This window comes from Euprymna scolopes, chromosome 45, assembly GCF_053919585.1.
Source record: "Euprymna scolopes isolate OS-2025 chromosome 45, ASM5391958v1, whole genome shotgun sequence".
Taxonomy (NCBI): Eukaryota; Metazoa; Mollusca; class Cephalopoda; order Sepiida; family Sepiolidae; genus Euprymna; species Euprymna scolopes.
This window is the reverse complement of record NC_136526.1, coordinates 53,635,679-53,707,767: the sequence shown is the minus strand read 5'-3', so window position 1 is coordinate 53,707,767 and position 72,089 is coordinate 53,635,679. Positions and strand designations below refer to the sequence as shown.

General features: G+C 38.6%; 2 protein-coding genes and 1 long non-coding RNA gene across 3 annotated transcripts; 2 read left to right on the top strand and 1 right to left on the bottom strand.

The window, feature by feature from the left end:
• The first annotated feature begins 17,597 nt into the window (after window positions 1-17,597).
• On the top strand, window positions 17,598-18,587 carry LOC145269192 (uncharacterized). Its single transcript, XM_080124807.1, has one exon. It carries the CDS (start codon window positions 17,598-17,600, stop codon window positions 18,585-18,587), a length of 990 nt encoding a protein of 329 aa, XP_079980933.1.
• Window positions 18,588-39,997: 21,410 nt separating this feature from the next.
• Window positions 39,998-42,472, top strand: LOC145269191 (uncharacterized). The gene has a single exon (XM_080124806.1). The coding sequence runs from the start codon at window positions 40,034-40,036 to the stop codon at window positions 42,470-42,472; it is 2,439 nt and encodes an 812-aa protein (XP_079980932.1). The 5' UTR covers window positions 39,998-40,033.
• A 1,691-nt stretch (window positions 42,473-44,163) lies between these two features.
• On the bottom strand, window positions 44,164-65,045 carry LOC145269660 (uncharacterized). Its single transcript, XR_013865163.1, has 2 exons — window positions 64,489-65,045; window positions 44,164-44,329 (listed from the first exon to the last, which is right to left on the bottom strand). It is a non-coding gene; the product is annotated as an uncharacterized LOC145269660 (long non-coding RNA).
• Window positions 65,046-72,089: the final 7,044 nt, after the last annotated feature.

Genomic DNA, 72,089 nt, shown 5'->3' with positions numbered 1-72,089 from the left:
GAGCCAAAAATCCTTTTCTCAAGCTATTTTGCAGGAACTGAGAGCTAAGGAAGAACTGGTACCTAGGCCAGTTACCATTCCTGTGAATACGATTATTGGTACAAGACCTATGAACCTCCAGGAGCTCGATGTCTCCATCAAATTAGGTAATCAGAAACCTTTTCCTTTCAAACTCGACACTACATTCAAAAACGGACGCCCTGGTCAGGACTGGTTTGATGGATTTCTTTCTCACTATCCTGACATCACACGAAAGAAGACAAAACACCTCAGTTTCTCAAGAGCTGCAGCAGAGTGTCCAGAAGTAATTAAACATTGGTTTGAACTCTTGGACAATATCTTAACCACTGCTGGCGTGAAGGACATGGCATGCCAAATCTATAATGCAGATGAAAGTGGCTTTGTCACTGATCCCAAGTATGGCAAGACCCCGGGCGACACCAGATGGTCTTGTTTTTCAAATAGAGGAAGAGAGGGCAGAAGAGGGGGTGTTGATGTCTGATTGGGACAAAACAGAAATGTCTATGGGATTTTGTCAGAAAGAGAAAAAACAATTGTTTTTATCTCATTATCGTTACATATGTTAACATGAAAGGTTGTTTTTAAAACCTCTGTTGAGAGGTATGAAGAGATCCAGAGATCCTTAGCTGATTAAGGCTGACAACTTAGAATGGGGGTCAAAGGTAAGGGTCGCCACCAAGCATTGTTCGACCTGGAATGACTAATCACTCCTAATTTGATAAGTAAAAACCTTGGTGTAAATGAGGGTCAAAATTTGGTAGAGATAAGTTTGAAGAGGAGGAGTAGAAATTAGGGGAACCGAGAGAGGGAGGAAATTCAAACGAAAGAAAAAGGAAGTACAAATTAATAGAATAAAAGAAGAGAGAGACAGGAAAAGCAAAAGAGAGTAACGGAGCATGTTACTCTACCAGTGAGAAAGGGTAGATGGAGGGTGCGCAATTTCTCGACTAAATCATCAAACTGTTCCTGGTTAACACAAGATGTCAGATATAAACCACAGGTCTTGATATTTGATAGCTTCGTTCAAAAAGCAAAAGAGAACAACGTCATTCTCTTGTGACTTTCAGCCCACCTCCTCCATCTGCTGCAACCATTTGATCGTGCAGTGTTCCGGCCTGTGAAACTGAAATGGCAACAATTGTTGAAGTTTGCCAGAACACACAAGAGACCAGTGGCCAAGAAGGACTTTCCTAGCCAGTTAAAGAAACTTTGAAGAATCTTTTGAGCCTGAGACTATCAAAGCAGGCTTCAGTTCAACAGGGATTTGCCCGTTCAATACCCAAGCTGTCAGTTTGATTGATCGGCCGCAAGTGAACACCCCATCACCATCTCTCGCCTCTTCCTCTAGACCCCCGACTGGCACTCTCTCAGACCACTTGTCTGCTTCTGCTTCATCAGGAACTCAGTCAGCTGCCCCGCCATCTACCGCCCCTTCATCAGGAACAGCATTTGCCGCCCCTTCATCGGGAATGCCATCCACCCTTTCCCCTGTACCCTCACCTTCACTCCCTGCTGGATCATCAACTGCCCCAACTGCTGGAGTGTTATCTGATGTCCATGGTGTTTCATCCTCCTCTTTTAGGGACTTTTCCCTTTCCCAGCTAAAGACTCGTTTCTCTAATACAGGAAGAGGAAGATCAGCGAGAGTTAAGCGCTTTCGCTATGGCGAAAGTCTCACAGAGGAGGATTGCATCCAGAGGTTAAGGGAGGAAAAGCCTGCAAAGAGGGGACGAGGACAAGGCAGAGGTAGGAGTAAGAGCAGAGGTAGGGGCAAAACCACCAAAAAGGACACAAAGCGCCCAGGACCACGGAGCCCGACTGGCTCTGACTCATCAGATGACACTGAATGTGGACGGTGTGGACAAGCTGGTGGTGATAACTGGATACAGTGTGACGTTTGTAGCCTCTGGTATCATGACATCACTGGGAGCCTTCAAGACATGGAAGAGGAGGAGTGGATGTGCGATTTTTGCACTCAATAAGGTGGCTGCCTAATGCCCCCAAAATCTACCAAAATAGAATTATGTATATGTGTCAATCAAAAAAAAAAAAAAAAATATTTATGGATTTTTTATTCCAACAAGTGGTAAATATTCATAACAGATAAAGAAAACTATGATTTCATTTTAACATTTGATTCAGATTTTTTTTTATTTAAGATGCTGTGCCGTAAGTGCGGTGCTTAATGCCCCCTGTTACCCTATACTGTTAGAAATTTCGGGAACAGGAAGGCGTGTCTTATTCCGCTCACGCGATTGTATTCAGCCAATGAGATTGCATGCACGTACACATTTTGTCACGCCAGGTTTTGGCGCCAATATTAATTAATTTTCAGATTCCATGTGGTGGCGTGGAGAGAAACTCCGATCGGGATTTCGCTCTCGGCTTTAATAATGAACAGAGTTCTACATAATTCTCATTCTAAGTAAAGAATGAATTGATATGCCTGAGGCAACCTGTTTCTTTGAACAATATTCTTCTTCTTCATCATTCGGCCGAAGGAATGTCCGGCCTTTTATTCCAGCTGAAGCATTGGAACCTTTATCGTCATCGGGCGAATCACCCACAATGGGCCTTACTTTCATTGGACCAGTCAAGAAGGAGTTTGTGCTTCATATTTGGATCTCAAGAACATTATCTTCACACCAGTGAAAAAACACCTAACACCGTATAACGGCTAACTACCCGCCATTTGGCAGAAGCTAAAGAGGTGCACCCTTTTCCAACCACGGACTCATCTACTTTCTCTTCAATAAAATATTATTTGGAATTTAAGGTGGGCAAAAAATACCATACAATACCATAAACCACTGAGAATTTTGTTGATCCAAAAAAACCTAGAAATACATACTCAAAATATCGAAAGGTTTGGCGTGACGTAAAAGAATGGGTCAAGAGACCTGGTATTCGTCCAACGTATTTACGCCAATATCTGTCGAGATATCTTTTTATAAGAAGCCTGAAGGACGAGCCTGATATGCTTCTACACAAGTTTTGGGTTTGTATTACTGTACACAGATTCGAAAAAGTTGTCAAAACACAAATATATAACAAATAAATGTTATCAAAAGCAAGATAAGTTTTCTACCAAAGTGGATATATTTTTTGTGTTTTTATTCAATGTAACGTGTTTATTCAGCTCGAAAAGCATAGTGTTTACCGATGTATTGGAAAATTCAAAATGGCGCCCGACTCTCTCTTTAACACGGTAAGTTCAGGAAAAGATGTTATAAATAATAAACTAGACAAAATACTGTTAGAAATTCGCTCAATACCGTGACATATGTTGACATATATTCGGTGTTTTTTTAATAGTATTTTGTCTAGTTTATTATTTATAACACCTTTTCCAAAACTTACCATGTTAAAGAGAGTGTGTGGCGCCATTTTAAATTTTCCAATACATCGGTAAACACTGCATCTTTTTCGAGCTGAATAAACATGTTACATTGAATAAAAACGCAAAATGTATCCAGTTTGGTAGAAAAGTAACTTATCTTGCCTTTGATAATATTTATTTGTTATATATTTGTTTTTTTGACAACTTTTTCGAATCTGTGTGTACAGTAATACAAACCCCAAGTTTTTCACAGAAGTTTCCAAAATATACTCGCATCCGCATGCACAGACGTAAATATAAATCAATTTAAATGTTTCATAAAACATTTTTATATTCTTCAAATTGTTTAACGCGGAAAAAAAATCATTCCGGAAATATTCCACGCAATTAGTGCTATACTGTACTTTGTTTTAAATTGTCCGCCAATGCAAAAAAAAAAAAAAAAAAAAAAATTTGTTCTGCACTTGGAGTGTTTTTCTTTTGTTTTAATTTGTTTTTGACCTTTCACAGTTGCTCTAATTGGAAAAATGTTTTATTTAAATTATGTTTAAAAAAAAAAAATAAATAAATAAAAGGTAAATATCCAGATACGCTAAAACAGAACAACCACTCTAATTTGTTTTTTTTTTTTTTTATAGGTAATTGAGGTCGCTGACAACGAATCTGATAGTCAAACTTGGGGCAAATTTACCGTTTGCATGGTATTAACCTCTGAACCCATGAACTACTTTCCACCATTTTGCAGCTTCTGTTTACGCTACGCGTGCGCTGTAGCATAAACGACGGCTTCAACAAGCAAACTGCCTTTTCACATGGCGTACAAATCTCCAGCAGAAAATTTGAAATTAACTTTTGTCAGCGGCCTCAAGTACCTATGAAAAAACAAATTAGAGTGGTCGGTGTTCTCTGGTAGCGTATCTGAACATTTACCGAAAATTTAATATTAGCTGAAAAAGAAATAAAACAAGAAAAGGAATGCACTCAAAGTTGGGGGGGATTTAAATTTTTTTTTTTCCTGGAACATTGAAGTTTCAAAGTGTCTGATTTTAGAACAGCATTTTTGAATTCCAATACATCGGTAAACACTGTTTTTCAAGCTGAATAAACATGTTACATCAAATAAAAACACTAGAAAATTATCCGGTTAGGTAGAAAAGTAACCTATCTTGCCTTTGATAACATTTGTTTGTATTGCTGTACACAGATTCGAAAAAGTTGTCAAAACAACAAATATATAACAAATAAATGTTATCAAAGGCAAAATAAGTTACTTTTCTACCAAACTGAATATATTTTTCGTGTTTTTATTCAATGTAACATGTTTATTCAGATCGAAAACCATACAGTGTTTACCGATGTATTGGAACATTCAAAACGGCGTCTGATTCTCTCTTTAACACCGTAAGTTTGGGAAAAGGCGTTATAAATCAAAAACCGGATAAAATACTGTTAAAAACTCGCTCAATTACCTCGTTACCGTGCGTGCCCGGAAAACTCGTCTCCGGGAAAACTCAACCCCTTTCGCTTGGTAGGAAAACTGGTCCCTTATTGAATAAATATCGATTGAAAACACATTTTATGATCGTTCTTGAAGGAGATATTGTTTTTTAAAAGAGACTATAGCCCCCCCCACCAATATTTTTTAAAAATATTTTTACTTGTTTAATTTTTTTTTTTTTTTTTTTTTTTTTAAATAAAATCGATTTTCTAAGTTTCCGTTTTCTACCTAACTGGCTAAGTTCTTAGTGGTTTCACTTATTTTAAAGCGTTTATTATGTTCATACAAAGTTAATTACAAATTTTTTTTTGTTCTTATTTTAACGATGTTTTTTGGAGTCATAAAAACAATAATAAAAAACAAAAACAAAAAATTAAAAAAACAGGGAGCGATTCTATTCTTCGTTACTTTTTTGGGGCAAATTTACCGTTTGCATAGTATTAACCCCTGAACCCACGAACTACTGTCCACCATTTTGAAGCTTCCGGTTACGATACGCGCAAGCGCGCAGTCCACCATTTTGCAGCTTCCGTTTACGCTACGCGCAAGCGCGCAGTTCACCATTTTGCAGGTTACGCTATGCGCATTCTCAAATGGCGGAAAATTTGAAATTAAATATAAAAGTGGGGGGGGGGATTATTTTTTTTTCAGAACAGCGACCTCAAGTACCTATAAAAGAAAACAAATTAGAGTGGTTGGGAAGGAAGGGAAGGGAGAGGGAAATATTTTATTTTTTTCCTGGAACATACAAATTTTAACTTTTCCAAAGGAAAGCACTCAAAATTATTTTTTTTTTCTGTAAAATAGAAGTTTCAACTTTTCAAAAAATACATTATAGCACTTTAAAACAAAAAATGAGTAAAAACACTAAACATTAAGTCTACGTAAGAAAATATTTTTTTTTTTGAACAAATAATTTAAATGAAACATGTTTCCAATTAGAGCAACCGTCAAAGGTCAAAATCAGATTAAAACAAAAGAAAAACACTCCAAGTTGGTTGGGAGGGGGGTAAGAACAGAATGTTTTTTTTTGGGGGGGGGGTTTGCATTGGCGGACAATTTAAAAAAACAAGTACATTATAGTACTAATTGGGTGGAATATTTCCGGGATGATTTTTTCCGCGTTAAAACAATTTGAAGAATATTAAAATGGTTTATGAAACATCAAAATTGATTTATATTTACGTCTGTGCATGCGGATGCGAGTACCTTTTGGAAACTTCTGTGAAAAAGTTGTGTAGAAGCATATCAGGCTCGTCCTTCAGGCTTCTTATAAAAAGATATCTCGACAGATATTGGCGTAAATACGTTGCACGAATACCAGGTCTCTTGACCCATTCTTTTACGTCACGCCTAGGAAAGCACTCAAATTATTTTTTTTTCTGTAACATAGAAGTTTCAACTTTTCAAAAAGTACATTAAAGATTTATGTAGTTAGCTTGGGGTGGGGGGTGTATAAGTAATATACAATTTACATGAAATACACTTACGATTTCACCCATTCTGTGATTTCGCGCCGTCGGGACCGGCCATTTTAGTTAGCCAAAGTTAAAAAAAAACAAAAATTGATACAGCTCATGAATTTTTGAGAGGACAAGCATCCTAAGTGTAATAGACCGTGTTCAGTTGGATCCGTGGTCTGTTTGGTGTATGAATTTCTTTTCAAATTAGCCGGAAGCATTGTTTCGCGGGTACCAGTAAGGGGAGGGGTCTGTTTTTAGGGCCTATTTCCGGTCATTTTAGTTTCTAAACCAACTTTGTGAACATGGAATCTTGCCAGTCATGCACGTTCACTTATTATGATGCAATAGCCAAATTTCATAAAAATAACAAATAAGCTGAAGAATTTTTGAGAGAACATCATATCTTACCTCGACAAGTGTCATGTCCAAAGTGTAACAGACTGTGTTCACTTGGAAGCAGTAATGCTATGTGGCGGTGCCCAGGTACCGTGGTTGTTCCAAAAAAGAAAAAAAGATATTGTGGTTTCACAGTGAGTGACAGAAAAGGTACCTTTTTGGAGAAGGCATGCATTCCTGCGTGGAAAGTAATTTTATTTACTACTAATTTCCTAAACTATTCATGGATGCATAAGACAGTCACACATAATTTGGACATATCTATGACAACATCAGTAGATTGGAGATGCTTCTGCTCAGAAATCACAGACGAGTGGATAAAAAACCAAAAACCAATAGGAGGTGTCGGTGTGCAAGTCAAATAGATGAGACCCTTCTAGTTCGTCGAAAGTACAACAGAGGACACATTTTTAAGCAGATTTGGCTGTTTGGCAGAATTGAACGAGTTTCTAAACGTAGAAAAAAAATGGAGGCTACTTACGGATGGGTGTCGCTGTCCGTGGGGGAGGGGATGAACCAGCATGGGCAGATCTGTCTCACCGCCTAAATAGACTAAGGGAGTGGTGGGAGGCTTGTTCCTATTGGTTATAAAAGGCAACCTACAACCATTCCCATTTCTCCTTCTTCTCTTGTCACTTCGCTGAGTAAGTTTACGCGAGCGAGGCTAGAGTTTTGATTCCTTTTTCTTTTGATCTGTTACTTGTCCCCATTGGTTAGGGGCGCAAAGAACATTCTTTGCAACCCCTGACGACAGTGAACTACCGGATCCTGGACTTTTTCCAACATCTTGCAAAGAATGTCCAATAACCCTTTCCTCCCCATTGACCCAATGGATGCCACTAGGGATAAGATATTATCAGAAAAGGAAAATTTGTCACACAGGATTCTGCGTCGCATATCTGCCTGTTCTGGACGCATGGGCTCTCTGGCATACTCCACTTTTAGGGGGCAAATTCTGGCTGATGTCGAGGAGTTGGAGGTATGCGTGGGTCAGTTGGACCGCCTGAATGGAAGGACCCCTGATGAGAGCGAGGATGATTGGTTGAGGCAGAAGGTGGAATACCTTAATGCCGTGGAGAACCTAGACAATTTCCACAAGTCATCTCTGCCTGGTCCCAGTGATGGATCTGTTCCCCAGTTGTTTGGAGCGTCTTCTGCGTCGGGTAGGACTGCTGCCTCCTTCGTTGTCAACCCTCCTCAGCTCCAAATCACGGGGCCCACCTTCAGTGGGCAGGAGGTGGCAGCTGATCCCCTAAGCTTTTGGAATTTTCTTACTCGTTTTGAGAAATGTGTATTTGATATGGCTAGCGATGCAGACAGACTCAACTTTCTGAAATGTTGTCTCTCTGGTGAAGCCCTACGGCTTGTCAAACATTTCAGCTGCACTAACTCGAATTATACTCGAGCCTTATCTATTCTTAAGCGTGAATATTTGGATCTCGACAGTACCGTGGACCATATCTTTGAGGACATCCTGAACTTCTCACCAAAAAGGAATGCTCCCCTCTCGGAATTGGGTGATTTTATCTCCAGGACAGCTTCCATGCTTGAGGAATTGGGGAAACTTTTTTTCTTGCGATTTTTCGGTGGACACTTCTAGCGGGGCTAGGCTCATGAGCAAAATACTCTTCAGAAAGTTCCCTGATGACCTGAAGGGGGAATTGATGGCACTCGCAGATAGAAGAGTACCGCCTCTATCAGCTCTATTTGGGCTCACTGGTGAAGCTATTAAGCGGATGCAAATCAAGGGGCGTTCTAGTTCATCGCTGCCACCACTAAATGTTACAGGCTGCTGTGCGACACGGAAACCCAATCAACCCAACATCACATCCGACCCCCGCTCGTGCCCCCAATGTACACAGTAAAATCTTTGGAAAATGTTAAATGGTGTTCTAATTGGTAAATGTCGATGCGTTACTTTTTGAAAATTTGAAAATTCTATGTTCCAGGTAAAAAAAAAAAAAAACAGATAAATTACCCCCCACCCCCACTCCAACTTGGAGTGCTTTCCTTTTCTTGTTTTATTTCTTTTTCAGCTAATTTTAAATTTTCCACCCAAAAAGTGCTATAATGTATTTTTGAAAATTAGAAAATTCTATGTCCTGGAAAAAAAAAAAAATCCCCTCCCCCCAACGTAGTTTGCTTGGTGAAGCCGTCATTTATGCTACAACGTGCATGCGCGTAGCATAAACGGAAGCTGCAAAATGGTGGAAAGTAGTTTGTGGGTTCAGGGGTTAATACCATGCAAATTTGCCCCGAGTTTGAATATCAGATTCGTTGTCAGCGACCTCAATTACCTATAATAAAAACAAATTAGAGTGGTCGGTGTTCTGTAGTAGCGTATCTGGATATTTACCAAAATTTATTATTTTCTTTTTAAAACCAAATCTCCCGCAGTAATTTCTTTAATTTTCTATTTTTTAGCGATTATCAAGACCTCTAAGATGTGATATACCGGACATTATTTCTCGTTCTCACATAACACTCGACATGTTTTTTGTTTGTTTTCTGCGTTTTTTTTTTCTTTACCGAATAAACGATTCCAAATAAATTTGACAACATAGTCGGCGAGGTAGAAAAATTGATTTTACCCTTTTATAAACAACAGTAAATAAGTAAATTCTTTTTATATTAATATAAAAAAAAAATATGCGGTCTCGTTTATGAACATAATAAACGCTTTAAAATAAGTGAAACCACTAAGAACTTAGCCAGTTAGGTAGAAAACGGACACTTAGAAAATCGATTTTATTTAAAAAAGTAAAAATATTTTTTTTAAATATTATGGGGGGGGGGGGGCTATAGTCTATTTTAAAAAACAATATCTCCTTCAAGAATGATCATAAAATGTGTTTTCAATCGATATTTATTCAATAAGGGACCAGTTTTCCTACCAAGCGAAAGTGTGGTGAATAATACATAGCTTACCTGAATGTGGCTGCCGGAGGTGAGGATGGTCTTCCAACAATCCAGAAGAATAGCCTTGTGGTTATTTATACTAATAGAGTAAGGTAATTTTTATAAAAACCTTCCTCCTTTGTGAAGATTCACTTATTCCTTTTTTTTTTACTCTTGTCCTGTGCGTTATTCTATCAGCGATTTCTACCCTTTTATTTTTATTACCGTCGGATTTTTTTTCTCTACACGACGCTTTTTTTCCCCTTTGTCTTACTGTTATTTTTAAGAGTTGTTTTTTTTTTTTTACTTTCTTTTAACCGTCTTTTTAACGGTTCGGCTATGGCCGCTTCGGCGAGCCAAACGCCTATTGTCGTTGACATTACTGAAGCGGAAAACGGCACTACTTCTACGCCAAACACCTGGACCAAACCACCGAAAGTGGATATCAACGTCAATGAATTCATTGAAAAGGCAAAACAATGCCTGGAACTTGTCACCAACAAAGGACTAATTGTCAACGTGCCAAGATTGGAGGAAATCCAAAAAAAGTTTCTGACTATATTTATAGTCGACAGAAAGTTAAAAAAAGTTATAAGAGCAAATACAGATATCGTCACCAACCTTTTGGCTACAGCTGGTTTTAGACCTTTGCGCATCGTCAAGTGCAAGGGCTACAACACATGGAGTGTACTTTTCAACTCCCCAGAAGACTGCCTAACTATCTCACAAAAAGAGATAATCACTCAGAACTATATTCTAAGATCAGAATATATGGGAAAACGTCGGACTACGGTGTCCGTTTTTAATGTACCTCACCACATTGAAGGAGAACACATAGGCGCCTTCCTTCTAAAATATGGCGAAATGGTTTCGGTGCAGGTGGACGAGTTCCACGGCATATGGTCATATGACATCCTCCTCGATAAGGCAAACTTCGATGCGATCCCTTTCTTCCTCGAGGCGGGAGAGGAGAAACTTCCTATAATAGTAGCTGGAAGAAAGCCGACATGCTGGAATTGCAGCGAAATTGGCCACCTCACGTCAGAGTGCCCCTTAAAAAAACCTCCTCCTAACACCAAAAAATCCATCGGACAACACTTCAAAAAGCGTTCCCAAGCCGCCTACCAACGAAACAGAATCGGACGAAATCCTCAGGGGAGAACCCTGGCAAATCGCCCCTGGGAGAAAAACCCCTGGACGCCTGAGCCTGGACCAAATGAAAGAACAGGCAATGCTGCAAAATGACCCCGGAAAAGAAAAATATCTGGAAATCGTCAAACTAAAAAAGAAATTAGACGCTCAACGCCCATCCCCATGTAAACCCACTTCTCCAAAACCAAGCCCCAAATCTTTAACCAACCCTATCACCCAGTCTCTTACAAAGCCAAAAACTCCTTCCCCCCTCAAAATGCCTCCTCCAGTTACAACTCCGGTCCCTTATAAACAGCCTAAACTAATACCCTTAAGCCCTTCAAAATGTCAGGAATAACACGATGTTACGGGACCACTGATTGGTCTTGTCGCTAATGAGACAAGATCGGGGATTGGCCACTAAAGGGCCTCCCCGACCAAACCCTTTTTTTCTTTCAGCGGGAAATCTTAATTTCCCTGGCTTTACCAAAAAATTCCTAGCTGAAGACAGTCGTGAAAAAAGACAGCAGAAAATGGCCTGGTAGTCGTATTCTTCGACAGGATTGACTAAAACCACTCCAAGTCTCCCAGAGCCTAAATGCAACGACTGTACATTAATCTCATCAAGGGATTATGAACTACTCGGCCCATGCCAGCAAAATAAGACCAACTAATTTTGCAACAGACCTACCTATGGCAGTCAACTTTTTCTTCAAGACCACGGTAAGTTCTGTTTCATTTTGTTACGTCTGACACTGGGCCTATTTTCAGGCTATGAGAGAGTTTTCTCACATAGCATTTTGCAAAATTAGTTGTTTTAATGATTCCTAGTACCTTCTAATTCAATAACAAAAAAATAGTACCTTCTAATTCAATAACAAAAAAATATTATTAGCTGAGTACGATAATTCGTTTGTTGCCTTTGTTTAATTAATAGGCTGCTTCTTGGTTTAACTAACATTTTTAAAACAAAGAGGAATCATTAATTCGAAGTATATATATATATATAAGTAAAAAAAAAACAAATTAAATTAATAGTAAGATAAGATATTTTCTTCTATTTTTATGTGTTTCTTCCATGTTATGATAAATTTCTTAGTTTCGGTGGTTGTAAAAAAAAATTTACTTTTGGTTTCGGTCTAGAAGGATTCCTCCTTTTCTAATTTAAACATTGTGTTCTACCACTATTTGTTCGTAAATTTGATATTATTATTTATCCGTAAAAAAAAGGGAGTTTTGTTTTTTGGTTTCGGTCTAGAAGGATTCTCCCTTTCCAAAATGTCTCCATCTCGCAAGGAGCTTGAGGCCAGCCTGGCGGCTAAGAGAGTCAGGATAACTACCACGGTAGAGGGACTTACCCATGACGCTTCTCCTAGACTAATAGCCTGTAGTGTTTCTGACACCAAAAGATGGCTGCTAGACTGTGAAAGTCTAGTCGACCAAATTATAACTAAATGTCTCGCTGAGGAACGAGCTGAGATATGTGACGAAGACCACGCGTTTACTGTCTCGGTTCGTGAAACGCTTCTGAATTCGAAGCACCAACAATGAGAGGAGATGGGAAGAAAGGGAAATCCCCTATAATTAAGTTGGAGGTAGATTGTCCGACATTCGTGGATAACCCTCCAGGGAATAAATTCTCTTTTAGAACTTTTCTGAAGAGATTCGAATTTTATACATCGTCGTTGGACGATGATTCTGATAAGCTTCTGTTGTTAAAAACGAAGCTAGGCGGAAAAGCTTTCGAGATGGTGTCCGAACTTGATATTAAGCCGGAAAACTATCTGAAAGCTATAAATATTTTAAGGGAAAAATTCTACAACCCTGCCGATATAAAAAATAAAATTTTTGAAGAAATGCTTTCTTCCACAGATACTATAGGGGACCCTTCTCTTCTAAGGAACTATATTGATAGAGTCAAGGCCGACCTGGTCGAGCTGGACAACTCCTTCAAGGGAGATTTTTTTGTAGACGGCTCGGTTTCAGGCGAGCTTGTCGCTCACATTGTGTTAAAACGAATTCCTAACGGAATGTGTAAACAATTAATGTCCCGAGCCAGGACAAGGTACCCTTCCCTTAAAACAATAATGGAAGTTATCCCCGAAATTCTGGAGATTGACATGGCGACGCCAGCCTGGAAAGGGCGCGAAATTGGCCCGCCAAAACCGTCCGCCATTTTGTCCAACAGGCGACAGGGAGAAAACGCAAATTCTTTAAAGAATTCCTTTCAATCTCAGAAGGAATTAAAACCTGTATGAGTCTCAGGGCTGTATGTTAATGTAGACATTGGTTACCTCCCTTGCTTCAGTTACATGGTTACCTCCCTTGCTTGTGGTGATATAAATGGGAGTCGGCCATCTTGGTTTAGTCAGTTCGTTCGTACAGTTTAGACAGACTACAAGTGTCTCAACAAATGGTAGCAGAGATATCCCTCTGTGTGCGACAAAACGAAAAAAAAAAAAAAAAAAAAAAAATTTTTTTTTTTGTTCAGCTTGTCTGTAGCACTAGACAGATCGGATATCGGATATGGCAACTTCGAACAAACAACCTCCATTGTTGGAGGGGGAGATGTTTACGAGAACTGGAAACAAGACGTTGAAATGTGGTCGTTGTTCACGGATCTTTCTGAGGAAAAAAAAGGGCCAGCAGTGTTTTTGACGCTACCACCGAATATTAGAGAATGTGTCCGTGAATTGCCAACAAGTGACATCGGCGGACGAGATGGCTTGAAGATCTTAATAAAGAAACTGGATGACATATATTTAAAGGATGAACACACGCGCGCTTACATGACTTTTAAGGAATTTTACACTTATAAAAGATCGTCAGGTACCAGTATAAATGACTTTCTTGTTCGTTATGAGTTTTTGTACCAAAGATTAAAAAAATTCTACATTATTCTACCGGAAGGAGTGCAAGCTTTTCTTGTTTTGAACGTGGTTAACATATCGGAAGAGAACGAAAAATTAGCGCGGACAACGTGTTCTGTTTTGACGTATCAAAACATGAAGGAATCGATAAAGAAAGTATTTGGTGACATTTATCGTGATGAAAATGTACCGGCAGTGAAATCAGAGCCCGAAATCGTCAACTATAATTATTCTAAACCGGGTAACAACAAAAGGCGTTTTCGTCGAGGACAATCTAATCCATGTGACCGAAGTGGAAACGTGTTGTTGTGTTACAAATGTCAGTCTCCGAACCATCTAATTAGAGAGTGTCCTAGAAATACGCCCAGGTTTACGGAAGCGACAGAACAAATACACATTACGTTGTTCATTCAAGAAAATATTTATTTGAACAGTACAAATGAAAAAATCTCAAATCTTGTAAAGGAAACATTTGGAATGGCAGTCTTGGATTCTGCTTGTACTCGCACACTGGCTGGCGAAGTGTGGCTTGATGTTTATTTAGATACTTTAAATGAAAGTGACCTGCAACTAGTGAAGTATACGAACTCAGACCGGAGTTTTTGTTTTGGTGATGGAGTGGCTGTCACAGCAATTAAAGTTGCTAAATTTCCGGTTACACTCGGAGGTATAAGAGTTTATATCGAAGCAGATATTGTGAAAAACGACTTGCCTCTTCTATTAAGTCACAAATCAATGAAGACAGCAGGAATAGTGCTAGATTTCCGGAAAGATATGTGCTGGATTTTTGATAAATGTATTGAACTAAAGACCACAACTTCAGGGCACTATTGTCTCCCCTTAACAAATAAGTTGTTGGATCATAGTGGTACTAAGAACATTGTATTACATGTTCAGAATTTTGGTCAGTGTTCTTTCACAGGAAAAAAAAAAAAAGCAGAAAAACTTCATCGACAGTTTGCTCATGCCTCGAAGGAAAAACTTGTTTCCTTGGTTAAAAAAAGTGGCAAATTCAATGACAAGGAATTTATAAAGGCGATTGAGGAGGTTTGTGAAAACTGTCAAATTTGCCTTAGATTTAAAAAAGCTCCACTGCGACCGGTTGTGGGATTGCCTCTTGGCAATAGATTTAATCACACAGTTTGCATGGATTTGAAAGAGTTCATCCACAATGAGGTGTGGATACTACATCTCATTGATGCCGCTACCAGGTATTCAGCGGCAACATTGATCAAAACAAAGAAGAAGGAGGAGATCATCAAAAACATCTTTATGATGTGGATTACCTATTTCGGATCTCCTGTTCGTTTTCTGAGTGATAATGGGGGTGAATTCAACAACGAACACTATAGACAGATGAATGAAAAACTCAACATAGAGACCTGTACTACTGCCGCAGAAAGTCCATTCAGCAACGGTACTGTAGAACGTCATAATTTGATAGTTGCTGAGGCAATGAAAAAAACAATTGACGATGAGAAGTGTGAACCTGAAATTGCCTTGGCATGGGCTATTTGTGCAAAAAATGCCCTCCTCAATTACTCTGGACACAGTCCAAATGAACTTGTATTCGGTTTCAATGTAAATACACCCTCAATTCTGACAGACCAGTTACCTGCTATGGAGTCCTCTACTACAAGTGACATGGTGAGAAAAAATTTAAATGCTCTCCATAGTGCAAGGAGAAACTTTTTGGAAGCTGAGTCCAGTGAGAGAATTAGGAGAGCTCTCAGGTCTAATGTCAGAACTTATGCTGATGAAGATTATGCTACCGGAGACCAAATCTATTATCGGAGGCAGGGTTTTAAAGGATGGCGTGGTCCAGCAAAAGTGTTAGGCAGAGAAGGCCAGTTTGTCTTAATCAGACATGGCGGAGCATTTTATAGGATGCATCCGTGCCAATTGATGAAAGTGAATAAAAACAACGAAAAAAGAACAAAAAAAGCTGAAATGCTGGGAAACACTACAGAAGGGAAGAATGAATACCTTTCAGTTGAGGAGGAGGAGTTGCAGAATCAAGTGGTAGAAAGTGAAGATATAGACAGAGAAGAAGTTGTTGATAGTTCTACCAGTTTAAGAGATAAGACTGAAAAACCTGGCCGAAATAAGACCATAACTTATAAAATAAATGGAAGTGGGGAGTGGAAGAAAGGAAAGGTTATGTCAGTACAGCCTAAATCAACTGGCAAATATAGTCATTGGATCAATATAGAACCTGAGGATGAAAACGAGGATCAAGTTTGTATCAACTGGAATCATATTGATCATTGGAGAGAAGTGCCCCAATATACTGAACAGGAAAATGTAGTCCTGCTCACCGCTGAACAAGAGTAGTCGAAAGCTGTAATGGATGCCAAGCATAAAGAAATAAAAAACATGAACACCTATGAAGTATTTGAATGTGTGCCATACACAGGTCAAAAAACAATATCCACAAGATGGGTGATTACTGAAAAATTCAAGGATAATCAGAAAACAATGAAAGCTCGCCTTGTAGCACGAGGCTATGAAGAAAATAGTAATCTGAAAACGGACTCCCCAACATGTAGCCGTGAAGCTATGCGAATGGTCATGCTAACCGCATCAATAAAGAATTGGATGCTGCAGACCATAGATTTTACCTCAGCCTTTTTGCAAGGTGGTATTTTAGAGAGAGATGTGTACCTGAGGCCACCATCTGATGTTTGTCCTAAATCTCAAGTGTGGAAATTAAAAAGATGCATCTATGGATTGAATGATGCTCCACGGGCATGGTACAAGAGAGTTACTCAGGCTTTGATTGAATTAAAAGGAGTAGCAAGTGCTTATGATAATGCATTGTTTTTGTGGCATGATATTAAAGGAAATTTGACTGGAATTCTTGCTATGCACGTGGATGATTTTGTTTTCTGTGGAAACACAGAGTTTGAAAGGGATGTGATTGCAACATTGAAAGAAAAATTTAAGGTGGGATCTCATGAAAGTGGAACATTCAAATATGTTGGACTGAATGTTAATCAACAGGAAAATGGGATCACTGTAGAACAAGATCTATATGTATCTTCCATATCTCCAATAGAAATAAGCAAAGGGAGGATACTGAGGAAAAATGATGAACTGAATGAAGAAGAAAAGCATGAGTTGAAGAGACTTGCAGGTCAGATGATGTGGGTTTCAACTCAAACACGCCCTGATATAGCTTTTGATGTGTGTAAAATGAGCAACACTGGAAAGCATCCCAAAGTAAAAGCCTTATTTGAGGCGAATAAAGCCTTATCAAAATTGAAATCCAAGAAGGGTTCTATAACATTTCCAAAATTGGGAAAGCCCTCAGATTTACACATTTTGTGTTATACTGATGCCTCTTATGCCAGTCTGGAAGATGGATCTTCACAGGGTGGTTTTGTTGTCTTTATTGGAGGAAGTACTGACAAAATGGCCCCCATGTGTTGGGCGTCAAAGAAATTGGACAGAGTGACAAAAAGCCCATTGGCCTCAGAGACTCTTGCTCTGAATGAGGGAGCTGATGCTGGTGTTTTGACTGCGGTTATGATACAAGAGGTATTTCAGTTATCTAAATTGCCAGACGTTCTCTGCAAGACAGATAATGCATCACTTGTGGAGACATTGAATTCCAACAATCTGGTAAGCGATCAACGATTGAGAATAGATGTAGCAAGGCTGAAGGAAATGAAGAGTAGAGGAGAGATACAGATAGAATGGCTCAAGGGTTGTGATCAGGTCTCTGATTGTTTGACCAAGGCAGGAGCTTCGTCTGAGCTTCTAAGGGACTTGTTAAATCAGAAATAAATTATTCACTTGAGGACAGCAGCAATGTTAATGTAGACATTGGTTACCTCCCTTGCTTCAGTTACATGGTTACCTCCCTTGCTTGTGGTGATATAAATGGGAGTCGGCCATCTTGGTTTAGTCAGTTCGTTCGTACAGTTTAGACAGACTACAAGTGTCTCAACACTGTACATCTTGAACTGTTGCCTGACATGAGCACACGTTCTTTTCTACTGGCATTTGTCAGGTTTACTAACCTATTTGGTGTCCCTTCCTACGTTTATTCTGATAATGCCAAAACCTTCTTGGCTGCTGGTATCTCGTTGTCAGAAGTATTCATTTCTGATGAGTTCAAGGAACAATTCAGATCAACTTCAATTAGACATGTTACCATCCCTCTTTATTCCGCATGGCATGGAGGCACATGGGAGCGGATGATACAAACCGTGAAACGGTGTTTCCACAAATTAATTGGTAGAAGGAAGATCGAATATTTCAACTTCCTAACTATTGTTTCTGACATAGAGAAGGCCATTAATGACAGACCCCTCACCTACGTTGACTCTGCGGAAAGGGGATTGGAAACTTTGACCCCTAATCATTTTCTGCAAACGGGCTATAGCCCACGCTTGATATTGGGAAACATGGAGGTCGATGATCTCTGTCCTGACACCCCGAGTAGGGTGCAATTGTTAAACTCTCTGCAGCTGAGAGATGAATTTGTTGAAAAATTCCGCAAAATTTGGTACAACGAATATCTTCTCTCCTTAAGGGAGGGAGATAGAGAGATGATCAGTCAAGTTACTGAAAGGATTTCAGTCGGTGATGTTGTTTTGATTAAAACACCCAACAAACCTAGACCTTTCTGGAGTCTTGGTAAGGTGCTCAACCTCATCTACGGAAACGATGGAAAGGCTCGTTCTGCTCGCATATTGAGGGATGGGTGTGAACAAATCCACTCCCTAAAACATTTGTTCCCTTTGGAAATGAAGGATAATCCTGAATCCTCTTCGTCAGAGTTTGTGGAGGAGGGAGGTCCCTTCTTCTGCCCAACTTGTTCCATTGAGAATGATGGATCATCTCCAATGGTATGTTGCGATAAGTGCAACAAATGGTATCATTTTAACTGCGTCGGAGTTAATGAACAAGATACCACCGGAATTTGGTTTTGTCCAAATTGTTCGGAAAACATGTTATGTTAGGTTGGGTTAAGTTCCCCATTGTACCAATTAAAGATGAATTGTCTACTGACTTATGTTATTATAGTTTTTTCTTTCTAGTTGTTAATTATGTATACTGTTGATTTGGTTAAAACTGTTAGCTGAAACTTTACTCATTTCTGTGGTAGAAACACATAATACTTATCCTTAGGGATTAGCCTCATTTGTTCAATAGAAATCAAACATAAAACAATCTGTTTCATTTTAATAACTTTAAAAAAAAAAAAAAAGTAATCGATTACCGATTACTTTTTTCTTGCCCCCTTGGGAGTGTGTCAGGAATAACACGATGTTACGGGACCACTGATTGGTCTTGTCGCTAATGAGACAAGATCGGGGATTGGCCACTAAAGGGCCTCCCCGACCAAACCCTTTTTTTCTTTCAGCGGGAAATCTTAATTTCCCTTGCTTACCAAAAAAAATTCCTAGCTGAAGACAGTCGTGAAAAAAGACAGCAGAAAATGGCCTGGTAGTCGTATTCTTCGACAGGATTGACTAAAACCACTCCAAGTCTCCCAGAGCCTAAATGCAACGACTGTACATTAATCTCATCAAGGGATTATGAACTACTCGGCCCATGCCAGCAAAATAAGACCAACTAATTTTGCAACAGACCTACCTATGGCAGTCAACTTTTTCTTCAAGACCACGGTAAGTTCTGTTTCATTTTGTTACGTCTGACACTGGGCCTATTTTCAGGCTATGAGAGAGTTTTCTCACAAAAAAAACACAAACACTCCTCACTCATTCCATCCACCTCTGCGACCACTCACAACACTCCCCTTGCATCTCCTTCTAAAAACACACATTCTGCTATGGACATTACCCCCTCACCTGAACACAAGAAAAAGACTCTACCTCCCTGGCAAAGACATTTGCATATTAAACCAAGCTGCCATCAACAACCATAAAAACTTCAAAGGAACTGACCTCACAAAACTAATTGAGTTCAAGGAGGTGGGGGGGGGAAACTAGTAGATACCCCTGTTAATTTCCCAAACGCTAAAAGAATCCTAACCGTCGTTCGAAAAAAAGAGGCCAAGGACCTTTGGCTAATGTTCGAAGAGGCAAATAAAGCCTTCAACCTCCCCACTCCCCTTGTTGTGTTTAAAGATAGCGACATAAAAAACCTTAAAAAGTGTTGCGTTGGGAGGGTACCGGTAAAAATGCACCCCTCCCTATATAGGATAGCAAAACTAACCTATCCTTTGCATGTCGGTGGTATCTCTCGTGACGGTCTCATCGATATTACGATGGGTATTTATTCCCTCACGAGAGCCGTCGGCATGCTCACGACCGCGATGTTCGTTCCTGGTTCCCAACCCTAAGGCACCACCATGGATCTCAAGCTTGCTAGTTTAAATGTCCGAGGGCTAAGGGCCGACTCGCGCAAATGGCGCTTGAGTTTGGACCTGCAGCACCTCGGAGTGGATATCTGTTGTGTGCAGGAAACCCACCTTATTCCTGGTGACCATTTGAGTGCACTGTCTAAGACCTTTGAGGCTTACTCAGCGCACTATAATTCTCGCTCGAGAGGGGTTTCCTGGCTAGTTAAAAGGTCTCTAGATGCGTCGTGTGACCCGTGTTACTTGGATCCGGAGAGAAGACTATATGTTTTGGATGTTACCATAAAGGGTAAGGCATTACGTCTTATTGGGGTTTATGCGCCCAATAGCCATTCTGAGTTGGCTGGTTTTTTTCGGCGGATCGAGCAGTTCATAGATGTTTCCAGAACGGTTATCTTAGCGGGAGACTGGAACACCGTCCTGGATCCCGAGTTAGATCGATTTGGGTTAACATGTAGGGGAACTAACAGAGATCGGGATGCTGTTTTATTTTGTGAATTTGTGGATAAGTTTGATCTTATCGACAAATTCCGAAATGAAAAGCCCCGTGACTTAGTGTGGACTTGGACAGGTAGAAGCGGCTCCGATTCGATACAGCTCTCGAGCTATATCGACCGGTTCTTAGTTAGGCGAGTCGACGTAGGAGTATTGGATTGTCCAAGTTTCCACAATATAGTTTACTCGGATCACAGACTTGTTCGTGTACGGGTAAACTTAGAAAGACCTAAGCCTAGATTAGCCGGTTACTGGAAGCTCAACACGTCGTTGTTCGATGTGAAGGGCTTCCGTGACGGGCTATTACTAACCCTACAGAGGGAATTGACGGGGTCAATTATTGGGAATAAGTGGTGGGTAAAAGTTAAGGAAGCCATTAGGTCCTTTGCTGCTGACTTTAGCAAAAGACTCAAACTAGATTCTAGGGCAGCTAAAGTGACACTAGAGTCTAGACTAGATCGGGCGGTGGAGGAGGGGGATAGTGCTAGCGTTAATATAATTAGGGCTCGGCTTGCCTCCTTTGCTGAAAAGGAGCACCAAGCCTTAGCGATTAGGGCTAGGTTAAAAAGAATGCCCCAGGAAGCAACAAACATGGCCGCTGAACTGCGTGCAGAGGAGCTTAGGCAAGCGGCTGATAGGCACATCGCTCGTGTAACATTGCCGGACGGGCGTACCGTGACCACAAACCAGGGTGTGCTGGAGGCGTTTAGATCCCATTTCCAGGAGCTTTTTTCCATGGAACCCGGTCTGTCATTAGAACAGTTCGACACCTTATTGGCTGACTTTTCTCGTCTTTCGACGACCGAAGCGGCTAGGTGCGAAGGTGGCATAACGGAGGATGAAGTCATTGAAGCCTTGAAGCGGGTCGGCCTTAATAAGTCACCAGGGATCGATGGTCTTCCCTACGAAGTGTATTTGAGGTTGTCGCACATCTTTGTCCCCTTACTGACGGTTTTGTTTAACTCATGGTTTAGGAACGGCTCAATCCCCAAGTACTTTACCATGGGTGTGATAAAGCTTGTTCGTAAAAGCAAAGATGGTGGGGATGGGTTAGGTAATTTCAGGCCCTTAACGATGCTTAATGCTGAGTTAAAGATTTTAGCCAAAATTCTCGCAAATCGTCTGCAGCTTTTCCTGGCTCATCTTATTAGCCCTGAGCAAACGTGTGCCGTGAAGGGCAGGACAATCCAGGATAACTTGCACTCGATACGCCTGATGATAGAAAAAGTCGACACAGGCCGCGCTGATCAATTTAGATCAGTCCAAAGCCTTCGATAGGGTTGACCATTGGTACTTGAGAGCTGTTTTATGGGCGGCCGGTTTTGGCCCGCAATTTCGCTCTTGGATTCATCTTCTCTATGCTAACCCCGCGGTGATGGTAGAAGTAAATGGGAAGAGGTCGAGACCCTTCAGTTTGTCACGTTCCATTCGTCAAGGGTGCCCGTTATCACCCATGCTATATGTGCTTGCGATCAAGCCATTTTTGCGCAGGCTAAGGGTGAATCCGGTCCTACGCAGAATCACTTTGCCAGGTGTGGATGCCCAGGTGAAGTACTCCACCTATGCCGACAACGTAACTGTGCTTGTAACGAGCAGTGCTGAGATTAGTGTCGTCGGTGTAGAAATCAGATTGTATGAAACGGTAACAGGGGCCAAAATTAACTGCGACAAGTCTTCGGGTTTGCGCATTGGTGCCTGGAGGGGTATGCCCCTTCAGGGGCCCTTTAGTTGGAGCTATCGGCCTTGCAAGATACCTGGCGTCTGGTTTGGTCCTGACCTCCAGCTGGAGAAAAATTAGTCGGAGGTTCTGAAAGCGGTACGGTTTGCAGCTTCACGGTGAATCAGTAGAAACCTTTCATAAAAGGGGCGAGCGGAGGTGTGTAATACCCACATTTATCCAATCGCTATTTATCGTCTATCAGTGCTTCCAATCCCATCAGATACACTGCTATATTTGCAGAGGGCTCTTTTCAACTTCTTATGGCTTGGAAGGGCCCCTAAGGTCTGTCGCGATGTCTGCTACCTACATCCTTCTGAAGGCGGTCTAGGTATGCCAAACGTGGAGATTCGGCTATACACGCTACGGCTCTACTACCTAGATCGAATGTGCACACAAGATAGGGAAAACGGTGGCCTCTGGATGGAGGACACCAAGAAAGCCTTCCCGGCTTTGAGAGGGATGCACTACTCCGAGGGGGGGGGCACACAGGTTGCCCCGAGGTGAATGTCCCTTCTATCGCGAGTGCCGGCGCGCACTGAAGTCCCTCTTAAGAGTGAAGGAAAGCCTCTCTAACACTCTGCTGTTATCCCGAAAGGCATTATATCGGGTTTTAGTGAAGGGATCCGTAACGGATGTCATCGGTGGGAGGCTCCCTTTGACGAAGGAGCAGCTCCGCTCAATCTGGCCTTGGGCGCCTGGGTCAGGATGCCTCACTAACGACGAGGCTTCCTTGACCTGGCTGGTAATTCGGTATGCTCTCTGGGTCGGTAAGAGACTCCACTCAGCTGGCTTGGTGGACTCGCCTATTTGTAAACGGTGCGGCGATGAGGACGAGACTATGTCACGCCTTCGTTTATTGTCGCATCGTGACGCCGCTGATTGAGTTTGTTACAGGTCTCATGGTCCGCATACTGAACACATCCTCATTAACCTTGGTTCCTATTAATGTCTGTAGCAATTGGGCTCCGACAACGAACGGATAGGCTCAGAAAAGATTTGTGTTTGACCTTGCTAGCTATGATGAGAGGTGTTATCTGGAACACACGTATGAAAGTGGTCTCTGGATCTGAGGACTTCGCTCCCCTCGACCTTATACGACTCTTCCGTCATTATTTGAAGGATCGTATCAAGGCCGAGAGAGTTAGACTCTCTCCGTCAGACTTTGTTGAAAGGTGGGTGTCAGTTGCGCGTGTATGTCGGGTGAGAGAAGCAAGTCTTGACTGGTTCTTGGATGTTCCTTAGGAAAAAGAATTTTGGGTGACAGGAACGAACGTCAGCCCTGACTCGTTTTTAGTCCAGAGTAGGTCACGATATAGGCAAGAGTAGGACCATTATTTAGGCTTCTTTGTTCATAACCTAGCTAGTGTGTGATAGCGATCATTAGGCCCCTTTTAAGTTTGTCCCTGGGGTTTTTTTTTTTTTTAACCCCACTCCCCTCCCCAATTAGGTGACAGATCGCTTGATTCGCCAGAGATGAGGGTTCCCTTTCGAAGTTTTCGTAAGAGGTGTTTTAAATAAAGCGTTCGGACCCGCATCACTCTTTCAACTGGCGAATCGATGCATCTGCCATAGTTTAACAACTGGGGGGGGGGGGTCTTTTGTTACTAACATTGTAAATATTTCATTTGTATTTTGTATATAAAATTTTTATCTTCCCAAACCCCCCTTTCTTATGGGTTTTAATTAGGTTATCATGGTATGATGTTCTTATGGTGATTGATGAAGGATGTATACGCTGATGGATGTATAGTATGAATGTGGTATTATGGTGTAAGTAGAGTGAAAGTAGGAACTAGTTAGGTTAGATTAGTTAGCACTAGTCAGAGAAGACCGTCCTTTCCCCTCCCCCATCTTCGGCCTTGTGCCAAATTTTTCTGATTTTTTACTTGTAAATTTTCTGAAAATAAATACCTTATTCCTTTTTTTTTTTTTACTCTTGTCCTGTGCGTTATTATATCAGCGATTTCTACCCTTTTATTTTTATTACCGTCGGATTTTTTTTTTCTACACAACGCTTTTTTTTCCCCTTTGTCTTACTGTTATTTTTAAGAGTTGTTTTTTGTTTGGACTTTCTTTTAACCATCTTTTTAACGGTTCGGCTATGGCCGCTTCGGCGAGCCAAACGCCAATTGTCGTCAACATTTCTGAAACGGAAAACGGCACTACTTCTACGCCAAACACCTGGACCAAACCACCGAAAATGGATATTAATGTCAATGATTTCATTAAAAAGGCAAAACAATGCCTGGAACTCGTCATTAACAAAGGATTAATCGTCAACGTGCCAAGGTTGGAGGAAATCCAAAAAAAGTGTCTGACAATATTTATAGTCGACAAAAAACTAAAAAAAGTCATAAGAGCAAGTGCAGATATCATCACCAACCTTTTGGCTACAGCTGGTTTTAGACCCTTGCGCATCATCAAGTGCAAGGGCTACAACACATGGAGTGGAGTGAAGCTGAAGAATTTTTGAGAGAACATCATATCTTACCTCGACAAGTGGCATGTCCAAAGTGTAACAGACTGTGTTCACTTGGAAGCAGTAATGCTATGTGGCGGTGCCCAGGTACCGTGGTTGTTCCAAAAAAGAAAAAAAGGGGTTTGTATTACTGTACACATAGATTCGAAAAAGTGGTCAAGAAATAAAATATACTACAAAGAAATATTAACAGCAGCTATAAAAGTTACTTTGCAACCTACCTGAATCATTTATTAGTGTTTTTAAGTAGTTTTAAATGCTCTTTATTGCATACCAAATATTAACTTTTTACAAGTCGTAAGAATTCAAGATGGCCAAAATTACTACCCCCCTTCTTCTTCGAAGAGAGAAGCCTCGTTTTCAAATTATACTTCGCGCATATTTTTGGGGGAGGAGCTTGCCTCGTTTTCGGGACGTGTCTCTGCGGACATATGTCTCTGCGGACATTTTGCGTTTACATGTCTCTGCGGACATTTTGCGTTTACATTTTTTTTGTTTACATTTTTTTTAGAAGTTCCGTCCTCGTAATGAAAGTATTTGTAAACATTACATTTAATTTAGATATTTATTGCGCACAAATGCTTTTTACTTTTTTTGGGGGGGGGGGATAACATAAAGTGGTCAAAACAGTAAATATTTTTTTAAGTTTATATTTTTAAGAAGTTTTGGCACTAGTGCAGAGAGTGATCTGGACGTAAATAATAACGCTAATCTTTAAAAAGCCATTCTTAACATGGGAAGGGGAGGGTGTTTTGTACCTATTCTATACTTCAACCTTACAATTGAATAAAAAAAAATATATAATAAAACTTTAAACTTGGAAATACGATTTAAAAAATAGTGCGGATCAATAAGTGCACTAGCACCGGAGTTTTTTTTTTTTTTTTTTTTTTTATAAGTGGCAATTAAATACTAAATACGTGGTAAAAAAAAAAAAAAAAAAAAAAAAATGGTAAATATGGCCTGGTAGACCAACACAAAACCTACCTTAAGAAACTTGTTTTCTAGGGATTTTCGGGTGTGCTGAAAACGAATATCACATTTTCACGATATGGCAAACATACTTTTCTGCATGTTTCATCCAGTAATATATGCGGCGGCCATAGATGTTCATAAAATACTTAACAAAATCAAAATTCTCGATAACAAACTCTTTTACTGATATAACAAACTGATAGAATAAACTCTCGTTAAGTCCCGAGAACAATGCACACGCGCGTGGATAAACTTTTCCGCTTGAATGCTCACGTGTTCATAATTGACCAATTTCATTTTCATTATTCTAGTAAATGACGACTTCGAATTCCTGAGACTTCTTTTATGCCTCTCATACACTTTTCTGAAATTTTTACATTTATATCATACTTTTCCGAAACTTAAATTTATATCATACTTTTCCGAAACTTAAATTTATATCATACACTTTTCCGAAACTTAAATTTATATCATACACTTTTCCGAAACTTAAATTTATATCATACACTTTTCCGAAACTTAAATTTATATCATACACTTTTCCGAAACTTAAATTTATATCATACACTTTTCCGAAACTTAAATTTATATCATACACTTTTCCGAAACTTAAATTTATATCATACACTTTTCCGAAACTTAAATTTATATCATACACTTTTCCGAAACTTAAATTTATATCATACACTTTTCCGAAACTTAAATTTATATCATACACTTTTCCGAAACTTAAATTTATATCATACACTTTTCCGAAACTTAAATTTATATCATACACTTTTCCGAAACTTAAATTTATATCATACACTTTTCCGAAACTTAAATTTATATCATACACTTTTCCGAAACTTAAATTTATATCATACACTTTTCCGAAACTTAAATTTATATCATACACTTTTCCGAAACTTAAATTTATATCATACACTTTTCCGAAACTTAAATTTATATCATACACTTTTCCGAAACTTAAATTTATATCATACACTTTTCCGAAACTTAAATTTATATCATACACTTTTCCGAAACTTAAATTTATATCATACACTTTTCCGAAACTTAAATTTATATCATACACTTTTCCGAAACTTAAATTTATATCATACACTTTTCCGAAACTTAAATTTATATCATACACTTTTCCGAAACTTAAATTTATATCATACACTTTTCCGAAACTTAAATTTATATCATACACTTTTCCGAAACTTAAATTTATATCATACACTTTTCCGAAACTTAAATTTATATCATACACTTTTCCGAAACTTAAATTTATATCATACACTTTTCCGAAACTTAAATTTATATCATACACTTTTCCGAAACTTAAATTTATATCATACACTTTTCCGAAACTTAAATTTATATCATACACTTTTCCGAAACTTAAATTTATATCATACACTTTTCCGAAACTTAAATTTATATCATACACTTTTCCGAAACTTAAATTTATATCATACACTTTTCCGAAACTTAAATTTATATCATACACTTTTCCGAAACTTAAATTTATATCATACACTTTTCCGAAACTTAAATTTATATCATACACTTTTCGGAAATTTAAATTTATATCATACACTTTTCGGAAATTTAAATTTATATCATACACTTTTCAGAAATTTAAATTTATATCATACACTTTTCAGAAATTTAAATTTATATCATACACTTTTCCGGAACTTCTTTTAAATTTATATCCATCGATTCCTGAAACTGTATTTTTCTGAAACGTAACAACTTCCAATTTCTGGAAAAAAAAAAAAAAAAAATGGCTCAAGCGCAGATTGTTTATAGGGCTTTCAGTGAATTGTCACTGATGTCAATGGGCGCAACCTTCCGTCATGACATAGAGGCTACTCTAAAGTTTGCCTGGAAGGTTGGCATAATCGCTCGACGGATGAAATGCTGTAAATGTGGAGAAGAGATGAATACAGTTAAGGACTCCAGACTCCAAGATAAGTATGTCTGGTATTGCGGAAAAGGGTGCCAAACTTATATCAGCATTCGCAAAGGTATGTTTAAAATCTCATTGCTATTAGGACCTTTAAAATAATTTCATTTAACGGCAAGGTTGAAGATGAATTAACCCACCTCAGCGTAAAATTTTTTCTCTCCAAATTTCACTCTTATTAAATAAGCACTCAAATTCCCTTTGTATTACTGTACACATAGATTCGAAAAAGTTGTCAAAAAGCAAATATATAACAAATAAATGTTATCAAAGGCAAGATAAGTTACTTTTCTACCTAACTGGATATAGTTTTTAGTGTTTTTATAATATTGGTGGCAAATGTGTAGTTTAGCGGCGTAAATTATTTGACAGACAAAAATTATAAAAATTATTTATTTTTATATAAAACACATTATTAGACCCTAAGGCTGACACAAAACCAAAATAAATTCATTTTTATTATTTTTTTCATCATTTTTTATTAGACTAAATGTACGACACTCAAGGCCGCCATATTGCTTTTAAAATTTGGCCTTTCTAAGGTTTGACAGATTGGCATTTTTAAGGCCAAATTTGGCCTTTTTTGTGCTCTTTAATGGAACCCTGTTTTGGCCGCCATATTTTTTTGTAATAAATACCCCCCCCCCCAGCCTCCAAATGCCTGCAAAAATAAATATGGTTTCTTTCATTAAAGAAATTATTTTGAGTAAAATGATTAAAAAGTGCTGGAAAAATAGTGGTCAATTCAGCATATTATAAGCACCCCAACCTCCCCATGTTAAAAACGGCTTTCAGAATACCTGCCTCCAACCTCCCTATGTTAAGAATGGCTTTCGAGGTGTTTATTTCGAAAGCCGTTCTTAACATGGGGAGGTTAGGGTGCTTATAATATGCTGGGGCGTGTCCTAAAAATTGAGCAAAATATTTTCAATAAAACACAAATTTGTATCGAATAAATCGTTAGGGTTTGTTTTTTTCTAAACAATCATTGTTTTTACACCGACAGGGAGTTTTGTTTCGTTTAAGTTGTGGGTTCTTAACTTAACCTTGCCCTGTTTTCGTGGAGGCGGGTAAACTATTCTTCAACATAGCCTATTTAGCAAATGTTTGTGCCTCTTCAAACAACTGACACATTCTTTTTCAATTTTTTATAGGATCAAAAAAAAAATCACGGATGCCATTATGGAAGGTAATTGCCGTAGTGTACACATGGTGCCTTTGTGCTGGTGTGCACCGAGGCTTGAGTATACGTCAATTGTCACGTGAACTACAACTGTCCACACGGACCATTGTAGATTGGTTCCAATTTTGCAGGGATGTGTGTGTGTCAGTTATTTGGAAACACATTACTGCAAAATTGGAAATCCTGGGCACATAGTGGAAGTGGATGAATCAGTTTTCACTCGCCGGAAGTACAACAGAGGCCGTATCATTAGACAGGAGTGGGTGTTTGGTGGGTATGATTGGTGGGTATGATAGACAAACGAAATTGGGATTTTTAGTGCCAGTAAAAGACCGGTCTTCAGAAACGCTTCTTGGTATTATAAAACAATGGATAAGGCCAGGAAGCGTTATTCATAGCGATGGCTGGCGAGGCTATACAGGCCTCGATAGAATAGGCTATAAACATGTGAAAGTGAACCACAGGGAACATTTTGTGGATCCACAGACGGGTGCATGCACGAATTCAATTGAATCGATGTGGGCCAATGCCAAGGGCAAATTTAAATCGATGCATGGCACTACAAATGACATGCGTGGAGACTACCTAGCTGAATTCATGTGGGCGCAAAGATTCAAAACAATGGACGATAAACTTTTTAATTTTTGGCGTCAAGTATCTGTAATGTACCCATTTCACTAAAAATAAAATAATTAAATTTCACAGACTTTTAAACTGTTTTATTTTATTTTCTGGTGTATCTATCCCTATTTGTTTTCAGGACTGAATAAACTATTTCAACGATGTCTTATATCAGTAAAAGTGTTTGATTGTAAGTATTTTATGAACAACTATGGCCGCCACGTACATTACTGGATGAAACATGCGGAAGAGTATGTTTGCAATATCGTGAAAATGTAATATTCGTTTTCTGTTGGAAAAAAAAAAAGTCATATAACTGAGAGTAGCTAACCTGAAGTGAGGTTGCGAAAAAAATACAATCTTCTTCGCGACCTTCTTCTCAGGTCTTGTAACCACAGTAACATAAAAATAAAGGAATAAGTAACTCTTCACAAAGGAGGAAGATTTTTATAACAATTACCTTACTCTATTAGTATAAATAACCACAAGGCTATTGTTCTTCTTGATTGTTGGAAGAGCATCCTCACCTCCGACAGTTACACTCAGGTAAGGTATGTATTATACACCACACTCTCCCAACAAAAAAAAAAGTAAGAAAAGGTGCATTTTTTTATATATATATATCTTCATAAAAAAAACTAAGTTGGCGTGACCCTGCAGAGGACTAACTGGTGCTAGGCCTCAGTGAAGGGCCACCTGGAGGTAACAGTTGTTCAGGGTACCCTCATTCTGTCCCTTAGCCTAGGCTTCACTGTCGGTTGTCTATAGTCCTACCCAAGACTACTTCTATTGAGCAGGTAACAGACTAGGTCCACCCCTTCGTCTCTTTTGAGGTGCACAATCACTGCGGTACCATTTCTGTCTAGCGGGTGGAGCCAAGTCAATTCCAACACACTCAAAATGATACCACTCATCACAGGAATTGCAGCATATCATATCTTGGTTCCCTGGAGGTCTATTGCAGGCAGGACACAACCAAATGGTGCCATCTCCTTCCGAAAATGAACTAGAGGATTCCTGGTTTTGACTGCTACCTGCAGCAACAGGAGAGGATGCACCTGCCTGACTCGGTTCACTTTCCCCAAGATCATCATCAGATTGTGAAATTTCTATTGGATATAAATTCTTCGGTGAATGGACGTTCACCAAACTAGAACCAGAAATAATGGCAGTATTTCTTGCTCTGAAGTGTTTGCCCACTATCTTGGTGGGATGCAAGGGTGTCCGCCTTTCTAGGTTGTGTGTGGTAACAGATGCACAAGTAGTACTGTCATGGATTTTGTCAGAAACGATGACTAGTAAAAGCATCTTTGCTAGAAAAAGGTTAAAGGATGTTCTGCTAATGAGCCTGGATTTGGTAACAAACTACGGCATCAGATAAGCAAAGATGGTGGGGATGGGTTAGGTAATTTCAGGCCCTTAACGATGCTTAACGCTGAGTTAAAGATTTTAGCCAAGATTCTCGCAAATCGTCTGCAGCTTGTCCTGGCTCGTCTTATTAGCCCTGAGCAAACGTGTGCCGTGAAGGGCAGGACAATCCAGGATAACTTGCACTCGATACGCCTGATGATAGAAAAAGTCGACACAGGCCGCGCTGATCAATTTAGATCAGTCCAAAGCCTTCGATAGAGTTGACCATCGGTACTTGGGGGCTGTTTTATCGGTGGGCGGTTTTGGCCCGCAATTCCGCTCTTGGGTTCATCTTCTCTCTAACCCTGCGGTGATGGTAGAAGTAAATGGGAAAAGGTCGAGACCCTTCAGTTTGTCACGTTCCATTCGTCAAGGGTGCCCGTTATCACCCATGCTATATGTGCTTGCGATCGAGCCATTTTTGCGCAGGCTAAGGGTGAATCCGGTCCTACGCGGAATCACTTTGCCAGGTGTGGATGCCCAGGCGAAGTACTCCGCCTATGCCGACGACGTAACTGTGCTTGTAACGAGCAGTGCTGAGATTAGTGTCGTCAGTGTAGAAATCAGATTGTATGAAACGGTAACAGGGGCCAAAATTAACTGCGACAAGTCTTCGGGTTTGCGCATTGGTGCCTGGAGCGATGGGCCTTGCAAGATACTCGGCATCTGGTTTGGTCCTGACCTCCAGCTGGAGAAAAATTGGTCGGAGGTTCTGAAAGCGGTACGGTTTGCAGCTTCACGGTGGATCAGTAGAAACCTTTCATTAAAGGGGCGAGCGGAGGTGTGTAATACCCACATCTATCCAATCGCTATTTATCGTCTATCAGTGCTTCCAATCCCGTCAGATACACTGCTATATTTGCAGAGGGCTCTTTTCAACTTCTTATGGTTTGGAAGGGCCCCTAAGGTCTGTCGCGATGTCTGCTACCTACATCCTTCTGAAGGCGGTCTAGGTATGCCAAACGTAGAGATTCGGCTATACACGCAACGGCTCTACTACCTAGATCGAATGTGCACACAAGATAGGGAAAACGGTGGCCTCTGGATGGAGGACACTAAGAAAGCCTTCCCGGCTTTGAGAGGGATGCACTACTCCGAGGTGGTGACACACAGATTGCCTCGAGGTGAATGTCCCTTCTATCGCGAGTGCCGGCGCGCACTGAAGTCCCTCTAAAGAGTGAAGGAAAGCCTCTCTAACACTCTGCTGTTGTCCTGAAAGGCATTATATCGGGTTTTAGTGAGGGGATCCGTAACGGATGTCATCGGTGGGAGGCTCCCTTTGACGAAGGAGCAGCTCCGCTCAATCTGGCCTTGGGCGCCTGGGTCAGGATGCCTCACTAACGACGAGGCTTCCTTGACCTGGCTGGTAATTCGGGATGCTCTCTGGGTCGGTAAGAGACTCCACTCAGCTGGCTTGGTGGACTCACCTATTTGTAAACGGTGCGGCGATGAGGACGAGACTATGTCACGCCTTCGTTTATTGTCGCATCGTGACGCCGCTGATTGAGTTTGTTACAGGTCTCATGGTCCGCATACTGAACACATCCTCATTAACTTTGGTTCCTATTAATGTCTGTAGCAATTGGGCTCCGACAATGGATAGGCTCAGAAAAGATTTGTGTTTGACCTTGCTAGCTGTGATGAGAGGTGTTATCTGGAACACCCGTATGAAAGTGGTCTATGGATCTGAGGACTTTGCTCCCCTCGACCTTATACGACTCTTCCGTCATTATTTGAAGGATCGTATCAAGGCCGAGAGAGTTAGACTCTCTCCGTCAGACTTTGTTGAAAGGTGGGTGTCAGTGTAGCATGTGTGTCGGGTGAGAGAAGCAAGTCTTGACTGGTTCTTGGATGTTACTTAGGAAAAAGAATTTTGGGTGACAGGAACGAACGTCAGCCCTGACTCGTTTTTAGTCCAGAGTTTTGACCACTTTATGTTATCCCCCCCCCCCAAAAAAAAGTAAAAAGCATTTGTGCGCAATAAATATCTAAATTAAATGTAATGTTTACAAATACTTTCATTACGAGGACGGAACTTCTAAAAAAAATGTAAACGCAAAATGTCCGCAGAGACACGTCCTGAAAACGAGGCAAGCTCCTCCCCCAAAAATATGCGCAAAGTATAATTTGAAAACGAGGCTTCTCTCTTCGAAGAAGAAGGGGGGGGTAGTAATTTTGGCCATTTTGAATTCTTACGACTCGTAAAAAGTTAATATTTGGTATGCAATAAAGAGCATTTAAAACTACTTAAAAACACTAATAAATTATTCAGGTAGGTTGCAAAGTAACTTTTATAGCTGCTGTTAATATTTCTTTGTAGTATATTTCATTTTTTGACCACTTTTTCGAATCTATGTGTACAGTAATACAAACCCAAAAAAAGATATTGTGGTTTCACAGTGAGTGACAAAAAAGGTACCTTTTTGGAGAAGGCACGCATTCCTGCGTGGAAAGTAATTTTATTTACTAATAATTTCCTAAACTATTCATGGAAGCATAAGACAGTCACACATAATTTGGACATATCTATGACAACATCAGTAGATTGGAGATCCTTCTGCTCAGAAATCACCGACGAGTGAATAAAAAACCAAAAACAAATAGGTGTCGGTGTGCAAGTCGAAATAGATGAGACCCTTCTAGTTAGTCGAAAGTACAACAGAGGACGCATTCTTAAGCAGATTTGGCTGTTTGGCGGAATTGAACGCGTTTCTAAACGTAGTTTTATCATCCCACTGTTAGAACCAGAAGATAGAAGGAATGCGGAAACCCTAATTCCGTTAATAAAAAAATTTATTCTGCCTGGGTCTATCATATACAGTGATTCATGTAGAGCATATACTAATATCGAACAGCATTCGTTCAAACATTATACCATAAACCACTCTGAGAATTTTGTTAATCCAAAAGACATGGAAATACATACTAAAAATATCGAAATGCTGTGGCGTGATGTAAAAGAATGGGTCAAGAGAGGGACTTTTTTTTTTTTGTCTCGCGTAGTTTTTAATGTGGTTTACAAAAACATAAGCACCAAACATCTTTATGTTTTTCATTCTTTTTTTGCGGGGGGGGGGGAGGATTCAATTATAGAACTTATGTGGCTTAATAGGTGCTTTTGCAGTTTAGTTAAATGTTTTTCCGTAAGTAACGAACCGACATTTACTAATTAGAACACCATTTAACATTTTCCGAAGATTTTACTGTGTACATTGTGGGCACGAGCGGGGGGGGGGGGATGTGATGTTGGGGCACACGCGCCCCAACATCACATCGCTCGTGCCCCCAATGTACACAGTAAAATCTTCGGAAAATGTTAAATGGTGTTCTAATTGGTAAATGTCGGTGCGTTACTTTTTGAAAATTAGAAAATTCTATGTCCTGGAAAAAAAAAAATCCCCTCCCCCCAACGTAGTTTGCTGGGTGAAGCCGTCATTTATGCTACAACGTGCATGCGCGTAGCATAAACGGAAGCTGCAAAATGGTGGAAAGTAGTTTGTGGGTTCAGGGGTTAATACCATGCAAATTTGCCCCGAGTTTGACTATCAGATTCGTTGTCAGCGACCTCAATTACCTATAATAAAAACAAATTAGAGTGGTCGGTGTTCTGTAGTAGCGTATCTGGATATTTACCAAAATTTATTATTTTCTTTTTAAAACCAAATCTCCCGCAGTAATTTCTTTAATTTTCTATTTTTTAGCGATTATCAAGACCTCTAAGATGTGATATACCGGACATTATTTCTCGTTCTCACGTAACACTCGACATGTTTTTTGTTTGTTTTCTGCGTTTTTTTTTTCTTTACCGAATAAACGATTCCAAATAAATTAGACAACATAGTCGGCGAGGTAGAAAAATTGATTTTACCCTTTTATAAACAACAGTAAATAAGTAAATTCTTTTGGGTTTGTATTACTGTACACACAGATTCGAAAAAGTTGTCAAAACACAAATATATAACAAATAAATGTTATCAAAGGCAAGATAAGTTACTTTTCTGCCAAACTGGATATATTCTTCGTGTTTTTATTCAATGTAACATGTTTATTCAGCTCGAAAACCATACAGCGTTTACCGATCTATTGGAACATTCAAGATGGCGTCCGATTCTCTCTTTAACACCGTAAGTTTGGGAAAAGGTGTTATAAATAAAAAACCGGATAAAATACTGTTTAAAACTCGCTCAATATATGTTACCGTGACATAGGTTGACATACATTCGGCGGGTTTTTAATAGTATTTTGTATAGTTTTTTTTATTTATAACACCTTTCCCCAAACTTACCGTGTTAAAGAGAGTGTGAGACGCCATCTTGAATTTTCGAATACATCGGTAAACACTGTATGTTTTTCGAGCTGAATAAACATGTTACATTGAATAAAAACACAAAAATATATCCAGTTTGGCAGAAAAGTAACTTATCTTGCCTTTGATAACATTTATTTGTTATATTTATTTTTTGACAACTTTTTCGAATCTATGTGTACAGTAATACAACCCCCCATTTATTTGTCTGACAACTTTTTAGAATCTTTTTGTGGGTTTGTATTACTGGGTACTGGTCGCGGTAAGAGTTCCCTGCCGAACACCCTAAAAAAACAATGACTTCTCCCCGCGCAGCCGCAAAGGACATGTTTTAGTTGCCATAGTAACAACTTTTTATCGACATTGTTTTACTGTTTATGAATATTGAAATAAAATACATTACTACACATTAATAATATATCACTTTTAATCACTTTTATCGATTTTTTAAATTTTTTTTACTCTTTAAATGACGTTAATGTTTATGAATATTGAAATAAAATACATTACTAAACATTTATTAATATCTATCTTTTTTTTTACTGTTTATGTGTCAATTTTATCGACTTTTTCTTTTCTTATATTGAAATATTATATATATGAAATATTGAAATTATTCTTATATTGAAATAAAAGACATTACTACACATTTATTAATAATTTCTTGAATATTAAAATAATTTCCCAACTTTTTTCATTTCTTTGTGTTTTTAGTTTTGTGTGTTGAATGAAACTTTTTTTTTTTTTCATTACAACAATAGTTATCGACCCCGGTTCTTTGGCTGACAAACGACATCTGTCGGCGATTCTTGAAATTTACTTACCACAAAATGGTGATAGTGTCACGGCTCGGCCGCTAACAACAACAACAACAACAACAACAGCACAACAGACGACCGGCCACTGACAGCCTCGGCCGAAATCAGCAGTAGCCAGTAATATCAGCAGCCGTCACGTGATTTCAGAGCCCCGTTTTAGAAAAGAAATTTAAAAAAGACATCTTTTCTACAACAAAAACAAAACAACGAACTTTAATTTCCTGGAAAAACTTTGTTAAATACAAACAACGAACTCCTTCAGCATCGACTGTTTGTAAAGAACACATCCTAGAATTGATATTTACTGTTGTTTAGAAACAACGTCCGGCCCACTCCATGTGACTAGCAGTCCCCCGAATATACGGCGATATTTTCCACCACTCGGGAGCTTGGTCTCGGCAAAGCTCTGCACTTTCTCACGGTCTCCTCACCGTTCGACGCTCGCGCATTCACTGTGACTCCAGTCTCTTCACTGTAGCAGTCCAGTCCACCACCACTATACCGTGGCTCCGGTCTCCAGCCGTAGAAGTCCACCTCATCACCACAACTCCGGTCTCCATGTCGTCCGTATCTCGTATACACTGACGCCTCCTTCTCAGTGTCTATCCGATCCGAGCGCCCGTCCGTACCTGATGAACACCGAACCCTCGGTGTTGCCAATTCGTCCGTCCATTCCTCTCATAACCTGACGCTTACACATCAGTACAGTCCCAGTCGGACCCAAGTCGACCGATCACCCGCACCAGTTACCACGCCGACTTCTCCGACGTCATCCCAGCATTCCAGCTCACGGCGAACCGACAAGCATCCCCCTGACGGAATACACCGGCGATGGACCCCGGACCAACGTCGCCCAGCGGAAAATTCACATTTACCACCCTTTTGTTTGCCTAAATAAAAGGCGAAACTTCGTTTTTAACCTAAACTACCCGCGTTTGTCATTCTTCTTTGTTCTGCTGTTGTCTTCCTTGCCCTTGTGTCTGACGTTTATTTAGTTGTACGGTCATTCTTAACTTGGGGAGGGTGCAAATTCGCCTAAAAAAGTAGAATCTCATTTTACGGAATTAGCTAAGAGTGTTAATTTACAATAACACCTATGGCACCATTGGCACTTCTGCATGTCAGTAACATGAAGCGAATGCGTGTAATTTAGTTTCAAGAACCGCCGACAGATGTCGTTTGTCAGCCAAAGAACCGGGGTCGATAACTATTGTTGTAATGAAAAAAAAAAAAAAGTTTCAGGTCGAGTTGAACAACTCACCCCCCCCCCCCCCGTAATTTTTTTTTACCGATAGTTTCATTAAATTCTTTTGCTGGATTTTCATTGATTACACACTAATCTAATAGATTATATATAAAAAAAAAAAATAATTTATCATTATTTCGACATTTGAAAGGGGTGCTCACTTTTTAGTTACAACGTTCTGGTAAACTGGTCACCCATTTTGTAACCATCGATATTTTTTTTTTTTTTTTCTCATAATCTGATAGATTAGTGTGTAAACAATATAAATCCAGCGAAAGATTTAATTAAAACTATCGGTGAAAAAAATTACAGGGGGGGAGTTGTTCAACTCGCGACGTTTGTTTTTTATGAAATTGTTTTTTATAACAATGGACATATTTTTAATTTTTTAAATTTTTTTCTGTTTTTATGAAAAGAAAGTTTCATTTTTTTTTTTTTTTTTACTTCGTTTTTATTTTTTTTGTTAAGGATTCAAGTCCTATAGATTTACAACATTCTGGTAAACTGGTCACCCATTTTGTAACCATCGATTGTTTTTTATAACAATGAATTTTTTTTTTAAAGTTTATTCTTATGTGTGTTTTATGAAATAAACGTATCGATTTTACACAATCTATCAGATTATGAAGAAAAAAAAAATTTCCTTCTGGCAAATTGGTCACTCACTTTCGGAGAACGGAAGTGAATGTCAAGAAATTGCATTTTTTTTATTGCCCTTTTATTGCGCTTTTTTTTTGTTTTTATTAAGACTAGTTATTTTTCCATTGTGAACACGTGGTAATTAATTTTTAATTATTGCTACCTCCGGAAACCCAAGGTGGGAGTTAATGAAGAAAATGAATGAAACGCCAATAGATTATGCCAGGGAGAAGAATTTGATAGCGCAAAGTAAGGTTTGTTCATGTGGCCATGACATGGCCCTGCAGAAATATGGGAAAGCCAAACTGGATGGCTTCTGTTGGAGATGCTGCCGCTGCAAAAAAATCACATCATTACGGAGTGGTACATTTTTTGAACACGCAAAAGTGACCATTTCCACACTGTTACAAATAATATACGACTTCGTAACACAAACTCCTGTTACAGGGTCGGCAAACGCCATTGGCATTAGCGAGAAAACATGTATCCAGTGGTATCAGTATTGCCGGGATATTTGCTCCAGTAAAATGCTGAAAGACTGAGAAAAGCTAGGCGGTCCGGGACATGTTGTAGAAATAGACGAGAGTCTATTATTTAAGAGGAAGTATAACATTGGCCGAGTGACAAACCAGATATGGGTTGTAGGGTTCTATGACCGAACCCAAAGGAAAGGATTCCTGCGGCGAATCTCGGACCGCTCAGTAAGAACATTGGAGCAAGTAATTGTGGAATGTGTTGCTGTCGGGTCAACAATTTATACAGACCAGTGGCGGAGCTATTCTAATTTAGGAAATCTCGGATATGTGCACGGGACAGTCAACCATTCGGAACATTTCGTTGACCCTGTAACTGGAGTCTGCACAAACAGTATTGAAGGGTACTGGTCAAGAATTAAAAGGCGCATAAAATACATCTATGGGTCTTCCGGAGACATGAAATGGTCCCACGTTGATGAAGCAATGTACCGGGAGGCATACCACATGACAGCAGACAGGGGGATGGAGAATTTTGAAACATTTCTCCAACATGTCAGTGAAATCTATAGGACTTGAATCCTTAACAAAAAAAATAAAAACGAAGTAAGAAAAAAAAAAAAAAAAAAAAAAATGAAACTTTATTTTCATAAAAACAAACAAAAATAAAAAAAATTAAAAATATGTCCATTCATTGTTATAAAAAACAGAAAAAATAAAAAGGAAGTAAAAAAAAAATTGAAACTTTCTTTTCATAAAACAAAAAAAAATTAAAAAAATTAAAAATATGTCCATTCATTGTTATAAAAAACAATTTCATAAAAAACAACGAAGTGACTATTCGCAGCCGGCTGCGGCTATTCTAAAATGCTATTCGCAGCCGGCCGGCGGCGAAACCGGAAGTTGTCGAGTCGACGGTATTGATCTCAAAATTTGCGCTTTCTAAAGGTAAGATAATATTGAAACTGTGTTAACACGCCGCTAGCAGCTATAAAAAGTAACGCGAAATTGAAAATAATATTAGAATTTTTGCCAAGAAGTTCCCCCCCCCCCCGCTTAAAAAGTTAGTTGCCTCCCCCCACCTTAAAATTGTTAATTTGAACAGATTTTTTGAGGATTGAAAAAAAAAAAAACAAATACCAAATATTTTATGCTAGCAGCTATAAAAGTAACGCGAAATTGAAAATAATATTAGAATTTTTGCCAACGTGCGCTTTACACCAACGTTGATAAAATCTCCTATAAACAAAAGATAAAACTCTCCTACCATTTTCAGTCACAAGCTTATGTGCATTTGAATAGGACTGACTGAAGACAAAATGTCTAGTGAACCATGCATTTTCCGATACTTTGAATGGTCATAACTCCAGTTCTAATGAACCGATTTAAAGAAAACTAAAGACCATATTTATTTGTTATACTCTTCTTGATAATGTTTAATTTGAGTTTCTTGGATGTAAAAAAATGGTTTGGCATTGCTAGTTAAAACGATCTATTAACGGAAACGCGTGAATTATGTTTTACAAATTATTGTCTAGATGTAGGTGAATGCACGATGTCATTTTTACTTTTATGCAACGATAATTAATTGCTTTTCTGATTAGTCTTTTGTTACTTGGAAACTCGTGTTCTTTTAATTATTTCCTCATATCACTTAATTAATATTTGAACATTAATTATAAATCCCATTTTTAGTCACAATAATTATTGAGATGTATTTCTGCATCATATTTCTTTTCAGTATTGAATTAAACACAATGAATTTGATACAAGGTAATACATTCCCAACATTTGAAGCATTACGTGGGGCAATTACAAGCTATGAAAAGGCAACAGGTGCACTATTTGTGACTTACGGAAGTGAGAAGAATAAGGATTCAGCTACAAACGGTGATTTTCCATATCAAAGTATAAGATACCGATGCAAACAGGGTAAGATTAGGCCAAGTGACAGCAAAGGAGTGCGTGTTAATCAGTCATCATTCAAGCAAGGATGTACAGCAAGCTTGCGTGTACAATTGCAAAGAGAAGGTACTATATGCATGAAGATTACTGTATTTAGTGATACACACAACCATCCTGTCAACAAGGAAATTGCATCCTTTTATCCAGAAAACCGTCGCATTGAGTTGGATGAAAATGATACCAATATTTTGAAGTTCCAAATGGCAAAACCTATTGAAATCAAGAATTATTTGCAGCAGAAATATAACAAAAATGTCAGACCACATACTGTGTACAACTTGAAGCAAAAAGTGAAGCCTATTACTGGTACTGACAATGAAGAAATACAGTCAACAATGATGTCCATAAAAAATAATGGTGGTATGTACCACATTCAGAAGACAGAAGATGGTTCTTTAATATCTCTATCATTTCAGACAAAAGAGCAATTGTCACTGCTACAAAAATATCCTGAAGTTATTGTCATGGACTTCACATATAAGACAAATTCTAGTTTAATGCCATTATTAACAATTCATGCAATTGATTCTAACAATCGAGGCATCCCTGTTTTCCACTCCTACACCAGCAATGAAACAGCAGAATGTTTAATTCCAATTATGGAAAAATTCAAGGAAGGATATATCTGTGATGCAACACTTCTTTTTATTGTGGACAAAGATTTTTCTGAGATAAAGGCCTTAAGAGAGACATTTCCAGCTGTCCCAATTCATATATGTGCATTCCATGCAAGCTCAGCTATCAAGAAAGCCTTGGCTACATACGTCTCAAATAAAGCATGCCAAGATACAGTGCATAACCTATTCATGAAACAAAGGAGAACAATGGAGGAGGAAGAGTATGAGAACTTGAAAACATCAATTTCAAATTTGTTGCCTGATACAGGAAGAGTGTACTTTGAAAAAAATTGGTGGTCTATGCCTAAGTTATGGGCATTTTGTAAGAATGAAGCTACAGCTACATTTGGAGTTGATACAACAAACCACGCAGAATCATATCACCAAAAAATCAAGGTGTTCCTTAATGTTCAGAAAAGTCTTTCTGAATCGGTGAAAGGATTATTGGCATATGACAAGGAGATATTCAAAGCATCTTTGGATAGTGACAACAAAACATGGATTACACGGCAGTATCACACTAAAGATGATACACCTGAGGCTACAGAAATTTTCAGAAAATTACTTCCTCATGCGGCTAAACAAGTGCATTGTCAGCTTCAGTTGGCACGCAAAGAAAATGCAACTATCAAGGATACAACTAATTCATCTCATTGTTCCTGTTTATTCTACTCAATATATATTTTACCATGTAGACATATATTCAAGTTTAGAATGACAAATAATCTTTCAATATTTGCAGAAACCATTTGTTCTCAAAGATTCAAGAAGTCTAGACTGCAGAATAGTTCTGATGATATACCGATACCTACATCAAGTGCTGTATTAAAAAATGTTACAAAGAAAATACGTACTGTTGAGGACAAATATAAATGTTCACAAGCATTAATGAAGGAGTTTTCATCCTACCTATCTTTATTAGGAACTGAGGAATTTGAAGGGAAGCAGAAGTTTTTAGTAGATTTGCTACATGAATGGAAACAAGGTGATAATATTCAAATCCAAATTGAACAGGCTGAGATTACTAGAAACAGTGGTCTAATTCAACAGGAATTTGAAACTGAGCACTGGGAAGAGAATAAAGTAAACTCCAATATTGATCAAAGTTTGGAAAACAATGATATGCCAATGGTTGAATCCATTAGTACTAATGACTGTGAGACTCAAACAACAGCCCTCCAACTTCAGACAGAAAATTCAGTTCATCTTATGGATGACTTTCAATATACTGCACCAACTAAGATTGCTATAAGGGGACGGCCAAATCAACAACAAAATTTTACAAAGAGGAGAAGAAAGCAACTCGTGTCCTTTTCTTTACTACCAGATGAGCAAAGGAAAAGGATTTCATTTGAGGCAGTTGTTAAGGAAGAATATTGGTCTATGGAAAATATTCTTCATAATATTTATATAAAATCACCTGAGAATATGGGCTCAATTGTCTTGGATGCAGAATGCAATCTTGTATTGATAAGGGATAAGTTTTCTCATCATACTTATAAATGGATTCAGAGTTGTGTTGATCAGAAATTTAGGCAGAAATTGTATGTTTGCCCAGAATGTGAAAGGGTTGATGATCAGCAATTATGTACATTCCTATATACTTTCATTTAACTACTGTACCTTCCTACATATTTAGAGTCCCATTGCTCGCTGACTGCTGCATTCTTTGTATACGTATGTGTTTCGTATTAGTGCTAACATTTTTAAAACCCAGGAAAATCATACAAGTATTTTCAGCATTCATACCTTATACATATTATAAGTAGCATTGGCTGCTGCTATGTTTTTTATATACTGTATAATGTTTTAGGTCAGTTTGTAGGCCTTGTATACTGAAGTTTGTGGGAAATTTTAGCTGAAAACTTTTGTGGTGTTTCACGGATGATAATACCGGATTTATCTACATGGCAGAAGGAATGTTTTTCTAAATTTGAGTTAAACATATGCAGACCTAGCTATTTAAATAAATACTTTTGAATTTTGCTGTTTAATTTACTGTGATACGAAGTATCTATTGGCAGAAGTCTGCAGCCTTACAGAAATTTACACATTTTAAATGCTAAAAGATCATAAGAACTGAAAAAAAAAAAAAAACTTTCATAAATATATTTTTATTATGTTTTTTTACAGAAATGTACACATTTAAAATGCTAAAAGAGCATGAGAACTAAAAAAAAACTTTCATAAATATATTTTTTATTATCTTTTGTTACAGAAATTTACACATTTTAAATGCTAAAAGATCATGAGAAATGTAAATAAAAAAAAATTTTCATAAATATATTTTTATTGTGTTTGGTTTTTATTGTGGTTGGTTTTTATTATGTTTGGTTAAGAGAAGTTAAAACTTTTATATTATAAAAGGGTGCTTCTGCATTTTACGACCCGCGCTATTATTACAATTATTGAATTGTTAGGTGAAAGTACGGAATAGTTACAATACACCCTCCCTTCCCCATGTTAAATAATAGGTTTCTAAATAATAGCGTTAAAAATAGCTTGTGTCGTAAAGTGCAGGAGTAGCTATAAAAGGTAATGCCGAATCGGAAGAGTTCAAAATGAAAATAAAATAAATTCTCCGCTCCAAATAACAAATGGGAGAAAAAAAAGTTAAATTTTCCGCTTTGTTAGTAATTAAAAACCTAAACGAATTCTCAGCGGGCGGGTAGAATTTTGGCGAAACGGCCATTGAAAATAGTAATAGAAATTAGACTCCCTATCTTTCAAAGCTTATAACTACTCGAAAAATGCAATTTAAACCCTAATTTTTTTCTCAATAAAACGAGCAAAGACCAAATTTTAAAATAAGAGGTCTAATCGAAAAATATTCAATAATTTTTAAAAAATCCGTTTTCTTTAAAAAATATTTCAATAAAGTCAACGATTTTTAACTTTAAAAAGAATATATAACTTCCAAAATATCACGTACCTATAAAAAAGAATATTTAGTGGGTACTTCAATGCTTCATTTATAAGAATTCGTCCATAATAATATTTTATATTCCATGGACTTTTAAATAAACGATTTTGTTTAGCTCGGGGGGGGGGGGGTAAAAAATGCCGTAAGAAAAGCAACCATTTCAAATCTAGACGTAAGAACTGTCACATTCTAAAAACTACGGGCGGCTAGAAGGGAAATAATCAAGTATGGACGCGTTATCTCCCTTTGACACTTTTCATTTCATTTCATATTGTTGCACATTTAGCCTACCATATGAAGGAACGTTAAAATGTCATGCATTTCATATCGCGTCGTACAATTATATCAAATGGAAGCATTTCAATTTTTTTTCTTTAATATCCTAAAGAAATACATGCACGTCTTATTTATTGTATTTAAAAAAAAAAATCGACTAAGTGAATTTTTTTTTTTTTATATCAAAAAATAGAAAACATTGAATGAAGTAGAAAAAATTGTCATCACCAGACAAAACTTACGGGACGTATAAACAAGAATACAATCTTTCACTTAAAAAAAAAAAAAAAAATCAACAAGGTTTTAGAAAAAAACAAGTTTTAAAATTCAGATTTTACAGGTAAATTTGCAAAAAACATTTTTTTGTTTTTGCTTTAAATTTTAATATTTTATTTATTGATCATTTATCTTCAATTTGTGATTATATCACGTTGGTGAGTCAATTAATTATATAAATTTGCATACACAATTCAAAATGTCTGTCTAAATTATAAAAAAAAAAAAACCTTACCAGAAATTTATATTCACTTTATTGAAAAGATCATAAAATTTCACATTTAACCTGAAAATTACGTAAAAATTGAACTAATAGAAAAATTTAGATCGATTTTTAAAGTTAAAAAAGTTAAAAAAAAAAAAAAAGTGAACTCGTAAAAATCAATGTATTTGTATACGTAAAAAAATGGCTGCTTGTAACATCGGAGAAACGCGCTTAGACATTTTGTAAACATTGTTTTTAAAAAATAAAAAATAATACTTCTATTATGTTTTAAACGACTGTAATAGTTTATTTTGGAAGTATAATATTTCATAAGGAAAATAAACAACCCACTTTAAAAACAGAAATTACGAGTTTTATATATTTTATTCGCAGTTTTTTGTTGGGGGTGTCAAAAATTCCGCCCAAAATTCTGATACACCTAGCGGGCGGGCGGGCGGGCAACGAAGCCTGTAAAATGGCGACAGGTAGAGCCAGTCTCCAGGGGTTAATACCATCTAATGTCAGGAATAACACGATGTTACGGGACCACTGATTGGTCTTGTCGCTAATGAGACAAGATCGGGGATTGGCCACTAAAGGGCCTCCCCGACCAAACCCTTTTTTTCTTTCAGCGGGAAATCTTAATTTCCCTTGCTTACCAAAAAATTCCTAGCTGAAGACAGTCGTGAAAAAAGACAGCAGAAAATGGCCTGGTAGTCGTATTCTTCGACAGGATTGACTAAAACCACTCCAAGTCTCCCAGAGCCTAAATGCAACGACTGTACATTAATCTCATCAAGGGATTATGAACTACTCGGCCCATGCCAGCAAAATAAGACCAACTAATTTTGCAACAGACCTACCTATGGCAGTCAACTTTTTCTTCAAGACCACGGTAAGTTCTGTTTCATTTTGTTACGTCTGACACTGGGCCTATTTTCAGGCTATGAGAGAGTTTTCTCACATAGCATTTTGCAAAATTAGTTGTTTTAATGATTCCTAGTACCTTCTAATTCAATAACAAAAAAATAGTACCTTCTAATTCAATAACAAAAAAATATTATTAGCTGAGTACGATAATTCGTTTGTTGCCTTTGTTTAACTAATAGGCTGCTTCTTGGTTTAACTAACATTTTTAAAACCAAGAGGAATCATTAATTCGAAGTATATATATATATATAAGTAAAAAAAAAAACAAATTAAATTAATAGTAAGATAAGATATTTTCTTCTATTTTTATGTGTTTCTTCCATGTTATGATAAATTTCTTAGTTTCGGTTGTTGTAAAAAAAAAAAAATTTACTTTTGGTTTCGGTCTAGAAGGATTCCTCCTTTTCTAATTTAAACATTGTGTTCTACCACTATTTGTTCGTAAATTTGACATTATTATTTATCCGTAAAAAAAAGGGAGTTTTGTTTTTTGGTTTCGGTCTAGAAGGATTCTCCCTTTCCAAAATGTCTCCGTCTCGCAAGGAGCTTGAGGCCAGCCTGGCGGCTAAGAGAGTCAGGATAACTACTACGGTAGAGAGACTTACCCATGACGCTTCTCCTAGACTAATAGCCTGTAGTGTTTCTGACGTAAAAAGATGGCTGCTAGACTGTGAAAGTCTAGTCGACCAAATTATGACTAAATGTCTCGCTGAGGAACGAGCTGAGATATGTGACAAAAACCACGCGTTTACTGTCTCGGTTCGTGAAACGCTTCTGGAATTCGAAGCACCAACAATGAGAGGAGATGGGAAGAAAGGGAAATCCCCTATAATTAAGTTGGAGGTAGATTGTCCGACATTCGTGGATAACCCTCCAGGGAATAAATTCTCTTTTAGAACTTTTCTGAAGAGATTCGAATTTTATACATCGTCGTTGGACGATGATTCTGATAAGCTTCTGTTGTTAAAAACGAAGCTAGGCGGAAAAGCTTTCGAGATGGTGTCCGAACTTGATATCAAGCCGGACAACTATCTGAAAGCTATAAATATTTTAAGGGAAAAATTCTACAACCCTGCCGATATAAAAAATAAAATTTTTGAAGAAATGCTTTCTTCCACAGATACTATAGGGGATATATATTGATAGAGTCAAGGCCGACCTGGTCGAGCTCGACAACTACTTCAAGGGAGATTTTTTTGTAGACGGCTCGGTTTCAGGCGAGCTTGTCGCTCACATTGTGTTAAAACGAATTCCTAACGGAATGTGTAAACAATTAATGTCCCGAGCCAGGACAAGGTACCCTTCCCTTAAAACAATAATGGAAGTTATCCCCGAAATTCTGGAGATTGACATGGCGACGCCAGCCTGGAAAGGGCGCGAAATTGGCCCGCCAAAACCGTCCACCATTTTGTCCAACAGGCAACAGGGAGAAAATGCAAATTCTTTAAAGAATTCCTTTCAATCTCGGAAGGAATTAAAACCTGAAAAACCCTCTCCCCCAAGCAACAATTATTATAGGTCGTGCAAGTTGTGCGATAAAACTGACCATAGCGCTAGGGACTGTACGACTTATAAGACCTTTGATGTTAGACTTGAGAGAGCGGGAGCATTAAATTTATGCACCAAATGTTTGGGCTCACATAAGGAAGCTAAATGTCCAGGCATAAAAGGTTTTCCTTATGCATGTGGTTCCTGTGGGTTAAGGTCCCATTTTTCAGCGATGTGCCCAAAGTCGCCCAAACCTTTCGTCGGGAAAACGATTCTGGCAGAACATGGCAGCTGCATATTTCCTGTGATAAGGGTCTCATTAGAGAGAGAACAACGTCCTGTGTCTTTTAACTGCCTCGTCGATACTGGCAGCCAAAAATCCTTTTTCTCTAATGCAATTTTGAGGAAATTATGCTCTCGGGAGAATCTAACCCCTAATTCTGTAGTTATGCCCATTAATACCTTTATTGGTACAAAAACCCTAGACCTCTACGAACTTGGGGTGTCAGTGAAAATAGGGGCGCAAAAGCCCTTTTTCCATGCTGGACTATTTACGGATAGTTTAAATTTAAAATTTAACGTGTCACAGTTTAATGAAGTGACAACCAATATAAAAGAGGCAGGATTTCGACTCTGTCATGGGTACGAGAGTATGAACGACACATTATTACATGGTCTTGTTGGGTTGGATATAATCCAACGTATGAAAAAATTCCAGCTCATAAGTTGTCTTAATGGTTCTGCTTGGGAAACCTCCAATGGAATTATCCCGTTTGGGAATGTGGGCTGTTTTGCGAAAGGTCAAGCCGATACTTTGGAAAATCCACTTGACATAACCCCCTTTGAAAATATTGTCCGCTCGTTGCCCAAGTGTTCAAACTATTTAATTGAGGGTGCCTTAAACCCTGTGTCTTCATTCCATGACCCACTGGGCCCATTTTTCGAAGACTCCTCCGTTGAGCGCGGAGTGGAGAAATTCTTATCCCTAGATTCTATAGGGATAGATGAAAAATCAAATTTATCTTCGTATGATGAAGATAAAATTACTAAATTTAAGAAAACCGTAGTTTTAAGAGACGGTAAATATTACGTTGATTTACCGTGGGATGACGAGAAGTTGTCCCTGGTCGATTCCAACTACATTCCAGCCTTGAAAATCATGCAAAGGGTGGCCATCTCCTTGGAAAAAAGGGGTCTTTATGACAAGTATACTCAGGTCTTCCATGAGTACGAGGAACTTGGAGTTATAGAACAGATCTATGTTCCTCCGGGAGAATATAAAAATTACTGTTGGATCCCCCATCGTCCGGTCATAAAACAAGGAACTGGGGTTACCACCAAGATGCGACCTGTATTCAATTGCTCCTTCAAGAGACGAGGAGGTGTTTCCCTTAATGATGCGGCCTATGCTGGTGTCAACCTAACTGCCCAATTGTTGGACCTCTTGCTGGTCTTCCGGAAGAACAATTATGTACTTTTGGGGGACCTGAAAAAAGCCTTCCTCCAGGTCCGTCTGAGGACTAATAAGGATAAAAATAGATTTTGTTTTTTCTTGAAGGTGAATGAGAATTTGCGTGCTTATAGATACAATACAGTAATATTCGGCTTCAATGCAAGCCCATTCATTTTAAGTTGTATCATCAAGCTGCATACAGAGGGATACCCTGATGATGTTCCCTCCTCTGTGCTCCATAATAATTTTTATGTCGACAATCTGGTCGCTACCAATAGTGATTTCAATTCTCTTTGTTCAACCTACGAAACAGTACGAGAAAGATTAATGGATGCTGGATTTGAACTTCAGTCTTGCAATTCCAACCACAATCACTTACAAATTAAAATGATCGAGGATGGGACCCTGGTTTCTCCTCCTCCCCCCATTGAAAAGGTGTTAGGGTACCATTATTCTCCACAGAGAGATTCTGTGTGCTTGGCACCCGTAGCGATAGATTCTAAGGTCAACACCAAGCGAGGAATCTTGTCTCAGACTTCCAGAATCTTTGACCCATTATCGTTGTTCCTTCCTGTCACAGTCCAGGGCAGGATCCTAATCAGTCAACTGTGGAGGAACAATTTATCCTGGGACCAAGAAATCCCAGAAAATTTCACCGATGCTTGGCAGAATCTCGCTGGTGAGTTGAACGATTTGAGTGGGATTGAGTTTCCAAGGAATGCCTTGGTGAATGACGTTCCTACTGATTTCTTATGCTTTTGCGATTCTTCCAAACTTGCGTACGGATTTTCGCTGTATGCCAAGCAGGGGTCGCAGTGTCACCTTGTATTCGCAAAGGGAAAGGTGGCTCCTCTTAAGAAAAAAACCCTACCCATTCTGGAACTTATGGCAATTTATCTTGCTTTTAAGGTCGTCCCTAATGTGTTAAGGGCCTTGCAGCCTGTCGACGTCCGTGATTTGTTTGTAGTCTCTGATGCCCAGGTGGCATTGTCTTGGGTGTTGAACGGTAGGGGTACAAAGAAAAATCTCTTTGTGGAAAACCGAATTTTGGACATTAAGAGGATGTTGGAAGCTATCAAAAATGATTTTGGTATCTTACCTCAATTTAAATATGTCCCTTCTGCTGAAAACCCGGCAGATTTGTTAACCAGGGGTCTTTCCTCTGCTAAGTTCCGGCAATTTTTCGATTTGTGGGTTCATGGCCCTGATTGGGCAAATCGAAGTGCTGTTGATTGGCCAATAACTCCGTTACCGTGTCTGAATGACACTAATAAAAAGATTGTCTCTTGCTTTCTTTCCAATGAGGCTACTTCGGAAGAGAATATTCTTCCGTTTAATATTTCAAAATTCTCTTCCTTGACGAAGACAATCGGTGTGCTGGAGAAGGTTTTGCGGTTTGTCGATAAATTGAAACATAGACAAACCGATACTGTTAAAAGGGCAAAGTTTTTGCTTTTCTCTAGTATGCAGAGGAAAGAATTCCCCTGCGAATTAAATTACTTAAGGGAACCTGCTGGTAAAACTATACCGCCAAGAGTAAGTGCCCTTGGATTATTCTTGGATAATGAAGGATTGCTGCGCGCTACAGGTCGTATACAAAGTTCTGATATTCACCCATATCAAGTCAAACACCCCATCATCTTAGGTAAATATCATGATTTGACTCGACTAGTGGTTCAGGAGGCACACTGGAATTGCAGTCATCTCGGAGTTAGCTCAACCCTAACCAAGTTAAGACTAATGGGGTTTTGGATCCCTCAAGGGAGACAATCAGTGAAGGGCATCCTCCGCCATTGCATGACATGCAAAAAAATAAATTCTCTGCCTTGTCAGACCCCTTCGGGTTCTCAACTACCAGCCCACCGGACAAATTTTGTTCGCCCATTCAACCAAGTTGGTGTTGACTTTTCTGGCCATTTTTGGATAAAGGGGAACAATGAGGATACCAAAATGTATCTCTTGTTGTTTACCTGTATGAGTCTCAGGGCTGTACATCTTGAACTGTTGCCTGACATGAGCACACGTTCTTTTCTACTGGCATTTGTCAGGTTTACTAACCTATTTGGTGTCCCTTCCTACGTTTATTCTGATAATGCCAAAACCTTCTTGGCTGCTGGTATCTCGTTGTCAGAAGTATTCATTTCTGATGAGTTCAAGGAACAATTCAGATCAACTTCAATTAGACATGTTACCATCCCTCTTTATTCCGCATGGCATGGAGGCACATGGGAGCGGATGATACAAACCGTGAAACAGTGTTTCCACAAATTAATTGGTAGAAGGAAGATCGAATATTTCAACTTCCTAACTATTGTTTCTGACGTAGAGAAGGCCATTAATGACAGACCCCTCACCTACGTTGACTCTGCGGAAAGGGGATTGGAAACTTTGACCCCTAATCATTTTCTGCAAACGGGCTATAGCCCACGCTTGATATTGGGAAACATGGAGGTCGATGATCTCTGTCCTGACACCCCGAGTAGGGTGCAATTGTTAAACTCTCTGCAGCTGAGAGATGAATTTGTTGAAAAATTCCGCAAAATTTGGTACAACGAATATCTTCTCTCCTTAAGGGAGGGAGATAGAGAGATGATCAGTCAAGTTACTGAAAGGATTTCAGTCGGTGACGTTGTTTTGATTAAAACACCCAACAAACCTAGACCTTTCTGGAGTCTTGGTAAGGTGCTCAACCTCATCTACGGAAACGATGGAAAGGCTCGTTCTGCTCGCATATTAAGGGATGGGTGTGAACAAATCCACTCCCTAAAACATTTGTTCCCTTTGGAAATGAAGGATAATCCTGAATCCTCTTCGTCAGAGTTTGTGGAGGAGGGAGGTCCCTTTATCTGCCCAACTTGTTCCATTGAGAATGATGGATCATCTCCAATGGTATGTTGCGATAAGTGCAACAAGTGGTATCATTTTAACTGCGTCGGAGTTAATGAACAAGATACCACCGGAATTTGGTTTTGTCCAAATTGTTCGGAAAACATGTTATGTTAGGTTGGGTTAATTTCCCCATTGTAGCAATTAAAGATGAATTGTCTACTGACTTATGTTATTATAGTTTTTTCTTTCTAGTTGTTAATTATTGATACTGTTGATTTGGTTAAAACTGTTAGCTGAAACTTTACTCATTTCTGTGGTAGAAACACATAATATTTATCCTTAGGGATTAGCCTCATTTGTTCAATAGAAATCAAACATAAAACAATCTGTTTCATTTTAATAACTTTAAAAAAAAAAAAAAAAAAAGTAATCGATTACCGATTACTTTTTTCTTGCCCCCTTGGGAGTGTGTCAGGAATAACACGATGTTACGGGACCACTGATTGGTCTTGTCGCTAATGAGACAAGATCGGGGATTGGCCACTAAAGGGCCTCCCCGACCAAACCCTTTTTTTCTTTCAGCGGGAAATCTTAATTTCCCTTGCTTACCAAAAAATTCCTAGCTGAAGACAGTCGTGAAAAAAGACAGCAGAAAATGGCCTGGTAGTCGTATTCTTCGACAGGATTGACTAAAACCACTCCAAGTCTCCCAGAGCCTAAATGCAACGACTGTACATTAATCTCATCAAGGGATTATGAACTACTCGGCCCATGCCAGCAAAATAAGACCAACTAATTTTGCAACAGACCTACCTATGGCAGTCAACTTTTTCTTCAAGACCACGGTAAGTTCTGTTTCATTTTGTTACGTCTGACACTGGGCCTATTTTCAGGCTATGAGAGAGTTTTCTCACAAACCATTTTAAATCTAGACGTAAAAACTGTCACATTCTAAAAACTACGGGCGGCTAGAAGGGAAATAATCAAGTATGGACGCGTTATCTCCCTTTGACACTTTTCATTTCATTTCATTTTGTTGCACATTTAGCCTACCATATGAAGGAACGTTAGAATGTCATGCATCGCGTCGTACAATTATATCAAATGGAAGCATTTCAATTTTTTTTCTTTAATATCCTAAAGAAATACATGCACGTCTTATTTGTATTTAAAAAAAAAAGCGACTAAGTGAATTTTTTTTTTTATATCAAAAAATAGAAAACATTGAATGAAGTAGAAAAATTGTCATCACCGGACAAAACTTACGGGACGTATAAACAAGAATACAATCTTTCATTAAAAAAAAAAAAAAAAAATCAAGTGGTTTTAGAAAAAAACAAGTTTTAAAATTCAGATTTTACAGGTAAATTTCCAAAAAACATTTTTTTGTTTTTGCTTTAAATTTTAATATTTTATTTATTGATCATTTATCTTCAATTTGTGATTATATCACGTTGGTGAGTCAATTAATTATATAAATTTGCATACACAATTCAAAATGTCTGTCTAAATTATAAAAAAAAAAAAAAAACCTTACCAGAAATTTATATTCACTTTATTGAAAACAGCATAAAATTTCACATTGAACCTGAAAATTACGTAAAAATTGAACTAATAGAAAAATTTAGATCGATTTTTAAAGTTAAAAAATCGAAAAAAAAAAAAAAGTGAACTCGTAAAAATCAATGTATTTGTATACGTAAAAAAATGGCTGCTTGTAACATCGGAGAAACGCGCTTAGACATTTTGTAAACATTGTTTTTAAAAAATAAAAAATAATACTTCTATTATGTTTTAAACGACTGTAATAGTTTATTTTGGAAGTATATTTCATAAGGAAAATAAACAACCCACTTTAAAAACAGAAATTACGAGTTTTATATATTTTATTCGCAGTTTTTTGTTGGGGGTGTCAAAAATTCCGCCTAAAATTCTGATACACCTAGCGGGCGGGCAACGAAGCCTGTAAAATGGCGACAGGTAAAGCCAGTCTCCAGGGGTTAATACCATCTAAACGGTAAATTTGCTGTGGGGTTGATTATCAGATTCGTTGTCAGCGACCCGAAAACCTGTGTAAGAAGGCAGGACTAAAGTGATCGGTGTTATGAAAGAATGGTAATATCGCGGTTCAAAAAATCAGTAAATACGCTAATTTTATTAAAAATAAACTTTGCCAAAAACACAAATTATTTACTAAAAACAAAAATATTTCGCAACTGAGCAAGTGATAAGCCACGCCCATGCCGTTCTCTGTACCCCAAATTCTCCGCTGTGTTAGTAACGAAAAACTAAAACAAATAATTAAAATGAAAAGACGTTAAATTCTCCGCTCAAAATAAAAAATGGGAGAGAGAAAAATTAAATTCGCCACTGTGTTGGTAATTAAAAATTAAAACAACTTATTTTTTACTTGTAAACTGGTTTATTAATTGTAGAAAACAAAAATAAACGGGAGAAAAAAGCAGCTCAAAATGAAAGAAATTGTTAAATTCTATTACAAAAGGAAACAAATTATTTTTACAATTCTAGCCAAGAATTTACTTAAGATTTGTCTGACGTCACTTCCGGTCAGCTGATGCGACCGGCTGCGAATATCAACGGCCTTAAATTAATATAAAAAAATATGCGGTCTCGTTTATGAACATAATAAACGCTTTAAAATAAGTGACTTAGCCAGTTAGGTAGAAAACGGACACTTAGAAAATCGATTTTATTTAAAAAACATTAAACGAGTAAAAATATTTTTTTTAAATATTAGGGGGGGGGGCTATAGTCTATTTTAAAAAAACAATATCTCCTTCAAGAACGATCATAAAATGTGTTTTCAATCGATATTTATTCAATAAGGGACCAGTTTTCCAACCAAGCGAAAGGGGACGAGTTTTCCGGGGTCGAGTTTTCTCGAGACGAGTTTTCCTAAATTCGTTACCGTGACATAGGTTCACATATATGCGGCGAGTTTTTAATAGTATTTTGTATAGTTTTTTTTATTTATAATGTCGCGGCTTGGCCGCTAACAAACAACAACAACAACAACGACGGCATTACAAACGACCAGCAATTAATAGACTCTACCAAAATCAGCAGTAGCAAGTAAACAACAACAACAACAACGACAGCATTACAAACGAACAGCAATTAATAGACTCTACCGAAATCAGCAGTAGCAAGTAAACAACAACAACAACAACAACAACAGCGCGACAGACGACAACCAATTGAGGGCCTTTCGCCAAAATCATCAGCAGCAGCAATGTCGGCGGCTGTCACGTGATTTCAGGGCCCCGTTGTAGAAAAGAAATTTAAAAAAAACATCTTTTCTACAACAATAACAAAAACAACAAACTTTAATTTCCTGGAAAAAAACTTTGAAATACAAACAACGAAATCCTTCAGCATCGACTGCTCGTAAAGAACACATCCGGGAATTAATATTAACTGTTGTTTATAAATAGAAACAATTTCCTGCCCGTCCCCGGTATCTAGCAGCCCTCTGAATATTTTCGGCGATATTTTCGCCGCTCGTTGGCTTGGTTTTTTCGGCAAAGCTCTGCACTTGCTCACGGTTCCCTAACCGTTCGACGCTCGCGCAATCACTGTGACTCCAGTCTCACCACTGTAGCAGTCCAGTCCACCACCACTACAGTGGCTCCGGTCTCCACGCCGTAGAAGTCCACTACCACTACAGTGGCTCCGGTCTCCACGCCGTAGAAGTCCACTACCACTACAGTGGCTCCGGTCTCCACGCCGTAGAAGTCCACATCATCACCACGACTCTGGCCTCCATGTCGTCTGTACCTTTCATACACTGACTTCTTCCTTCAGTGTCAGTCCGATCCGAGCGTCCGTCCGTACTTGATGAACACTGAACCCTCAGTGTTTGCTAATTCGTTCGTCTGTACCTCTCATACACTGACTTCTTCCTTCAGTGTCAGTCCGATCCGAGCGTCCGTCCGTACTTGATGAACACTGAACCCTCAGTGTTGCTAATTCGTTCGTCTGTACCTCTCATACACTGACTTCTTCCTTCAGTGTCAGTCCGATCCGAGCGTCCGTCCGTACTTGATGAACACTGAACCCTCAGTGTTGCTAATTCGTTCGTCTGTACCTCTCATACACTGACTTCTTCCTTCAGTGTCAGTCCGATCCGAGCGTCCGTCCGTACTTGATGAACGCTGAACCCTCAGTGTTGCTAATTCGTTCGTCTGTACCTCTCATACACTGACTTCTTCCTTCAGTGTCAGTCCGATCCGAGCGTCCGTCCGTACTTGATGAACGCTGAACCCTCAGCGTTGCTAATTCGTTCGTCTGTACCTCTCATACACTGACTTCTTCCTTCAGTGTCAGTCCGATCCGAGCGTCCGTCCGTACTTGATGAACACTGAACCCTCAGTGTTTGCTAATTCGTTCGTCTGTACCTCTCATACACTGACTTCTTCCTTCAGTGTCAGTCCGATCCGAGCGCCCGTCCGTACCTAGTGGATGCTGAAAACTCAGTGTTGCCAATTGTCCGTCCGTTCCTCTCATAGCCTGAGGCTAACGTATCAGTAACATCTCAGTCGGACCCAAGTCAAACAATCACCCGCATCAGTTACCACGCCGATTCCTCCGACGTCATTCCAGCTTACGGCGAACCGACAAGCATCCCCCTTACCGAATACACCGGCGACGGATCCCGGACCAGCATCGCCCAGTGAACAAATTTGCATTTGCCACCCTTTCGTTTGTTTAAATAAAAGGCGAATCTTCGTCTTTAAACTAAACCACCAGAGTTTGTCATTTCTTCTTTGTCCTGTTGTTTCATTCCTTGTCCTTGTGTCTGATATATATTTAGTTGCACGGTCAGTTGGCTAACCACCTTCAGGCCTCCCCGCAACAAGTGGTGACCCCGACGTGATACTACAGACACAGGCTTGGAAAAATAGACAGGCAGAGAAGATGGCAGAAAGCACAGAGCCGGAGATTAACTTTTCTGCCCCGCTGGTCCAGTTACCGCCTTACAATCCAGTGAACCCCAGGAGTTGGTTCATCCAGCTCGAAGCAATTTTTGCAGCCCGGAGGGTCGTTCGCCAGGACTCGAAATACGCCTCAGTGGTGCAGGCACTACCTCCATCTATGGTAGAAGAAGTAGAGGACATCCTCCTCAACACTCCAGAGCAACTCCCATATACCTGCCTTAAGGAAGCAATCCTCAAGCGAACCGGCCGTTCAGACGAGGATCTCATCAGAGACCTATTTTCGAATGTGACTCTCGGGGACAGAACCCCATCCCAGCTCCTGCGACTGATGAAGAGCCGACTCGGCAACAACAGCATGGCAGAGCCCATTCTCCGCGGTCTTTGGTTGGATCGGCTTCCGCAAAACATTACCCAGGTCCTGGCACTAGTACCCGTAGAGACGCCCCTGGAAATAGTGGCAGACTCGGCCGACAAAGTATACTCACAGGCACACCAACGGATACATCATGTCGAGAGTGACCCCGGGCACCGCTCACGACGATTGGAAGACGAACTTACTCGACTGCGAGCAGAGCTGAGAGAGCTCAAACTCTCCCTACGCCAGAGACAACGTAGCCCAATACCCCACACCCGGAACCGAAGCCGTACCCGCTCCCCAAGCCGAGGACAAAGGAACCTCCCAGGCACATGTTGGTACCACCAATCCTTCGGTGACCGGGCCCAAAAATGCCAACCTCCTTGCAATTACAATAAGGCCCAGGGAAACGAATAAACCGACAGACAGCGACGACTACTCCTGTCGGGACACATCCACACAGTCGTCTTTTCTATGTGTGGGACCGTAATAACAGTCTCAAATTCTTAGTGGACACCGGCGCCGCTATCAGTGTTATACCACCCACCAACAGACCCACCCTGAAACCCACCTCCTTTCAACTTCGAGCAGCAAATGGATCAACCATACAAACCTTCGGCAACAAGGAACTAACCCTCAACCTCAACCTCAGGCGGGATTTCAAATGGTCATTTACATTGGCCGATGTGAAAACACCATTACTCGGTGCCGATTTCCTGGCCTATTACAACCTGTCCGTCCACATGAGGACAAGGACCCTGTCTGACGGCGTGACCTCGATAAAAATCATAGGAACCCCTTCAAGCCTCAACACGACGGGAATCAGCGTGGCAACACAACACGATCCACGGTACGCAACCATCCTGCACCGGTACAAGGACCTAACTCAGCCCATTAAATCTACCGATGCAGGGGAACACCAGACGCAACACCACATTAAGACGACCGGACAACCAGCATTTTCCCGACCCAGAAGACTACCTCCACACAAACTAGCTTACGCCAAGAAAGCATTTGAAGAGATGTTGGCGGACAACACCATCCGCCCATCGGACAGCCCATATGCTTCACCACTGCACCTGGTACCCAAACCGAACGGCGAGTTCCGTATATGCGTGGACTATCGGAAACTAAATTCATCCACGGTCCCCGACCGGTACCCCGTTCCTCACATCCATGACTTCGCCGCCGGCCTACAGGGAGCCAGAATTTTTTCGAAAATAGACCTGACTAAGGCCTACTATCAGGTCCCAGTGGCCTCAGAGGACATCCCAAAGACAGCAGTGACAACTCCCTTTGGACTCTTTGAGTTTACCAAAATGCCTTTCGGATTACGCAACGCAGCCCAAACATTTCAGAGACTCATAGACGAAGTCTTGCGTGGACTACCTTACGTCTATGCTTACATTGACGACATCCTGGTGGCTAGCAGAGATGCTGACCTACACGAGAAACATCTGGATGAAGTGTTCCGCCGCCTAGCACATTACGGCCTCCGGATCAACCCAGACAAATGCGAATTCGGAGCACAACACATTGACTTTTTAGGCCATCACACCGACGCTCGTGGAATCACCCCTCTGCCAGAGAAAGTAGAAGCTATCCAGAATTTTCCGGTACCCACATCAATCAAGCAGCTGCGACGTTTCCTGGGAATGATAAATTTTTACCGAAGATTCATCCCAGGATGCTCAAGTCTCCTCACCCCTCTGACGAATATCATACAGAGAAAAAACAAACCCATCTCTCTGGAAGGCGACCAGCTGAAGTCCTTCCACACAGCAAAAGCATCACTGGCTAACTTCACGAAATTAGCACACCTTGACCAGGACGTCCGAACGCGGATATTCCTCACGACAGACGCTTCAGACACTGGAGTCGGGGCCGTGGTAGAACAAGAAATCGATAATCAGCGAAGTCCAATCGCATTCTTCTCAGCTAAATTATCGTCGGCACAGTCGAGGTACAGCACCTTCTCAAAAGAACTCCTGGCAATATACCTTGCCATCAAGCACTTCCGGCACCTATTGGAAGGAAGACATTTCACGGTTCTTACAGATCACAAACCGTTAACAACCTCCCTGTCAAACAACTCTGACAAGTATTCGACACGCGAAATCAGGCATTTGGACTACATTTCGCAGTTCACGTCCGACATCCAATACGTGAAAGGAAGAGACAATGCTGTTGCCGACGCCCTGTCCCGCTCTGACGTCAACTCTATTGAAGACGGCCCACTCAGCCAAGAGATGATAGCGACAGCTCAGGAATCCGACACAACCCTCCCTGAGGCCTTAGAAAACACATCTCTGCAACTAAAGGAATTTCCGGCACCGTTCAGCAGTAAGACCTTGTACTGCGACACAAAGTTGAGCAATCCCAGGCCCTACGTACCACCGGCACTAAGGAAACAAATCTTCAACCACTTTCATGGATTATCACACCCCAGCAAACGGGCAACCGTTAAACTTATCGCTGACCGTTTCGTCTGGCCTAACATGAACTTCGATGTCCGGAACTGGGTAGCGACTTGCCTTGAGTGTCAGAAATGCAAAGTCCAACGACACACGAAATCTCCACCAGGCACATTCAACAACCCTGACGCACGATTTAGCCATATTCATGTCGACATCGTCGGACCCCTCCCGATGTGCCAGGACTTTCAATACCTCCTCACCATAGTCGACCGATTCTCCAGGTGGCCAGTAGCAGTACCCATCAGTGACACCTCTGCTAACACTGTAGCAAAGACAGTACTGCGAGAATGGATAGCCATCTTCGGCGTACCCGGTATCATTACCACAGACCGAGGTGCGCAGTTCCAATCCTCACTTTTCCAAGGATTTACGCAGATGCTCGGCGTTAAACATATAAAAACCACCGCCTATCACCCATGCGCCAACGGTCTCGTCGAACGATTTCATCGAACACTCAAAGTTTCTCTATCTACGAAACACCCCACTAACAACTGGGTGGATGAACTCCCCCTAATACTCCTATCTATCCGGAACTCTCTCAAAGAGGATTTGGAATGTTCACCAGCGGAAATAGTATTTGGCACACCACTCTCCTTGCCCGGTCAATTTTTCGATGATACGAAGCTTGACCTCACTGCTACAAACTCTTTCACCCAAGAACTACGCCATAAAATGGCCCAGTTAAAGTACTCACAGCCAAGGCAACCCACACCAAACACCCACGTTCCACAACAGCTCCGGGATTGCGAATTTATTTTCATCCGTAATGACGCGGTCAAGAAGCCCCTGACACCGACATACCAGGGTCCCTTTAGAGTCCAGAAACGCTCGGACAAGCACCTCACCATCGAGCGAGGAAATCGAACAGACACCGTCTCGATCGATAGAGTAAAACCTGCTCGACTAGAGAAATCCATACACGAGCCTGAACGCAGCTCAATCCATAGAGATCCCCCATCTGCACCAGAAAGCATCCGGGTACAACCTGCTCCACCAGAGCCAGCAGCGGATCATGAAGCACACACCATCCCACCAAGAAAAACCCGTGTAGGAAGGAAAGTCACCTTCCCAGAAAAATACAAATCGTACATTTACTTTAATTGATAACGATCAATTATCCAGGGAGGGGGCCTTGTCGCGGCTTGGCCGCTAACAAACAACAACAACAACAACGACGGCATTACAAACGACCAGCAATTAATAGACTCTACCAAAATCAGCAGTAGCAAGTAAACAACAACAACAACAACGACAGCATTACAAACGAACAGCAATTAATAGACTCTACCGAAATCAGCAGTAGCAAGTAAACAACAACAACAACAACAGCGCGACAGACGACAACCAATTGAGGGCCTTTCGCCAAAATCATCAACAGCAGCAATGTCGGCGGCTGTCACGTGATTTCAGGGCCCCGTTGTAGAAAAGAAATTTAAAAAAAACATCTTTTCTACAACAATAACAAAAACAACAAACTTTAATTTCCTGGAAAAAAACTTTGAAATACAAACAACGAAATCCTTCAGCATCGACTGCTCGTAAAGAACACATCCGGGAATTAATATTAACTGTTGTTTATAAATAGAAACAATTTCCTGCCCGTCCCCGGTATCTAGCAGCCCTCTGAATATTTTCGGCGATATTTTCGCCGCTCGTTGGCTTGGTTTTTTCGGCAAAGCTCTGCACTTGCTCACGGTTCCCTAACCGTTCGACGCTCGCGCAATCACTGTGACTCCAGTCTCACCACTGTAGCAGTCCAGTCCACCACCACTACAGTGGCTCCGGTCTCCACGCCGTAGAAGTCCACTACCACTACAGTGGCTCCGGTCTCCACGCCGTAGAAGTCCACTACCACTACAGTGGCTCCGGTCTCCACGCCGTAGAAGTCCACATCATCACCACGACTCTGGCCTCCATGTCGTCTGTACCTTTCATACACTGACTTCTTCCTTCAGTGTCAGTCCGATCCGAGCGTCCGTCCGTACTTGATGAACACTGAACCCTCAGTGTTTGCTAATTCGTTCGTCTGTACCTCTCATACACTGACTTCTTCCTTCAGTGTCAGTCCGATCCGAGCGTCCGTCCGTACTTGATGAACACTGAACCCTCAGTGTTGCTAATTCGTTCGTCTGTACCTCTCATACACTGACTTCTTCCTTCAGTGTCAGTCCGATCCGAGCGTCCGTCCGTACTTGATGAACACTGAACCCTCAGTGTTGCTAATTCGTTCGTCTGTACCTCTCATACACTGACTTCTTCCTTCAGTGTCAGTCCGATCCGAGCGTCCGTCCGTACTTGATGAACGCTGAACCCTCAGTGTTGCTAATTCGTTCGTCTGTACCTCTCATACACTGACTTCTTCCTTCAGTGTCAGTCCGATCCGAGCGTCCGTCCGTACTTGATGAACGCTGAACCCTCAGCGTTGCTAATTCGTTCGTCTGTACCTCTCATACACTGACTTCTTCCTTCAGTGTCAGTCCGATCCGAGCGTCCGTCCGTACTTGATGAACACTGAACCCTCAGTGTTTGCTAATTCGTTCGTCTGTACCTCTCATACACTGACTTCTTCCTTCAGTGTCAGTCCGATCCGAGCGCCCGTCCGTACCTAGTGGATGCTGAAAACTCAGTGTTGCCAATTGTCCGTCCGTTCCTCTCATAGCCTGAGGCTAACGTATCAGTAACATCTCAGTCGGACCCAAGTCAAACAATCACCCGCATCAGTTACCACGCCGATTCCTCCGACGTCATTCCAGCTTACGGCGAACCGACAAGCATCCCCCTTACCGAATACACCGGCGACGGATCCCGGACCAGCATCGCCCAGTGAACAAATTTGCATTTGCCACCCTTTCGTTTGTTTAAATAAAAGGCGAATCTTCGTCTTTAAACTAAACCACCAGAGTTTGTCATTTCTTCTTTGTCCTGTTGTTTCATTCCTTGTCCTTGTGTCTGATATATATTTAGTTGCACGGTCAGTTGGCTAACCACCTTCAGGCCTCCCCGCAACAATAACACCTTTTCCCAAACTTACGGTGTTAAAGAGGGTGTGATGTGTCAGAAATTTCGTGAAAATAGTGAATAATTCCACCCCATCTTTCCAAGCTTATAACTCCTCAAAAAATGTAATTCAAGCCCTATTTTTTTTTTTCAATTAAAGGAGCAAGGACCAAGGTTTCATTAAAAAAAAAAAAAAAAAAAAAGTGTTTTTTTTTTAAAAGGTTTTAAACTTCGGACTTTACAGGTAAATTTCTAAAAAACAGTACATTTTTTTTTGTTTTAAATTTGAATATATTATTTATTGACCTTTTCTCTTCAATTTGTGAGTAAATTAATTATTTACTTTTCGGTGACTAAATTAATTATTTACTTTTTAATGGACACTTAAAAATGGGGTAAAACTATACAAACACCGTGACAGCGAATTAACCCTAACCCTAACACTAACCCTAACCCCAACCCTAACCCTAACCCTAACCCTGTCACGGTGTTTGTATAATAATACCAAAAATTCCTACAAAAATTCTGATACACCTACCATCTTGCATTTGGTAATCTCCAAAAATACCGTTAGGGCTTACAACATGGCCGCCAGAAGAGTCACGTGATCCGGTTGATCCAAAACATGAATCGTGCAAATGGAAAACGCAGCCTTGAAGGCAAACTTTGACAAACAATCACAATTTGTTTGTATTTAATTTTTTGTTGATATAATGTTGTTATAAAAATAGGCAAACTTTGAGAAACAATCTTAGGTTGTTTTTAGTTAAAACAGTGTTTATAAAAAGTATTTTATTCAGAACAAACAAGTGGTCGTGGTCGACGGAACGCAATTGAACCATGACAATTCCTGGAATTGAACCACGACGATTCCTGAAATTGGAACTGCTATCTACCTCAGAGAATTACAAAAATATCAATGGCCCTTAATGTATCAGTCACCCTTGTTCCTCGTTCCTCGTGTTCATGACAATAACGCTATACTTGGCGAAACTATGACATTGTCTCGGCTAATGTTAGCAATGCCAGATGACGTGCACATATTGACATGGCTTGCACAGAGACGTCTGATAGCCAATTCATGCAATTGTCAAATTTGTGGGTCACCATGCGTGTTGGCTCGATATTCCGAATCCAAGGATGGTTGGAGATGGCGTTGCCGAAACGATGGATATCGTAATACAATTAGAACGAACTCTTTTTTTCAAAGAAGCAACCTCAATCTAAGAACCATTGTAATAATTATGTATATGTGGAGCATAGATTTTCCACAAAAAACTTTTGCTTTAAATTTGCGTTTTCCGGTTTCGTAATACGGCGATTCATGTTTTGGATCAACAGGATCACGTGACTCTTCTGGTGGCCATGTTGTAAGCCCTAACGGTATTTTTGGAGATTGCCTTGCATTTTCCAATACATCGGTAAACACTGTTTTTCGAGCTGAATAAACATGTTACATTGAATAAAAACAAAAATATATCCAGTTTGGCAGAAAAGTAACTTCTCTTGCCTTTGCTAACATTTATTTGTTATATACTTGTTTTTTTGACAACTTTTTCGAATCGGGTTTGTATTACTACTGTACACACAGATTCGAAAAAGTTGTCAAAAAACATATAACAAATAAATGTTATCAAAGGCAAGATAAGTTACTTTTCTACCAAACTGGATATATTTTTTGTGTTTTTATTCAATGTAACCTGTTTATTCAGCTCGAAAAACAGTGTTTACCGATGTATTGGAAAATTCAAAATGGCGGCCAACTCTCTCTTTAACACGGTAAATTCGGGAAAAAGTGTTATAAATAATAAACTAGGCAAAATACTATTAAAAAAACAACCGAATATATGTCAAGTTATGTCACGGTAACATATATTGAGCGAATTTCTAACAGTATTTTGTCAAGTTTATTATTTATTACACCTTTTTCCGAACTTACCGTGTTAAAGAGAGAGTCGGGCGCCATTTTGAATTTTCCAATACATCGGTAAACACTACTGTATGCTTTTCGAGCTGAATAAACATGTTAAATTGAATAAAAACATGAAAATTATATCCAGTTTGGTAGAACAGTAATTTATCTTGCCTTTGATAACATTTGTTATATATTTATTTTTTGACAACTTTTTCGAATCTATGTGTACGAGTAATACAAACCCTACAACTTTTCGTACCTATGTCAATTGTAAAACAAACCCTACATTTTAAATTAAGAAATTTAAAAAAGTGAGACACTCATGCGCTTATTGATCCGTGCTGAAATAATATTTAAAAAGTCATTCTTAACATGGAGAGGGGAGGGTGCTTTGTGCCTATTCTGTACTTCAACCTTACAATTGAATAAAAAACATATAAAACTTTAATTAAACGTAGAAATACGATTTAAAAAATAGCGCGGATCAATAAGTGCATTAGCATCAAAAGTGAAATATATACATATTTAAAAAAAAAAAAAAATCCTACCTTCTTAAAGATGTCAATTTGTTTCTATTTTTCTGATCCCACGCGGTGACTTTTTTAATTTTTTTTTTTTATTCTACATTTCCAGATTGAAGTCCACGTGGTCGAATTTACTATGAGGAAACCCGGCGATTTGGTTGATTCTGTCCTTTTTATTTTCTCTTTTTTTTTTTTTTTTTTTCATCTTCAGAGAAGATTCAAAATGGCCTGTTAGTCGTTATTCTACTTAAAAAAAAAAAAAAAAAAAAAAGACGGCATTCATTCATTCGTGTTTACGATTTATATAATTTTTGAAAAAACGAAAAAAGGCGCTTTCTCCCACGAGATTAGTATGACGTGTTCTCGCCCTTTTCCAGTTCTCTTTCTCCAGATAATGGCACGTGACCTGTCTGAACCAATCACATTAAAATAACAACAATTAAAAAAATAAATTAAATAAATAAAATAAAATTCAAAAACCTTTGATCTAAATAACTATCACCCTGTGAATATTGGTTTCTTTTGTTTTTATTGTCTGGTGGCATTTTTTTTTCTTTTTTGAATGTAGGTCTAGGAAGAAAATAAAAACAATATATATATATATATATATATATATATATATATATATATATATATATATATAGAGAGAGAGAGAGAGAGAGAGAGAAAGAGAGAGAGAGGGGGGGGGGGTAATCTGGAAGAAAGAGAGCCTGTTTCCTCCGTTTAACTATAGGTGGCGTTACTGTCTGTCGACCCAGTTATGGAAGCACAAAATGTATATAATGGCACCCTTGAAATAAAAATAAATGCTTTTGTTATATTTTAATTTTAAACATGTTTTTTTTTTGTTCTTTGCAAACATTTAAGTTTTATTTATTTTTTAATATATTTACGTTTTTTTTTTGTTTTTGCAAACCTATTTAAGTTTTATTTTTTCAAACCTATTTACGTTTTTTTTTTGTTTTTGCAAACATATTTAAGTTTTCTTTTTTTTTAAACATATTTACGTTTTGTTGCTTGTTTATTTTCAAACATTTAGGTTTTTTTTTTCGTTTTTCATATTTATTTATTTTTTGTTTGTTTTGAAAACATTTACGTTTCTTTTTTTGTTTTTCCAAACACATTTACGTTTTTTCTTTTTTGCAAACATATTTTTTTGTTTTTGTTATTTTTTTTTTCAAATATAGTTTTTTTTTAATTTTTTATTTTGTAAACATGCGCAATCTCTTGCCAAACCACAGAATGGATGCAATTGGTGAACAAGCAACAAAACCTAAATATGTTTTTAAAAAAAATAAAACTTAAATATGTTTGCAAAAAAAAAAAAGCATGTTTAAAATTATAATATAACAAAAACATTTATTTTTATTTCAAGGGTGCCATTATATACATTTTGTGCTTCCGTAACTGGGTGGACAGACAGTAATGCCACCTATAGTCAAACGGAGGAAACAGGCTCTGTCTTTCTTCCAGATTACATATATATATATATATATATATATATATATATATATATATATATATATATATATATATATATATATATATATATATATATATATATATATCTTCTCTATATAAATAAAATGAACTCATTTTTTCCCGTCGGATTTTGACCTTAATAGGATTAAAAATCAAGCTATTTCATGCAAATACATTATGCACAAACGGCAGAACAATATCTGAGGTTTGTTATAGGCTTATTAGTTCTCAAATTCCTCGATAATCTTAGATTTCTATACTTTTTCTGCTGAGAAGTCACGGCCAAAATCGGTTAAGATCAATGGAAGTGGTCAAATATTTTCTCTCTTAAAAATTCCTCCTCCCCCTGCCACCACTTAACACCGTTTGGAGATCGTTCACAAGGAACAGTTGAGAAGAGAACACCGGTTTGGCTTCGTAGTTCTATCATGTTAAGTTATTTAAAATCACTCATCTAAGCTGCAGTGCTCTGTGGCGTAGTGGTTAGGTTGCTGGACAATTCACATTATATTTTCACGTTCGCGCCGACCTACCATAGTGGTTTGTTTTTTTTTCCCCCTAAACAACTGGAATGGACTTTTCTTGGTGGCCGAACTGTTAACGTTGCAGATGTTTTTTGTTTTTTTTCACACTTTATTTTCCTACTTTTACTCATGACTCCGGGTTTGATCCTTCCTACTTACTTACCATAACATTTTTTAAAACTCCCCCCCCCCGTCCCGGAAACAAACACTCGGGCAACGCCGGGTACCCCCGCTAGTATATATATATAAGCAACATGTTGGAGAAGGTGCCCGGAAAACTCGTCCACTTTCGCTAGGTAGGAAAACTGGTCCCTTATTGAATAAATATCCATTGAAAACACATTTTATGATCGTTCTTGAAGGAGATATTGTTTTTTAAAATAGACTATAGCCCCCCCCCATAATATTTAAAAAAAAATATTTTTACTTGTTTAATATTTTTTGTTTTTTTTAAATAAAATCGATTTTCTAAGTGTCCGTTTTCTACCTAACTGGCTAAGTTTTAGTGGTTTAACTTATTTTAAAGCGTTTATTATGTTCATACAATGTTGATTACAATTTTTTTTTGTTCTTATTTTAACGATGTTTTTTGGAGTCATAAAAACAATAATAAAAAACAAAACCAAAAAATTAAAAAACAGGGAGCGATTCGATTTTTCGTTACTTTTTTGTTTTGTTTTTTTAATTATGATAGTTTTTTTTGTTGTTATGTTTTTGTTTTCTCTCATACCAAATGCACTCATGCGTTATTTAAAATTATAATTTTATCAATTATCAACATTTATTGTCGTCCTGTCAAATTTTGCAAAAATTAACTAATAAATTAAAAGCGAAATTTTGTTTTTGGCGCGAGAGATACCATGTGCTAACAATCTCTCGTTAACTCATTTTTAATTTTTCCTTCCAAATTCTAAAATCAATCATTAAGAGAAAAAGTAATCACTAAATAAATTTATTAATCAATTTTTTTTTTTGAAAACTCCGCTATCGTTTATTAAGAATCTTTTTAATTTCATTTTTTGTTGGTTGTTTTTCGGAGGGAGATATAGTTTTTACCCCCCCCTCTCTCTGTAAAAAATTATATTTTAAAAATTAAAATTTATTATTTTCTTTTTAAAACCAAATCTCCCACAGTAATTTCTTTAATTTTCCATTTTTTAGCGATGTTCAAGACCCCTAAGATGTGATATACCGGACATTATTTCTCGTTCTCACGTAACACTTTTGTTTGTTTTCTGTGTGTTTTTTTTTCTTTACAGAATAAACGATTCCAAATAAATTAAACAAATAAGTAAATTCCTTTTTCTAATAATATTTAAAAAAAAAAATGCGGTCTTGTTTATGAATATAATAAACGCTTTAAAATAAGTGAAACCACTAAGAACTTAGCCAGTTAGGGTAGAAAACAGACACTTAGAAAATCGATTTTATTTAAAAAAAAAAAAAAAAAACATTAAACAAGAAAACATATTTTTAAAAAATATTATGGGGGGGCTATAGTCTATTTTAAAAAACAATATCTCCTTCAAGAACGATCATAAAATGTGTTTTCAATCGATATTTATTCAATAAGGGACCAGTTTTCCTACCTAGCGAAAGGGGACGAGTTTTCCGTGGTCACCGATGTATTGGAAAATTCAAGATGGCGCCTCACCCCCTCTTTAACACGGTAAGTTTGGGAAACGGTGTTATAAATACAAAACTAGAAAAAATACTATTAAAAACCCGCCGAATATATGTCAACCTATGTCAAGGTAACATATATTGAGCGAGTATTTAACAGTATTTTATCCAGTTTTTTTTATTTATAACACTTTTTCTCAAACTTACCGTGTTAAAGAGGGAGTCAGACGCCATTTTGAATTTTCCAATACATCGTAAAAAACTGTATGGTTTTCGAGCTGAATAAACATGTTACATTGAATAAAAACACGAAAAATATATCCAGTTTGGTAGAAAAGTAAGTTATCTTGCCTTTGATAACATTTATTTGTTATATAGTTTTCCGGAGACGAGTTTTCCCGAGACGAGTTTTCCCGGGACGAGTTTTCCTAAATTCAAAAACTATATCTCCCTCCGAAAAACAACCAACAAAAAATGAAATTAAAAAGATTCTTGATAAACGATAGCGGAGTTTTCAATAAAATTGATTAATAAATTTATTTAGTGATTACTTTTTCTCTTAATGATTGATTTTAGAATTTTGAAGTAAAAATTTTAAAAAATTAAAAATTAGTTAACGAGAGATTGTTAGCACATGGCATCTTTCGCGCCAAAAAAAATATTTCGTTTTTAATTTTTTAGTTAATTTTTGCAAAATTTGACAGGACGACAATAAATGTTGATGATCGATAAAATTATAATTTTAAATAACGCATGAGTGCATTTGGTATGAGAGAACACAAAAGCATAACAACAAAAAAACTATCATAATTAAAAAAACAAAACAAAAAAGTAACGAAAAATCGAATCGCTCCCTGTTTTTTAATTTTTTGGGTTGGTTTTTTTATTATTGTTTTTATGACTCCAAAAAACATCGTTAAAATAAGAACAAAAAAAAATTGTAATTAACTTTGTATGAACATAATAAACGCTTTAAAAGAAGTGAAACCACTAAGAACTTAGCCAGTTAGGTAGAAAACGGAAACTTAGAAAATCGATTTTATTTAAAAAAAAAAAAAAAAAAAAAACATTAAACAAGTAAAAATATTTTTAAAAAATATTATGGGGGGGGCTATAGTCTATTTTAAAAAATAATATCTCCTTCAAGAACGATCATAAAATGTGTTTTCAATGGATATTTATTCAATAAGGGACCAGTTTTCTTACTACCTAGCGAAAGGGGACGAGTTTTCCCGAGACGAGTTTTCCGGGCACGGAAAATTTAGGAAAACCCGTCTCCGGAAAACTCGACCCCGGAAAACTCGACCCCGGAAAACTCGACCCCGGAAAACTCGTCCCCTTTCGCTAGGTAAGAAAACTGGTCCCTTATTGAATAAATATCCATTGAAAACACATTTTATGATCATTCTTAAAGGAGATATTATTTTTTAAAATAGTCTATAGCCCCCTCCCCCATAATATTTAAAAAAAATATTTTTACTTGTTTAATGTTTCTTTTTTTTTTTTTTTTGAATAAAATCGATTTTCTAAGTGTCCGTTTTCTACCTAACTGGTTAAGTTGAGGTTTCACTTATTTTAAAGCGTTTATTATGTTCATAAACGAGACCGCTTTTTTTATATTAATATAGAAAGAATTTACTTATTTAGTGTAAAATCGATTTTTCTACCTCGCCGACTATGTTGTTTGTTGTTTAATTTATTTGGAATCGTTTATTCGGTAAAGAAAAAAAACACAGAAAACAAACAAAAAACAGGTCGAGTGTTACGTGAGAACGAGAAATAATGTCCGGTATATCACATCTTAGGGGTCTTGATAATCGCTAAAAAATAGAAAATTAAAGAAATTACTGAGGGAGATTTGGTTTTAAAAAGAAAATAATAAATTTTAATATTTTTAAAAATATAATTTAGAGAGAGAGAGAGAGAGAGAGAGAGAGAGAGAGAGAGAGAGAGTGGGGGGGGTGGTAAAAACTGGTGCTCGGAAAACTCGTCCCGGGAAAACTCGTCTCGGGAAAACTCGTCCCCTTTCGCTAGGTAGGAAAACTGGTCCCTTATTGAATAAATATCGATTGAAAACACATTTTATGATCGTTCTTGAAGGAGATATTGTTGTTTTTTTTTTAAATAGACTATAGCCCCCCTCCATAATATTTAAAAAAAATATTTTACTTGTTTAATGTTTTGTTTTTTTTTTAAATAAAATCGATTTTCTAAGTGTCCGTTTTCTACCTAACTGGCTAAGTTCTTAGTGGTTTCACTTATTTTAAAGCGTTTATTATGTTCATAAACGAGACCGCATATTTTTTATACTAATATAAAAAGAATTTACTTATTTACTGTTGTTATAAAAAGGTAAAATCGAGTTTTCTACTTCGCCGACTATGTTGTGTGTTGGTTAATTTATTTGGAATCGTTTATTCGGTAAAGAAAAAAAAACACAGAAAACAAACAAAAAAACATGTTGAGTGTTACGTGAGAACGAGAAATAATGTCCGGTATATCACATCTTAAGAGTCTTGATAATCGCTAAAAAATAGAAAATTAAAGAAATTACTGATGGAGATTTGGTTTTAAAAAGAAAATAATAAATTTTAGGGTTGTATTACTGTACACATAGATTCGAAAAAGTTGTCAAAAAAACAAATATATAACAAATAAATGTTATCAAAGGCAAGATAAGTTACTTTCCTACCAAACTGGATATATTTTTTGTGTTTTTATTCAATGTAACATGTTTATTCAGCTCGAAAAACATACAGTGTTTACCGATGTATTGGATAATTCAAAATGGCGGGCGACTCTCTCTTAAACGCGGTAAGTTCGGGAAAAGGTGTTATAAATAATACACTAGACAAAATACTATTAAAAAAAACACCGAATATATGTCAACATATGTCACGGTAATATATATTGAGCGAATTTCTAACAGGTTTTAGTAGGTGCGGATAAAGTTGTTATTCTGCATAACCTCCTGTTCGGCTTCCCCTAACCCAACTGAAACTCGTTAAAAAACATGATGACAGTACAATCTAAAAATAAGCTTAAACCAGGCTTAGGGACAAACAAATCCAACTTGCCTCCTCCCTTGAGGCTTGCATTCACAAATATCCGTGGGCTTAGAACTAATTTAGCTGATGTTGAAGCATATCTCCTAACAAATACCCCGGATATCTTAGCACTAAGTGAGACTAACCTACACTCCTCCATCCCCTCTAACTACTTTAACATGCCTGGATATCTCCCACTCTGCCGTAAGGACTCTGACAGACATATGCACGGACTTGGAGTTTACATTCGTAATACCCTTCCCTTGACTAGAGAAACAAACCTAGAAACGGATGATCAAGCCTTTATGTGCTTTAGACTAATCATGCAACACAACATTAGCTACTTTTACTTTCTCTACCGCTCTCCCTCGACCCAAGACTGCACCATAATAAACAAAGTATCTGACAGCATAGACACAGCACTTTCCTTCGACACTAGCGCCCAAGTACATGTATTTGGTGACTTTAATGTCCATCACAAAAACTGGCTTGGATTCTCTACTTATACAGATGCAGCAGGCAGCGCAACTCATAGCTTCTCTGTATCTCACTCCCTATCGCAATTGTTACTTTCCCAACCCGCTTCCCTGATCAGGAAGAGCAACACGCATCACTATTAGATCTGTTTTTGACCACAGTTCCTGATGATTGTGTAACGAAAGCCGACAGCCCACTTGGGAACGCTGATCATGCGGTAATAATGGTTGAAATCGCCCTAAACTCCAGACCCAAAACTGAAGAGCCAGTGCTCAAAACAACGAGATATTATAAAAAGGCTGACTGGGAAGCTATCAGAGATCTTATCAGAGACGCCCCATGGGGAAATATTTTTTCTCTTCCTGCTGAACAGTGTGCAACTGAGACCACTGAATGGTTCAAAACTGCAATCGAAGCGCATGTTCCCATGCGGAAATTCTATAGCAAGCCCCACTCTCCCCAATGGTTTACT

Coding starts and splice junctions, on each gene's coding strand:
- LOC145269192 (XM_080124807.1), top strand. CDS start 17,598: ATGAGCACACGTTCTTTTCTACTGGCATTTGTCAGGTTTACTAACCTA.
- LOC145269191 (XM_080124806.1), top strand. CDS start 40,034: ATGAATTTGATACAAGGTAATACATTCCCAACATTTGAAGCATTACGT.